Source organism: Amphiprion ocellaris, chromosome 4, assembly GCF_022539595.1.
Source record: "Amphiprion ocellaris isolate individual 3 ecotype Okinawa chromosome 4, ASM2253959v1, whole genome shotgun sequence".
Classification (NCBI taxonomy): domain Eukaryota; kingdom Metazoa; phylum Chordata; class Actinopteri; family Pomacentridae; genus Amphiprion; species Amphiprion ocellaris.
Window position 1 is genome coordinate 5,806,842 of NC_072769.1, and position 68,200 is coordinate 5,875,041.

Sequence of the window (68,200 nt, forward strand, 5' to 3'; positions counted from 1 at the left end):
TGGCTGACGACCGAACATCAGGAAAAATGGTGACACCCCAGTAACATCATTGCGGGTGCAATTGTACGCGTGTACTAAAGGACGCACGTACTTCCTCCAGTGTTCCTTTTTCTTTTCCTCCAGTGTGCCTAAGAGATCTAAGAGAGTTCGATTAAATCTCTCCACTGGGTTTCCTCGTGGGTGATATGGCGTGGTCCTGGATTTCACTCCAGCCAACATAGCTCAACTACCACCTCTGACTCAAAATTTGCACCTTGGTCGCTATGCACTCTCTTTGGGAACCCAAAATTGCATATTAAATTTTCCCATAAGATTGTTGTGACTGTTTTAGCAGTCTGGTCCTTTGTTGGAAATGCCATAGCATATTTAGTAAAATGATCTGTTATTACCAAAATGTTTCTGATGTCTCCTGAATCTGGCTCAGGGGATAGGTAATCAATACAGATCAACTCTAATGGAGAATACACTTTGATGTTTGTCATTTTTGCTGCTTTCTGAGCTCTTGCTTTTCTTTTTAAGCATCGTTCACATGTTTTACATTTCTGTTCAACAGCTGCTGCCATTTTCGGCCAGTAGAACCTTGCACACGCAAGCTCCAGTGTTCTCTCATATCCCACGTGTCCTGTTTCATCATGGACTCCCTCCAGAGCCCTTTCTCTGTGACTTTCGGGAACCACAAGCTGGTTATAGCTCTGCCCAGCTTGGCTGTATACTTGTCGATACAGTACTTTGTCAACAAAATTCAATCTGGGTTTCTCTCTCCAGAGGAGGCATACTTCACGACTCTCACAGTGCTTTTCTGAGCTGGATAGTGTTGTACCAGACTCCATCAGGTCTATGACACATTTAGTAGTGGCATCATCCCTTTGAAATCTTTGCCAGTCAACTGCAGTAAGACCTGGCAGAGTGGAATTCCCAGGCCATGGATCGGGTTCCTCCAGAATATCAGGAACCGCATTCTCATCACAGAGGAGAGTTTCAACCAATGCAATGTGCTCCTCTTCAGCATCAGTGCTCTCTGTAGACTGAATAGCTGCATTGGCCATATGACACTTCAGACACATCACATTTCTTACATCCTGGCTTAGTATGTTGAAATCATCCGGTGAGTGTACTGCTCTGTCCATTAATTTACCCACCCTCTTTTCTAAGTCCTCGTCCTCCTCATCATCCCGAGTGTCCTCATGTGGGATTCTTGACAGACCATCTGCATCTATGTTTGTTCTCCCAATCCTGTACTTTATGTCAAAATTATACAAGGAAAGGGCAGCAAGCCATCTATGCCCAGCAGCATCTAGTCTGGCTGTGGACAGGATGTATGTTAAAGGATTGTTGTCGGTTAGGACCTGGAAGGAGACACCATACAAATAATCATGAAACTTCTTGCATATTGCCCATTTGAGAGCCAGGAACTCTAATTTATGAACAGGATAGTTCTTTTCACTCCGATAGAGTCCGCGGCTGGCATATGCAATGACGCGTGTTTTACCATTCTGTATCTGATACAATGCTGCACCTAGACCGTTAACACTAGCGTCTGTGTGTAAAATGTATGGGAGTTTCCAGTCAGCATATCCTAAGACAGGAGCACTAGTCCGCTTCTGCACCACTGTATCGAAAGCTGTTTGACATGTTTGACTCCATCTGTCAACCAAAGACTGAGTCTTAGAAGTGTGTGCATGTTTTCTTCTGGTTGAAAATTTTCCTTGCAACAATTCATTAAGTGGTCTCACGATTTTTGAATATCCCTCCACAAATCTTCGATAATATCCTGCAAATCCCAAGAATGACCTGAGCTCTTTCACTGTCTTTGGGACGGGCCACTCACAGACTGCTGCTATTTTGTCAGGGTCTGGCTGTATTCCTTCAGCTGAAATGACATGGCCAAGATATTTTACTGATGTTTGAAAGAATTTGCATTTGGAAGGGGACAATTTTAATCCAAATTGTGAGACTCTGTCCAATACTTTCATTACTCTTTCTTCATGTTGTTCAAGAGTATCTGAAAAAATGATCAGGTCATCCAGAAACACAATAACTTCCTCCAGATTGATCCCTGCCATCACCTTTTCTGTAGTTCTCTGAAATGTGGCAAGTGAGTTAGTCAGTCCTTGTGGTAGTCTGCGAAACTGCCAGGTTCCAAAAGGGGTCGTGAATGCCGTTTTACGACAGTCCTCCTTTCTCACATCAAGCTGGTAGTATCCACTTTTTAAGTCCAGGACTGTGAACCACTTACATCCAGAAAGCAGAGCAAATGTCTCCTCTATCCTTGGCAGAGGACAGGCATCCTTTTTAGTGTGACTGTTGAGCTTACGATAGTCAACTACCATCCTCAACTCACCATTGCGTTTTCTCACTAAGACCACTGGCGATGCATATGGGGAGCTAGATTCCTCAATAATACCAGCAGCTAGGAGGTCTTTCAAATGTTGTCTCAAGTCTTCAAAGTCTGCTGGTGAAACACGGTGAGTGCGCTCTTTGAAGGGGGTATGATCAATTAGCTCAATAGCATGATCTACTCCTGTCATATGTCCTATGTCCAAATCATGTTTAGCAAAAGCATTTGCAACTTCTTTGTTAATTCTGTTTGTAATATGCTCCTTAAACTGCTCAGAAACAGGAGAATCTTCAAAATTCAGGTCAACGGCTTGTCATCAGGACTCTCATTCTGGCTAACAGTGAGCATCTGAGCTATGTTGGAGGCATGATTCACATTGACCGCTATGGGTTTCACCGAGTCCACCAGAGAACATTCAGCAATAACTCTATGAGGCTGCAATGTTATTGGATGGTCTGACATACTGCGGAGGAGCACCTTGACCTTTGCAGATGACTTAGGCCGAACCTGTATAAGGTTACTGCACACCACAAGACCCCCGGGGAGTGAATGCATTTGGGGTTCTTCGATTAGGCCAGTGACTTCGCTTCCTGATATGTTAGCATGATATCTACCTGTCACGTCACACATATCGCCTTTGGGGATTGTCACTAATTTCCTCCCAACAAGGCGTACAGGCATAGGTTTTACATCTCTTTTGTCTGTTTTTGTCTTTACTTCACAAGCAGCATATGCAGAGATGAAATTCGAATGGATGGGCAGTTTACCTAGGTACCTATCCCCACCCACTCTTTTAGAAATCTCCCAGTTGCTGTTTGAGAACATTGGTACCCACTAAGAGGGGTGTTTTGGCACTGTATGTCTGATTGGGGCAGACCAAAGCTAAGGTTGTGACAGCTGCATCTGTACCACAGTCTTCTTTGGGGAACTTAACATCTAATGCATCCCAGGTAAAGGACTAGTTGCCCTGCTGCACCTTCAATTTGCAGTAAATCACTAATCAAATACAGACTGCGATGAGAGAGATGCTGCTGATAAAATGACTGGGATATGCATGTAACTTGTGACCCTGTATCTATTAGGCATTTACACTGAACACCATCCAGCCATGCTACTGCTTCGCAGGGTTCTCCCACTAAACCTGGAGGTATAACTGGCTCATTTACAAGCTGAGTACTTGCCTGAGCTGTCATTTTGTTTTGGGTTGTTGGTAAAATGGAACTTTCATCATGCTCAGCTGCTGTCTGTTCCACAACAGCAGCTACTTCCTGTTTAAAGGTTCAGTTGCAGTGGCGCTGTCTAGTTGTGCTGGATATCTCTGCTGGTGTCGTTGTAGGAGCTTTTGTTGTACCAACTCAGCATTAGGAGGATTTGTACAGTTAGCTAAATAATGTGTATCCTCCCCACATTTCTAACAGAAACCCCTCAGCCTTCCATCTTGAGCCGACGTCTTAAGTTTCAGATCAGTGTGAGCCTGCACATTCCTTTCCTTTGCTTTATCATTAGTTGCAGGTTGATGTCCACCTTGCATCCTTTTCTTAGCAGGAGGACTTTGCTTTATCCTGGCCTGAGCCATTTCCTCTTCCAGCTGTTTAACTCTCTCACTCAAGTTAGCATTTTGATCACTGACCATGTCTGATGGATCAACACTATGCTGGATGTGACTGCGAGCTTTGACTGGTGTGGTGCCCAAACAACGACTTTTCCTGTTCTTTTTCAGGAGTCTCTCATTTTCATAAGCTCTTATTTTAAACAGCAGGTCGGAATAGCCAATGATCTCCATTGAAGTTTCAGACAGGATCTCTTTCAGGCGTAGCTGGGATATCAGAACTTCATCCCAACACCCCCGGAGGAACTGCTTCAACAGCTGAGTGTCAGTGTCGGCCAGCCATGCCTTTCCTCTTAATTACATCCTGCATGAGAGTATGGAGACGGCGCAAGTACTCAGAAGATGTTTCGTTATTCTGCTGATGTGTTTCTAGAAACTGGATGTATAGCTCTTCTCCACCAGTCACATTCCCATAGGCTTTCTCTAACTCATGCAGATAGAGTTTGGGTGGAGCATTGTCACCTACAGCGAGGGCGATACTTAAGGCAGGAGGAAGCAGGCTGTTGAGAATTTGTCCCCGCTTCTGACTATCAGTCAGAGATGTGTCTCTCATAAGTTGCTTAGAATAGAGTCTCCACGTGCTGAAAGCAACTTCACCTTTCTTGGGATGTTCACCAGAGAAGGTCCGGATTTCATATCTGGAGGGCAAATATTCTGTATGTCTCATATCATGCTTAACAACATGTTCCACAATTACTTTCTGTGTCTCACTGGGAATAGTGAAGGTTAACTGTGACTTTGCTGCAACTTCGTCTTCAGAGGCTGGTAATTTGGTCATCTTGCTCTTTGTGTGAGTCTTACCCATGTGTATTGGGCTAGGAGCTTCTGCATCCAGAGAGAGAGAAAAAACTTGAGGCTTTGCTTGAGGGATGCGAGAATAAGGTGTGGAGGTCGGTTGTTTTGGTCTTGCTGATGGTGTCTGAGCTGCTTTCAGTGCGCCGTTCGAAAGGTGCTGCATGACCAGCTGGTTGATTTCAGCAGCTTCCAACCTATTTTCTTCAGCCATGCTCTGTATGTGGTCTATTAGTTCATCTACAATATTATCTGAGGACTTTTGGACTTTTGACTTCTCAGCAGGCTTGCAGATATCTTCTATCTGAACCACCTTCCAATATCCATCCCCTTCTGCATTTAAGTGCTCATTATCTAGTAGCATTGGGGTGATTCCCTCCTCAAATTCACATAACATGCCCCCAGTTAACTCGTCTCCTATCCATGCTATTTGGGATACTTTATCTTCCTGTGCAAAAGCTTTACGCACTTCTTTCAGGGTCACTGAGCTTCTAACATTCCTCAATATCACAGACCGCTCAGGATCAAAACCTAACTCTGCACAATTATCCATGCCTGTCTTGGATTTTTAACAACTTAATGTAACCAAAAAAATCAATTTTACTCTACTGACTTAGTAGAATGTAGTATGAAGCAATTATCACAGTGAATAAAGTCACTTCTCTTGTGAAATCAAACCCCCTACCGCCCCACGTTGGGCGCCAATTTTTTTTTTTTTTTTACAAAATGTAACCAAGTCTAAACAAATCTGCAAAAAATATAAATCTCACGGTCTGGGATCACCACAATTCATCAGTGATGTCCTGGTTCGAGGTTTAAAGACCGATATATTTACCTAGACGAATTTCTGAGTCTTAGGCAGTAGGACAGGAATGATTTCATGCAGAGAAATGACACACTGACTCAAATCACTTATTTTTTTTTTTTGACATATCAATATTATTTAATTATTTCCAAGACACATCCAAATTTTTTTTTTCAATAACAAATTATTTGGCCAAAATTAACAGATTTTTGCTGCACTCTCTTTTACTCCCGTTGTGCACAATGTTTGGTCATTCCCATGTCACCTGTAGAAGCTGTACTCCCTGTCACAACAACAACAAAAAAAAAAAAATCCATTGATGTCAAAGGTCAGCGATCCAGTTCCTTCACCAGAAAGAAGGTCGGCGATCCAACTCCTGCACCACAAAGAAGGTCGGCGATCCAACTCCTGCACCACAAAGAAGGTCGGCGATCCAACTCCTGCACCAGAAAGAAGGTCGGCGATCCAACTCCTGCACCAGAACAACGAACCCTCGACGACAGTCCACGGCCACGTCACTCCCGGCGGCAGAATTCAGCCTGAGCTGTAGACACAGCTTTCCCCTTCAAAGCCGATTAACCTTACACAGTCCGGTCCGCTATTACACAAAGTATACATTTCAGACAATACGCTGGAAAGTCCCCGGTTTGGATCCCGTTTTCCTTGCTTTAAAGAGAACTACCATTACGTCTATCTGCCTCTATAGCCAGCATGGAAAAGAAAAGAAAAACATGTACAGCGCAGTCCTGCTGCCACCTTAACTCCACAGGCTAAGCTAAACATGCTACACATACACGTGTACACTAAGTTCCACCTACACGCAGCTAAATCATTAAAACCCTGGCCACATAACTTTAAAACATCTAAACGAGTTTTTTTAAATATATATATATATATATATATATATATATATATATATATATATATATATATATATATATATATATATATATATATATATATACAACAGTCCACGTACATTTTATGTATGAACACACACGTTATCTGAAATCAACAGTGCGGCAACATTCACTGTGACTAAAACTAAACCGTAGTGTTTAAACCTTAAACAAATTATACAGGATAGAAAAATTGATGTATATGAGCTTACCTATTACACAAAGTATACATTTCAGACAATACGCTGGAAAGTCCCCGGTTTGGATCCCGTTTTCCTTGCTTTACAGAGAACTACCATTACGTCTATCTGCCTCTACAGCCAGCATGGAAAAGAACGTGTACAGCGCAGTCCTGCTGCCACCTAGAGGAATTTATCACCAACCGTTCCATCACTGCTGCAAAATTGTCGAAAATAACAACAGCTCATAATGAAAAGAAATCAATGACTTTACCAGGAATTTTAGGTCTGAAACAGTGCAATAGGAAACTCATACCATCTGGATTATTTACTAAATATTATTCTACCCACATGGAATGTCCCACATATTTTATACTTAACAAAGCTATACTAATTTATTAAAATGAACTCTTAAACATGTGCAAAACATATGAACTATTTTTTTTTTTAAATTTCAAGATAGAAATTTTTAGGTGGGTTACAGTTACATTACCTCGCTCTCAGAAAACAGAGCTGGCCATCTGTCTCGGAACTCGGTGATGAAGGGCATGTCCTGAATGATTTCCTGTCTGCTGAAGGCAGCCTTGATCAGTGGTTGGTTCTTTTTCTTTACCTCCAACAACAGCGTTTGTCTTTCCAGCTCAAGACTTGCTTTTGTTTTCCCTATGGGATAATCAGGACAGTAATTAAAGCCACGGAAAGCCTCTGCTTTCCGTGGCTTCTTCACTTGGTTGGGACCTTTGCCTGTTGTCCCGCATTTTTCTTTGGTGGCATTTATGCTTAATTCTGGACACCCAATGTTCCGCAGTCTAGAGCGGTAGTTGGCCATTTTGTACTTTCCACCCGTAATGACCTGAGACCGATCCTTGCTCCTTTAAACAGGGATGTTTTGTTATTAGAGCCAGAGCCACATGATCAAAGTCTTCATCCAAGGGATATATTTTGTATTTGATCATTTCTGATGCCAAACCCTCTAAGATATCAGACTTGAGTTTGGTGCTTGGATTCAGAAAAGTGCCGCTGTTATGAAAGACATGAATGGCCTTCTCCTGCTTGAACCTCTTCCCCATAACTGAACTGAGGTATCGGGAAGGTTTGGGGCCATAGCTGAGACCTAAGGGATGACCCTGAAGACGTCGATTCAGGGGAGGAATGCGTTGTCTACTCCAAGTATGACTCTTAGGGTTGCATTCATCTTCTATTCACTCTGAGAAGAAAAACAAATTTCTTTAAGAATGGCAATGCTCTGGTGATCAAAATGTTTTCTGCAATGACTCAATGCTTCATACTCTACAAAACAATCTATTCATAAAATGTCCCACAATGCTTAACTGAGCCTGAACAGTCTACATGTAACACATACTTTAACATGGGGGCCAAAATAAGTCACCAATCAATGCATTGTCTTAAGGCACTGAAAACCCGTTTTCTCAACCATCTTATGTGACCCTACACACTTGTATATAAGAAATAAAATTTCATTGTTTCATTAAAAAATTTAAACTTAATGCAGTATCTTAACATATTAATTATGTAAAACCAAACAAAAGGATTATGAGGATTTATATTACATAGATGTCAAACTTCTGGAAAGTATGTTCATACATAATCTGTGTATTGTCAAGATGACAAGACACCAGACCAACAAAATTCTGCTTCCATAACATCTCAGCAATGTTACAGGCGGATTGTCTCCATGACACGCCCCACTGATGCAGGAGTTCGTGCAAAAAGGAACCCCAACCAAGTACTTAGACCATAAATGAACAGACTTTACAGAACGTTGGCATTTCTGTACAATAAATCCTTTTTTAGTATTTGTCTTACATATTTTAATATTTTGAGATACTGGATTTTTGATTTTTCAGGAGCGGTAAGCCATAATCATTAAGATTTATTGTTTTTAATGGTTTGAATTATTTCACTTTGTTTAATGAATCTTGAGGATATTGGAGTATTCCTTTTTGAATCAAATCACAGAAAAAAATGCCCCATTAATTTATTGTCAAGGTTAGAAAAGTTTGTATTATTACACAAGTCAGAATTCTGTCTGTACTCTTCTTATCTGTGTTCTCCTTGCTGCCTTGAAATGGGCAGGACTCAAATGGAAGAATGTTGTTACTCATTTTGCAATATCTGAATTAAATATGCCAGTTGTTGGGACTGTTGTGGAGCTGATGTTTCACAGCGACCAGGTAACATAGGCACCTTTCTGTTAACGCAGATTGATGAGTGAACAGAATGTTTTTCCCTAGACGTTAAACCAAATAAGTGATAATTTTGTCAATTTCTTGCAATACCAAGTTATGGTTTATTTGGGTTTCCTGATAACAATGTCAGTATTTGTGGTAGGATTTTTCACACAGAATACTGATAATTAGCAAACTGTCATACTGTTAAAAAAATAACAAATTGCCTGTCACAAGCACAAATCTTTTTAAGGTCACCAATCGTATGGCTCCAACTTTGTAGTCAGCCAAAGGGTAATGGTCAGCAAGCTCCTCCAAATCAACCAATGCCAGCTCTCTTGTTGGATGCAACTCGTAGGCTCTGTAGTGTTCCCTATGCCATGAGCACAATTTTCTAATGATGAGACTCAAACCATCTCGTACAATACATACCTGAATAATTTCTGAAAAACCTGGCAAACCCCCACATGATCCATGCACAACTATCATGCCCTTTTTTGTAGTTTATGCCATTAAAAGTGACATTATGGGCAAGGTTTACAGCAGTTACTTGAGGGTATTTCTGAGAGAGAATATTCACAGCATCCTCATATAGGACACCTATGGGGACTTTTGAGGCTTGTGCTGCCTCCAAGAAAGATTTTTCACTGTTAGGTGTGAACATTTCATAGCCCACCATCAACTGATGTTTTTTTGCCAATGACAAAGCTATGTTTCTGAAGTTCTTTGTATGCCTAACAATCTGCTTAAAGAAGCTGTGTTTGGCCTCAAATCGTAGGGTCCATAATGCTACAAGGGTTCCAAAACATTTAATCATCTCTGGGTAATGTTCCAGAAAATGATGTTTGGGCAACAACTTTTTGTCTGGGAAGACTTCCCAATAACGTTTTCGGTGCTCTGAGATTTTGCATTCCAGATATCCAATAGGGGGCAGCTACTAATTCAACAATATCTTTTAAATCCAAAATTACTTGCCATGCAGGTTCATCATTAGGAACAAGTTTTCCCACCATAAAAGGAAGTAATCTAAGGAGACACCAGTTTTCATGGGCGTTGCCAGGTGGCAACAATAGGTATTGTTTGTTTTCTGTGAAAGAATTGTGGAATTAAATGAAGACGGCTTGTTTTATCCCCCCCACTTGTATGGAAACAAATGGATGAAATTATTGAGTTGATCAAGAGTGAATAACTTCTTTGACAGAAGTACAGCAGTGCACTGCGCTAGTTCAACGGGAACTATGCCCTCAAACAGATCATGCACAATGTCTGGGGGGTAGCCACCAGGAACATTAAAATGAGACAGACGGTCAGTTAAAACACAGGCTCTTTTAATGCCAATGCAGCGTACCCCTTCTGCCTGAGCTGTTGTGACGTGAATCTGGTGATTTTCTTTGCTTCTGCACTGGAATGATCCTGATTTTACTTCTTTCACCGTAATGTCACTACGCTGAGCTGTACAAAATCGACAGATACACTTCCCTGAGAAACTCTCTACAAACCCGGCTAGGCCATGAGCCCCAAGATTATCAGCAATAACACACTGTATTGTCCTCTTTACAAATGACCCCAGCTGTGGAATAAACAACCCTTGCTGCTAGCCAAATACTTCTATGTAATCACTTTTGCACAACAATGTTAGGTAAACTGAGGATAAGGCTGAGCTACTACCAGGATGTAAATTACCTAAAATCCAGTAAACTGCACAAAGTTTGTGTTTCTTCCTTGATTGATGAAAGGATTACACATTTCAAAGTCGTCTATATACAAGCACAGGGAGATTCTGAAATCTTTACCTGAAAGAAACGGATTGTTCTTGTAGTATTGACCATCACAAAAAGACAAATACTGCTGTTGATTTACAGAGCAGGCTGTATGACTATCAATAACCTTATCAACTACATCATTGCGGCTGAACAGTTGTTGTAGATACTTGAGCAAGGGAACATATTGAAAGGTTTTATTGGAGCTTGCATCAAGTACGTACTCAAAAGGCTCCACAACCTTGAAATGATCCTTGTAGTATCGTTGACGTTTACAAGCTGAAGCTAGTGGACCGTCCTTTGCTATTGCTTTTGCCAAAGGATTATGAGTAGAAATGACAAGGCTCAGCTCATTAATTATTAACTGATCAACATGAAGGTCATACTTGTTGAAAATATCAACAGCTTTACTGTTTGATATGGGCACTACAGCAGAGGTGAAAATAAAGTGCAATTCTTCAAGGAACTCATCAATTGTAGAGCTTGGTACATGTGAGTAAATCTCTAATTTCAGAAGTACAGATGCCAATTTTTGAATAATTGTGTCCTGCGAGTTCTCATTTTCTGTGTCCGTTTCAATTAAATTGGGAGAATCTAGACCAGAACCAATTTCTGCAAGATCAGTAGAATGTACTTCAGAAGAGTGATCTTCATTTATATAACTACTTTTCACTAATTCAGCTTTAAAATCTTTTACTGTACAACTGCCATGCTTCCGGTTCTTATGAGATTTGAAATTAGTATATATATGACTTTCAAAAGAACAATTCTGAAACATACAAGTGACAGTTTCATAGTGCTTCAAGTGGTTGTTGATATGAGAAAAATACTCTCTACTAGATACTATGACACTTTCAGGACACAAAAGGCATGTAAATGTTACGAGCGCTGCACTTTCGACAGGTAAAACATCAACATGACATCTACCTAAATGACTTTTAAGAGCATTCCATGTTTGGAATGAGCATAGACATTCATAGTATGTGCATGGAATTGTGTGTCTCAGGCCAGAATGGCCATGTTTTAACTTACAGTGCTTTAGTAATTGATACTTTGTAGAGTTTCAGGACACCACTTGCATCTCCACATTCATAACCTAAAGAAAGAGTTAAGAGTAAATATTCAACAATGACTGTTAGCTCTTAATTACAGCTGCTTTTTTATTTGTACATTTCTGAAGCACTTTGTGTGCCCACAGTTATCTATAGCAATGACTACTGAACTTATTTAGACAAGTGAAAAATGCTCACCGCTATTGTAGAGCTGCTGGCCTTGCACCCGTCAACTCAGCAACTCCTGAACACAACTTGGGAAATCTGGAATTCCCAGTTGATCACAGCTTTGATCACACAATGTCAAAAACATTGTTCCTGGAATGTAAAATCAGAAAATCAGATTTATATAGCATTTTTCATACAATAAAATGTAGCTCTAAGTGCTTTATATAATAAAGTGAAGCAAAAACAAAGCAAAACAAAAAACATAACTAGTGATTTAATGTACTTGGATATAAATGTAACTGAGTAAGAAGTGCTATATCTGCCTCTAGTGGAGTACAAGTTTAAGAAAAAGTTTAATAACATGGAAACATTCAAATGAATTAACATTACAAGTATCTCAAATAAGTACTTTAATACAGTACTTGAGTAAACATCCCCTCTATGTATACACAGATGTGCTTCATTGACCCCAAACTAAAGGAAACACTGTGGGCCGATATGTGAACAGACTAAATATGTGACCCCAATATCAGAAATAAACGTATATGTGTGCATAAGCAAAACGACATCAGAAACAGTTTGTGGATAAAATCACACTAGCCTTGATGACGTCGGACACCAGAGCCACACATGTTGTCATCTGCAAAGCTTCAGCTCGTGTAGAGCACCATTAGCTGTCCTCTCATCTGTCCTCTTGGAGGATCGGATTTCAGACGCATTCCATCTCCTCCGTCTCCTCCACAATTCTCACACATCACAGGAAAAACACAGAGAAAACTAACAACAGTTTAATGTTTCATGATCACCATCAATCTTATACATCACCCAAAAACGCTCATTGCAATTTGCACACATCTCTGTCAACATTTAGATCATTTTCATCTTCCCCCACAAATAACTTCCCTCAAGAGTCTCTGTAAAGACAACTACTAACGAGCTCAAACAAATTTCTTATCATGGATCCTACATCAACCATACTCAGTTCTACACAAAATGCCTCATCAATCTCAGGAATCAAAGGAATAAGTATACTAATCTCTTGTTAGTCACATAACATCCTACTGTTTTCTCCTTCTCTCTCACACAAGGAGAGAAGAAAAAGGGAGGGGGAGCTCCCTCACTGCTCCTCTCACACACAGAAAAGAACTTCTCAGCATCACAATGGACCACTCCAGGCTCCTCCTCTCAAACTTAGCAACCACTTCCAGTCTACACTGGACATCACAGAGTGAACATCTAGTCTCAACTACCTCTAAGTCAAACTAACCCCAGGCGGAAAGAAACTACACACCAATCAATCAGCCAATCAAACTGCTAATCAGAATCTATTTCCTAGTTCTGACAAATTCTGTCAAGAAACTTCCTCTGTCACTGTTCATCATCTCAAGTATTCATAGATGCTCATACACACAGAATATCCTCACTGGTCTCTACTCCTCCTCAGACTCAGCAAAGGCTCCCATATATTCATCAGATGTATACACATCCACTGTAAGGCTCAGATATATTATCAATTCACAATAGTCCTCTTATAAGGCTCATAAGAATTCAACAAACTCATAAACGTCCCCCTGCAGAAGGGATCATAGGTATTTAACACTGAGAAAGCCACAACCTCTCTCTATATCTATCTACTTAATAAGAAGTCTATTCTATATATATATATATGTCTCTATTAAATAGGAAATCTATTCTGTATCAAACAAAGACATACTACAGCCTTCCGGACTCAGCTATAGCACCACACACACTCACACAGAGTGACAAGACATTTAACAGACAAAAACCGCCAACAACACTTAATCCTCAATTTTAAAGTCTACTCAATCAGAAATGTCCCCCTTTCATTTATTCACTCATTATCTGTTTCATTTTGACCAAATTTCTCCCTAACAAACACCTCAGGGACCAATATCAGAGATCTCATACACACACACAGTCGCTGCAGCACACACATTCAACACACTATCAAACAAATGAACCTCACAAAATAAAACACATAGGCCTATCCAACCTCATCCACAACACTCTCAGCATCCAATCCCAGCGTCAAGTCATTCATGCAAACCCTAAAAGCATGCTTAAGCTGTTCCTCTAACTTTACTCTTTCTCTTATCATCTAAATTTGTGCTACCTTGAGACGTAAATATTCAATCGAAAGCTGCTTCGTTTACAGTACGTCTACTTATAAATCGAGTGGGAACTTCATCTACGACTGAATTGAAACTTACACCCCCAGTTCAATGAACTGACCCATTACATGTAGGCTATTCACATAACAGGGTTTATGGCCAGAGCTACCTGCCTCCCAGAGGGCTTTGTCCAAATCTGCGGCTTCCCTTGTCATCCTCATTCCTCTTCTTCTCAAACCATTTCTTTTAGGCCTCTTTTCCTCTTCTTCACTTAGTCTCTCTTCATTTCATCTCTTCCTCTCTATATTTTCACTTTGCCAATTGACCTCTGGGCCCAAAGGTAAAATCTACTCTGTCTTTTGTTTCTAAGCACCAATTCAACTACTCAAAAGCCAACTTTCACTTAAAGCGTCTAATTTACACGTCTTACCGTTAACAAGATTCAGGCCTGTCTCATTAATCTTGCATGGTTATTTAGCTTGCTTCATCGTTACTAGTTCTGCTATTCTACATTTACCTCTTTAACTTCAACATTTATCTCTCTTCAACTTCGATTTGTCTTCTCTACTCTATTGCTGCAGCATCATTTCTCTTTACTTCTAAACTCTCCTCTCTTTAACTCTTTTCTCTCTTTAACTCAATAAACTCTTTTTCTTGTAACTCAACTTTTATCTATGAATAAACCCCCCAATTTAGACCGAACGCTATCCTACACCTCAACACATCCTGGCATATGCACGCATGATCCTTTACAGTGCAGCCAAACACCCCCAGCTTCCACGCACTAACCAGCACCCCACATTGTGGGAGAAACATATTCACTTCTCGCTGACCAGTCCTTTTCTTTGAAACAGTGTGAGAGTGCGCTGGAGCTGTCGGTGACCACAAAGGAGACCACAAACTGATCCCATCCTCGTCGCCACTTTTTGTCGTAGTTTATCTTAGACCTCAAGGATGTGCAGATGTTGAAGACAATGTCCGTTGACACTGTTGCTTTTATAATATAATTTTATTATATAAAAAGACAGCATCTGTTCAGGCGCCATGGAGACTTCAGAGCCAATGTGAAACTCCCACTTGAACAACGGGCTGGTGGTCATTTTATACCCTTTGGTGACGTATGAGGTCACAACATCTAGTCTCTGTTAGAAAACTTTGTAAAAAGAGGATACAGGATACCCTTCGACTCTGTAGGGCCCATCCATCACTATCTGGATGGGGGACCCCTGTATAAACATTACCTCAGCCTGTTAAACATAAACATTCCCAGAACCAAACCAGAAAGACCTATATCTCCTGTCAGAGACTACCTGTTTACGTAGTGAAAAAGGAAACATATGTTTTCCCACAAGTTGCTGGTCAGCTAATAGAACAGACAGAACAGATTCCATTCTACTAACTTATCAACTAATACATGTCTCAGATCAGATACTACAAACGTATTTCTTTGCATTCCATCACTGGACTGCTTGCAAGGAGTCTCCAAAACTCAGGGATGAGAATGACAAATGGAAAAAAAATCTGAAAATGTCTGCCGAAGGCACGGAAAATTTTTGTAAAATTCACTTAGAAATGGCATTCTCTGGTGACTTTTAACAGTGAATATATAAGGCAATCAACACCCAAAATCCATTAATTTCTTCAATGAATTTCACCTGTTTTTTTAAAAAAACAATATCCCAATTTGGTGGGCTACCAAGGGGATACTTGATCATTATCATTTATGGTACATTCAATTTTTGATTGAATGTACCAATCTGTTCATTTAAATGCAACATATTTATACCCTGTTCATTTTAATTCTAATACAACATATTAATACCCCAATATTTTGTTGTTCAAAGGAATGGCACAGTTTATATATGAATTAAAAGAACTGAAATATACACAAAGAATCAAGTACCTTACCACAAATATGTTACCATAGATCTATACGTATCCACGCACCAGAAAGGATCAAAACTCAACAATATCATGTGCTTGCATATCCGCGAAATTTAACATGTGGAAGGAAACAATCAGATGAAACTGGCACCAAATTGCTGCCGAAAATAGGCGGATGTTGTCATTAACATAAATAGCGAGTGATGTTTACAGATAGCAATGCCGATTTCCGTTCTCACAGCTGTATCTGATTTTGCAATGCGCGTTGCCGGCGGGATGGTCATCACGGCGGGCGGCCATCACAAGCCTCGGCTTGCGACGCGTCGCCCGGCCGGCCGCTTGCTTACCCCTACCCCTATCCACCTACAATTTTCTCAACGGATTTACACAATTCACAAAAATTATACTTTCGGCGGAAAAAAACTCGGAATTCCGCAGATCCGCGGAAAATTCTCATCCCTGAAAACTTGAGATATCCTTTTACCTTTAGTCATCCAGGTTAAGTTAACATTACCAAATAGCCAAACTAAGTTAAAAATCATTATTTATAGATTATTAAAAAGTCCGACAGATAAAGCACGAAATTTCCCTTCTTTGGTAATAGATTATAGTACTGTATAGACAAACAGGGGCACTCATTTCACCTCCTTAGACCCCAATTTTTTTGGGCTATGTTTTATTGATTTCCCCTACTTATTTGATATTAGGGCCTAAAAAATATAATAAATAAGTATTGTCGTTGAAAAATAAATAGTCCTAAGTAGTAGTAGTAACATGAATAGTAATAAGTACAGTATAGGATAGTATAGTAGATCACGGCCATGCGCTGCGCTCGCCGCTGGCTTCAGCACACAGCTCCAGGAGAGTCGCAGATGAGCGAGCAAAATTAGCAGAGTTTTCAAAACCGTCCAGCGGAGCAACGTCACTGGGCTTGCAAACTGGAAACTTTCAGTTTGATGCAAAACTTCAATGGTGAAGATGTATTTATCCCGTGGTAACTAGAAAACTTTAGCACTAGCCTCTGCAAGTACACAGCAAGTGATGGCACTATTAAATTCAGTTAAATGTCATGTATATAGCCTCAATTCACAACATAAGTAATCTCATAGCACCTTACATAGTAAGATCTTGTGCACTGTCCTTGCTATTAGGAAAACTTTTTTTCAGTACAACTGCAAAGTTGCGTTTTATATTTCGGGGAATTCAGACACCCAGTGTTCCTCCTTTTCCTCCACTTGGCCCTTGCGTTCCTACGTAATGACGCGGAGGGTTCAAAGTTGAACAAAGTTGAACTTTGATCGCAGCGAGCGCGCGATCTTCACCGACCTGCGTGCTGCACTTTGCTCGGTACAGCGGCATATCGTTGTTGCGCGGTGCAAGCAATACACATGAATGGGTTTCAAAGTGTGGCGGCGACGGTGAAGCGTCCTACGTGAAAGCTGCTTAAGTTGAGCACAATTAAGCATTATAGTACAGGAAAGCCAAAATACGATGCCCCTGCAAATGTAGCAGGGTCTGAGGGGGTTAATTCCAATCATTTAACAGTGCAAGTTAAGCTAGCAATTCACAGCTTTACAACTCCAACGTCAAATTAAATGACCGAATGTACAAAAATCAAAAACACTCATCCTCTCATGCGTCGCATGCAGCACAGATCATTTTGTTTAATAATTTGTGTACTTACCACAAAGATTGGCCATGGCTTGAAAAGACGATTCAGTCAGCTTCACTGCGACATGGATCCTCGAAATGTCACGTCTTTCTCGGTCGAACTGCGCATGTGCAAGAAAGTACGGAACCCGCGTTGGGACAGTCTTGTGTGTTTTAAATAGCTGATTAAATAATTACAACTCAACACCTTCTTTACTGGAAACTTATCTTCAGTCATAACTTTACTCCCCACAATACCCCTATTTGGAACAACAGATATGTTCTTATCAATAGAAAATCGATTTACATTGATGAGTGGTTTTCAAAGGGAGTTTGGGCTTTTTCTCATTTCATGAATGAAAAGGGTCACATTTTGCAACATAACGAATTTTGTCAAAAGTTTCAAATCAATTGCACTATAAGAAAATATAGACAGATTGTCAAAGCATTCCCACAATCTCTTATTAATATGATAAAACAAGACCTACTTTATTCTAAGGTTGAGCCAGTCATGAGGAATATTTCTATTGATGGCATTCAGTTGTCCAGTCGAAATTGCAATAACAAATTTATAAGACATTGTTTACTTAAGTATTATGTCACGCCTGTCCCTAGGAGACATTATATACTTCAGGATTTCCCAAAAGAACAAATTAAAGAGATAAGATGCAAATATTTGACTTTTCCTATCCCCTCTAAAACAAAAGAAATACATTTTAAAATCATTAATAAATTTTATCCAATCAATGAATTCTTAAAACGAAGATTCAAAATGGAGGTTGGTAAATGTGTATTTTGTGTCAGGGAGGATGAAGATCTAGATCATTTATTGTTCAAGTGTGAAGTAATACAAGTATTTTGGCTTGATTTACAGTATTGGCTTCGATCTCAAGGGATTCATTTTGACAAATTTTCTATAAATGATGTCATGTTTGGTATTTTAACAAATAACGAATTTATAAACTATGGGATTAATAACATACTTTTACTAACTAAGCAGTATATTCACAAATGTCGTTTCTTTAAATCTATCCCTAATTTTATTCACTGGAGGAATGAGTTGGTACTTTTTCATAAATCATTATGTCTGGTTAAAAACAATTTTTTTCAAGATTTATTTAACTACACTGTGTGGAAATTGTTGACATAATCAGTTTTAGTAAACCTACTTGAAACTACTGTCATTATAACAATGAAATCCAACTGAGTAAACAAAATGCCACTTATTTAAATCTTAAATTGGAACTACAAAGTGTGGCTTAATTGCTCTTTCTAAATCCAGCTGAGTAACAGAAGTCCAACAGTTAAATTGGCTGAACACAGATCTGTTAATTAGGTCTAACTTGATCAGATAATGTTAAAATTATTCAATGTAGTCTTGTTGGTTGTACACAATGTCGTTCTTGTCACATTAATACTATTATTAAATTAGGTCTAACACAACTCAGTTTAGTGGAAATTGTTGACACAACTGTATTAAGTAAGTCCAACAAATTATATTTTTGAGTGAAGTCACTGTGCAGCCCTGGTCAGATTTTATCATAGTTATACAACTTACAAAACCACAGAGCTCACCATGTCTCTAGTTATTCAGCAGTGATCACTACCATTGTTATCCAGTTTGTTGGCCAAAACTGAAAATTGTATACACTTTCTTTGATTTTGTCAATAATGTCAGTTACACACATTTTCTCTGCTCAACACTAAAATTTTGTTTCATAGTCTGTTGGTAAAGAGATCCTTGGATTATGATTCAGATAAAAACTTTGAGTCTGTATTATTTTTAAGCAGCCTCTTGCAGAAGGGGTCATGTTGCCATAACTTTACCTTTGAATACCCACGAGGTGCTATCACTGTGTATTCTGTGAGGATTTCTGTGTGCATGGTTGTATTATTTTATAGTTAACCATTTCAAGTTACACAAATGAAACCATTCAAAGTATGTTTCACATTTGTTTATTCGGGATTATTCATTGAAGCAGAAGCAGCATAACAGACTTCATGTGCTTTGTACAGCAAACTGATGTCAAAAATATACAACAACAGAAATTAATTAGAGGAAATAACATGATGAGTCAGCAAATGAATGTAACAGAACAAAAGTAAATATTTTTACATAAACTGGCAAGGAAAATCAGATTTACTATGTCATGTGATTATTATGGCTTTTACCTGTCATGATCCCGGCTCCAGCCCGTCTTTCTCCCTCCTTTCCCCTGTGCATCTGTCTGTCTGTCTTGATCTGTCTATCCCTCTGTCTGCCTGTCTCCCTCTCTGTCTCTCCTCTCTCTCCCTTTCCTGTCTGATCTGCTCCACCTGCTGATTGCTGCATTGGAGACATCTGTAGTGATCAGCAGCTTTGTACGTCGTCTCCATGGAAACCAGAAGCCAGCAGCTCAGCCAATAACAGACGGGGGGCTGTACAGTCGTATTTCCGTGCGGCCTGTCACCAAGTCCACCAGCTCCAAGTAAACAACACAATCCAACACACAACAGCTCTTTTAAGAGACACACTTTATCTGCAGAGCTGCTCATCCACTTTCAGCTGCATCAGAACTGTGCGATCTGTAGGACCGAACTTAGAATAATTTCTTTTTCTATTAACAAAAAGCATTTTACAGAAGAAAAAGCCAAAATAAGCAGGTAGATAACTTGCTATTTGACTAAACACCACATTGTAAAACTCAGCAAAACATTAGATATTCAAAACTGAACATCAGTGTTTTTTCCAATATTATTTTCCTCAGTACTTAACCCTCGTGTCGTCCTGCGGGTCAAAATTGACCCGTTTTAAAGTTTGAAAATGTGGGGAAAAAAATTTATTTTCACAGTGAAACTTCTGATGTCCACATTTTCAACCTTTTTGGGAAATCTCTGAACATTTTTTGGTGGACAAAAAAGAAATGTTAAAAATGTTTCTTAACCCCCCTGTTGTCTTCATTTACAGGCACCAAAAAACATAGTTTCCTTGTCTGAAAAAAATCCAAAAATTCAGCAAAAAATTCCCCAAATTTCTGAAAATTTGCAAAACCTTCAGGAAGAAAATTCCAATAATTCCTTAAAAGTTTCCCTTAAAAGTTTTATTTTAAAAAAAATCCCCCAAATTTGGCAAGAAAATTCTTGTAAATATTTTCTAAAAATTAGTGATGGGTCTGGCAACACCGATGCATCGGCGCATGTGTCAAGCTCATAGAGTGAAACCCCGTATCGGTGCGCATATCACTTTGAGAAAGTCACATGACTGATACACCTGCTGTTTCCGGTCACTGAGGCGTCAAACTGTGTTTATAAGGAAGCGAGTCTGTCAACGGGACACATTCTGCCAAAAGAATCACAGATCTTTTGAAGTGCAATTCTTCGCTTCATTTTGGAGCCTGAAAGAAAAAGAAAGGTTTCCACCGTGTGGGAGTATTTTGATCTTATATCGGCAAATTTGTTTTTATTCCTTTGTTGTTTCATCCTGCTCCTCCCAGTTTCCACTTGCTCTATCAGAACTCAAATCCTGAAATGCCAAGACCTTGGAAAACCTTTTTCTTTTTCTTTTTTTTTTTAAATAAAAAATTCATTTAAAAAAATCCCCTCCCTGCCTCAAAGACAAGTACATAAACATCCTCACATTCACAACACTTTCACTTTGATTTTCACGTTATGACACACATTCACATCATTTATTGATGTGAATGTGTGTAAAGATATTTTAAACTTAAATTAAGATGTGACATTATACAATATAAAATGCAATAACTTAAGTTATATTATTCTATATACTAGGTCATTAAATCAGTATTTACCACTTGGAGCTCAACGCTCAGAAGACAGTGGAGATGAGGATCGACTTCAGGAAAGCCCCAGCCTCTTTGCCCCCCATCACCCTGACTGACACCCCGTCACCACTGTGGACGCTTTGTTCTTCCTGGGCTCCACCATCACCAGGACCTCAGGTGGAGCCGACCATCAGCTCCCTCATCCAGAAGGCTCAGCAGAGGATGCAGTTCCTGCGGCAGCTTAGGAAACTCAAGCTGCTACCTGAGGTGATGGCACAGTTCTACACCACCATCATGGAGTCCATCCTCACCTCTTCATCACCATGTGGTCACTGGGGCCACTGCCAGGGACAGACTTCAGAGCATTGTAGCTCTGCTGAGAAGGTGATGGGCTGCAGCCTCCCATCTCTCCAGGACCTGGACGTCTCCAAGACTCGGGACCGGATCGCAGCTGATCCTTCTCACCCCGGACACGAACTTTTGGAGTCACTTCCCTCAGGTAGGAGGCTACGGTCCATATGGACCAGAACCTCCCACCATAAAAACAGTTTCTTCCCCTCTGCTGTTGGACTGATGAACCATTAAATAACCTCCACTTAGCAGTCATTTTATTATTTTTACTTGCACTCATTCTGGATACACCATTCTATTTGCACATTCTGTTTGCACTATTCTGTGATGACAACCCTTTTTGCTTGCTTTATTTATTATTATTATTATTTCTTTATTATAGTAGTATCATAATTTCACTTTTATGTTCTATCTTTTATGTTCTTTGTTGCACTATTTACTGAAACAAATTCCTAGTTTGTGTAAACCCACTTACTTGGCAATAAAGGTGATTGTGATTCTCATGTCAGTTGAGTGTGTCAACTCGGTTGCCTGTAATGATTTTTAAGATCCAGCAGGTGTCAGTATTGAGCAACACTGACACAGTACTGACAGTATCAATACAGTTGGCGCAATGTGCTGCAACACCTCATGAGGCTTCATCTACCCATCACTAGTCCAATCACTTCACTTTGGTACTAAAACAGTTATTTTCTGTCTTGTAGGCCTCCCCAGGGTTTTCACCCAATGCTGTGAGGAGAAGTCACCAAACAGCACATGCCAGCCCCAAAACCACACTCATTAAACCCATCAACCAGTCATTGTCTTGTGTCCCAGAATGTGAACTCCATATGGGCAATGAAGCTGACCTTCATTACATCGGTCATCATCAGCTTCTACTTTGAGGGTAAGCCAATCAACCAACATATCCAGTAAATGGCAGGAAACATTTACAGTTCCATGGGACAAAATGCTAGAAGCAATGTAGTCCTCCGCTCCTAACAGCAGGAGACCTGATCCTGACAAGCAACATAAATGATCCAAATTCTTGCAGATGAAATTAGGAAATATGAGGCAAACCCCATCCACAGTACATGTCTGATCATCTCCGTAAAGAGAATGGGATACAGAGGGAGAAAGACATGGGGGAGGGCTGCACTTTGTTTGCACATGTGCTCAGAAGCTGGATAATGCAAACATTTCTGAAGCTGTCTTCACCTCTTCTTGGAGGTTTTTCCAGTTTAAGCGTTGCCCTTAGCTCTAAATCTATCCAGAACTATTCAATGATGCAGGTAGGCATTGTTCATCATTTAACCAAGATAGATGGCAATGTTTCATCTGTTTCTGTTTTTGTGTCTTGTTGTAAAGACCTATGTAGTTCTCCAGATTCTAAAATCGATGAGGGCAGATATGTTGACATTTCAGCCATATTAACCATATCAGCAATTTGAAACTGCAATAGCCTGCGTTTAGGTGGCACTTCCACTTCTGTCTTCATTGTTTTGCAATCAGTGCATTGTATTTATCAATAGACACAATGGTCTTACTTCAAAAATACCTAAATTGGCCTTCACAATCTTGATGTGTTGCTGAAAGAGGATGCAATGGTAATGCTTTGATTTTCTTTCCATTTTGGTGTGAATATTTGGGATGCATTAGTGTCCTTGAGGAATGTGTTATCATTGTCATTAGGTGTCATGAAATTGAAATGCTATTCATTTTCCATTAAATATGCTGTTTGGAAATCATTGAAGGACAGCATTGTAATCACCATTCTTTTCAACATTTTGAAGTTTACACACAAGAATTCAAAAAGTGAATGCAATAATAACTGAATGCTGTCTACATTATTCAAGGATGCAAATGTCTCCAAATGCCTCAAACCAAAGTGAATCTCAGATACTGTTATAATGGCAACACTGGTGTGGCGTATCATGTTTGTTTCTGCTATGATAAAATGAAATAGTTTGTCAAAATGAGATCATACTCAACATTATGAGACACAGAGTTCATTATCACAGCACATCTGAAAAGGTTTCTTTGGTGAATGTGACAGGTTTCATATTAAGTTCAAGTGATCTTTGCCTACTGCCCTAATGTATTGTTTCTCTGTCATTACATTGTAGATGCTTCACTGGTATCAACCTCAAGAGGGGAACAAAGGCCAGCCAGAAGTCGGGGAAGCTGGTCTACAAAGAGGCAGCAACTGTGAATCATCACCTTATGAAAAAAGACTTATGAACTTTGACTTGGGCTTTATGTAAACCCACAGCACATCTCCACACAGGACCTCACTTTGACCATGAAAAGACCCGTCTGCAACCAGATGTTCGTGTTGTCGTTTTAAGGTGACAAGTCTCAGCACTGTGTTCTATTCTGTTCAGTTCAATATATTTCAGTGCTGTTGTCTCACTTCTAAAGTTCTAGGTTTGTTCCTTGACTTGCTGTTGATAGCGCATGATCATGAGTTATGAACGACTGGTTCTGAAGGTAGGGTACCTAAAGTGTGATATGCAGTGTTTTATAAGGATTGTAGACAACCAGCCTGTTTAACAACATTAATTATTCTGACAGATTTTATTTTACAAGACTTGATTTGAAATTAGTTAGCTACTGAATGTGTTTGATGCAGAAATTAAGTAATTTCAATGTAATAGTCCCATCTTTTGGAAAAGAACATGCAAATTGATCACCCGTTCAGGATGAAGAATTGACTGTATGTTATGAAATATTAATGGGTTTAAACCTGTCAGTTACTGAAAGGTGTTTGATAGTGCACTGACTTCAGTAAAAGTCTAATGTTGAAAAGTCGTCTCTTGTCTTTCTATGCCAGCATTTTTCAGGGTTTTTCATTTTGAGATGACATTTTTAAATCATTAGCTTTGAACAATTTTATCACATTGTATATTATCACATTCTCTGATACCCATTTTTCAGGAATAAACTGTTGATGAAGATTACAGTAGCAACAGTAAAATAAAAGTATACGACATCAAAAAGCTGACAGTAATATACTGTAAAGCTGATTCTTTAAACAGCATAATACTGTAATATTTTCTACAGTAATATACTGTTGTTATAGAGTGCAGTAGGTTTACTGTAGAATAACAGTGTCATGCTGGAAACTTTAGCTGCCAGCTCTTTACTGTAAATTTACAGGCAAATTTCTTAAGAGTGTAGATGCTGCATCACAGCTGACAGTAAGTCCTTGTACAGAAATAGTTCAAACCAGAGCAGCACAGTGTTGTCGTTCTGAAATACTGTCTCTGTAGAACCTCCCTGGTTAGAAGAAGAACCGACAGTAGCTCTGCATCGTGTTGTCTCTCAGATCCATGAGTTCTCTACCAGAGGAACCACAACAACCTCCATCAGTACAATGCAGCTCATTTACAACTAATTCAACAAAAAGTAGGAAGTGATTCACCACAACCTGCACCCAGAACAGCTGTGATTGGTTGAGGCCTGGAGTCGCTGCAGAACTCCTGCTGTTCTGGAGATGTTCTGGTCCAGTTTGTTAAAGTCTCTCAGATCTTCCAATAAACCAGCTTCCAGAACTGAGCCTTTATAAGGAGATGATCAGTCAGCTGGTTTAATGTTGTGGACCATCCATGTATCTGCATGCAATCAAACAGGTGACCTGGTGTGACTTTGGTAAGTAGATGTGATTGGAAGATCTACCAAAAAGCTTCATCATCATTTCTAGGATCCTCCAATAAGGAGTCAGCAATTTTGATGAAGAAATAAGTGAGCAGCAGAAATTGGAAATGACAGATTGACTTCACTGAGTTTATTACACCTCAGGTCTGAATAAGTTTTCAATAACAAACATCAGTGTCATTCCATGTGCAAAAACAGTCTCTGTCTATCACATGTTGGCCTTATGTTGGTTGTGGTCAAATAGTCACATTTATTCATAAAAAGGAAGATTAAAGAGGTTTTAATGGCTATATACACATTCAATATCCAGACTGGAGAAGTGCTGCAGATTTGTTTCATTCAGTTCCTCCCAGGACAAATGACATCATGTTTATGTGCTTCTCTCTATAGTCACACTGAGGATATTTTCAGCTGAATTTTAAGTTTAAGTTTAGTTTATTTATATTTTGATTGGCGTTCATTCTCTGCCAACCCGCTAGAGGGCTCTCGTTCCTAGTCCTATTTTTCCATAGTTTTCAAGTTGTGACTTGTTGTCACTTCTGCTTGTAGTCCTTTAGTGACTTCTGTAGTTCTCTTCCCTTGTATTATCCTGTTTGTAAAATAAAAGCCTTTATTCTGTGTCTGATACCCTGCACTCGAGCCTTATATTCCAGTTCCAAGTAACCCTATTTAATAAAAACTAATAACATCACTGAATATTCTAATAGAACGATAGAGATGGTAACAGGAATGAGAGTGAGGGTAACTTCAGAATCTGGGTCAAGAGGTGTGAGTGTAGAATCTACTGCTGGATCAATAGGGGAGAGAGCACAGCACGGGACCATAAATGGTTTCCTTCTTGTTGTTCTTTTGTCTATTTTATGAGTACATGTACACTATGATCGACTCAGGTGCTGACTGGAGTGTGGTCACATATATTTCATGTTTTATGTGTTTGGACATTTAATTAGGGAGTATGAGACACTCCGTGAGCTATGTAGCGAGCATGAGCTTCATGAACGCGCTCCTTTCTTTAGTGTGCTGTGCACGAGAGGACTGCACCCACAGACCAGAGGTTTCCTTATTTTACCAGAATAAACGGCACAAAGAAGACGTTCCAGCCTTCCGACTTCTTTCTTTAAAAACTACACAACGCAGAGTCGAGGGGTTTTGAAGCAGCCAGTGGCAGAGTGTGACTGTGCATGGTTACTTAAATATTTATTCCTTGTGTGTTTTTATTCTTTGTTCTTATTATTTTTATTGTTTCAGTCCAGAAAAGGTGCACAATGCATTTCATTGCGCGTTGTCCTATATATAATTGTGTTTGTGATAAATAAAGGTCTTGAATCTATGGCAAGGACAACAAATAATGGTCTTTTGAATTTCTGTCACGTCCTGCCTAGATGCAGTTCTTTTTTGTTGAGTTCCAGCTCTAATCAGGCCTTCTGAAAGTGTAACCAAATGGATCCTGCTCCAAGTTTGATCTTTGCAGATGAACGTTAATAAATGGTAATCGATTGTGGCGAGTGTAGTAGCAGCAAGCTAGGAGGGCTGCAGAATACGGGGAGCGCTTAGAGCTAGGGCCAGGGTCAAATTGCCCAGTAGCTCTTAAAAGCTAAGAGCCGTAAAGCCACCATTTGGGGGGGGGGGGGGGGACACCCCCAAGGACAGTTCTACCTCTTAATAATTTATCTGAGGCACACAGGTCCGTATACCACCAGGCAAGAGACGTGGTCGCTCAATTAAGTAATCAAATTTTATTGACAATCAAGTTAAAATTAATTAAAACAACTAGATAAAACAAAGGGAGGGAGGTGCAAAGGGGCAGAGGCTGTTGCTTACCACGTGGCCGGATGTATCACCGGAGGGGAGGAACAGGGCCCAGGGAGAGGTCACCAGGTGAATAAAATCACACACACACACACACACACACACACACACACACACACACACACACACACACACACACACACACACACACACACACACACACACACACACGATGGATTAAATGAAAAATACCCAGGGTTCACACATCACACGGGGAGGGATACCACCACCGACGACACCACGTTCCCTGCCACAGGTGCTCAGCCTCTGAAACCAAACAAAAGGGGGATTAGTGGGAACACAAAATAAACAATAAACAAAGTAAAAAATTAAACTATAAACAAGAACAAAAATCCTATAAACTAAACATCACAAAAGAAACATTTAAACCCAGAATACAAAATACCAAAAAATACCAAGAATCACGGACATTTAAAGTTCAAAGTAAAAAAAGAAACTAAACCAATCCTTTAGACACAGCTAACCAAATAACAAATAAAATAGAAAATTGATCTTAATTAATCAAACCAATATAGGCCATAAGGCCAAACAAAAAGAAACTAAACCCCAAATAATATCCACCCATAAAGCTGTGTCCCCACGTGGACACAAATAAAAACACAAAAAGTACAAATGTTAAAAACAACATAAATATTCAATTCCAAAGGAAATCCAACTCCCAAGCTGCCTGGTCTAACCCGGCCGACGCCGAGGGGAAGCAGACCAGGCCAATGAGGCAGAGAAATAACGGAGGCTAGCTGCAGTTAGCCGTATAGCAAGCCCATCACAGATACATGGCCAAAGTGGAGCAAAACAACAGCAAGGCAAAACAGCAGCGGGTCCTTGGCGCTGCCACTAAACAGCATGGGGACACAACAGAAAGGCTGTGTTAGAAGAATGTGGCAATTCATTATGTTCAACATCAAAAAAACGAGCATACCTCTGGGCAGCTGCGTGGCACACACACACATACACACAAGGGAGAGCACGTCAGGAGCCGCTCCAGCCGCTGTAGCTTCCTACAATTGCAGTGAACATTTTACCAAACAGGCAGGCTGCTGGCTGGAATAAACCAGACAAAAGGAGCAATACAACCTACCGTTGGTAACACTAAACGTAGCTACCCGACGCCAATCAAGATAACACGCCGGAAGTTCTAAACACCGGTAACAAACCAGGGCGAGCAACCGGAAGGGGGCGTGGCTTCAGCCTCAGCGAGAGAGAGAGAGAGAGAGAGAGAACGTATAGAGGGCCGCTCCCCAGCTTTTATAGCTGGTGGGCGTGCCCCGATTGGCTTATGGCCCCGTGCAGCCTAGAAGAACACAGACACAGACCTTGGGCAGGACTATCCTGCTACAGTCTACCCCCACTTCTTGAATTGTCGCCCCGACGATTAACGAGGCAACCTCCTCCCTACAAGTTAACTCCATGGGCGGAAAAGAGCAGTGACAGCATTGGACACTGCGCCAGGGGTATTTGCAGCACCTGGTGTCACTTGTCCCACAGACCTCGGGAGGTGGTGGACATTAGGATGCTGGCCAGCATTAGACCGCGCTGTCCGCCGAACTGTGATCTCCATAGAGTTTGGATGAACAGTAGGCGAGGCAGTCCCTGGAACCGACGGCTGATCTACTGCCACTGCAGTGGGCGCTGCCAAAGGACCTGGCACTGCAGGGTCCTGGTCGAATAATGGGAGCGGTAATTGAGGTGTTGGAATTACTGCAGCTGTGTCACTGGGAAACACTGCAGGAGCTTCCTGCCTCCATGCTAAATCATAGGGCATCTCATCCTCCAAGTACTGTTCATCAGAGAAAGGTGGGTGAGGAGGAGCGGCATCCCCAGAGGAGTCTACTCCAACCACCGGCTTCAACAGTGCCCGATTTACTTGCCGGGCCTTCACCTGATCATGTACCGGTGCAATGGTGTAAACGGATCCTCCTTCTCTTGGAGCCTTTAGGACTTTATACACCACTGAGCTATAGAGATCCTTAATCTTGTGCCGCCCCCGGGTAGTACAATCACATAGCCACACTAACTGGCCCTCTTTCAGTGGTATATCTCGCACGTGCTGATCAAAATTATTCTTTCGCCGCTCAGCTGCAACCTTCAGCCGCTCTCTGGCACCCTCAAAGGCTATCTGTAGGCGGGTCTGGTGCTCCTGAATCCACTCGTGGATACTGCCACCAACAGGGTCCTGAACTCTACCTAACAAGAAATCAACTGGTAGTCTAGGTTCTTGTCCAAACATCAGGAAGAATGGAGACTCACCAGTTGCCTGGTGGGGAGTGGAATTGTAGGAGTAAAGTACCTGCGGGAGGCAGGAACTCCAGTCTCTCTTCCGAGACACTGGCAAGGTGCGCAGTAAGTTGTGGAGTGTCCGATTGAAACGCTCGCATTGGCCATTGCCAGCTGGATGGTATGGAGTCGTACGCGACTTCTCAATGCCATACAGGTTACAAAGCTGTTGAATAAGGGAGCTCTCAAAGTTGCGGCCCTGGTCCGAATGAATGCGGGCAGGAACCCCAAACTTCGAGAACCATTCTACTACCAGAACCTGAGCTACAGTGGACGCTAGTTGGTCACGAGTGGGGACCGCCAGTGTATACTTGCTGAAAACATCAGTCATAACAAGGACATTCTCAAGTCCATTACGAGAAGGTTCCAACATGGTGTAATCGATGGCCAGGATCTCATTTGGTCGAGAAGCTAGCAAATGTCCCATGAAGCTATGAGCACCTGGCTGAGTATCCTTAGCAACCTGGCACCTATCACATGCCTGAATCCACTGGGCCACATCTGAGGACATACCTGGCCAGTAACACCGAGCCCGTAGCAATTCTAATGTCCTCTCTACACCTTGATGGCCGTGCTGCTGGTGGACCTGGTTCAACACCTCCTCCTTTAAAACAGCAGGCAGCAGTAATTGCAAGACTGCTTCAGCTCCATCAGGGCGAAGGACCTGGCGGTACAAAATACCACTGTCCTCAACCAGTCGGTCCCACTGTCGCAGTAATGCCAACGCAGGCTGCGACATCTGCTTCCACTGCTCATAGTCGGGATGCTGCTTCCGTCTCCAAAAGACCAAGATTTCCTGTATGACGGGGTCAGCCTGTTGTAAAGCATAAACATTAGCAGGTGAATGTTGCGGCAAGGCCACAACAACAGTTTGTGTTACCGCTGGTCCTTTCCGCTGCAGAGCTTGCTGTAGGGGTAGAGGAAGAGAGGTACCAGGAAGCATGACCTCCAGATCCTGTACTCCGGGTTGGTGCTGACGGGAGAGTGCATCAGCGTTCTTGTTACTCCGCCCGGAGCGATACTTTATGTCAAAGTCAAAGGATGCCAGTTGCGCTGCCCAACGTTGTTCCGTGGCACCTAGCTTTGCAGAGGACAAGTGACTGAGTGGGTTGTTATCCGTGTAGACAACACATTTATGACCCAGCAGGTACTCCCTGAATTTCTCAGTCATTGCCCACTTGAGTGCCAAAAACTCCAGTTTCATTGAACTATAGTTCAACATATTGCGTTCTGTGGGCCTCAAACCCCGGCTAGCATAAGCAATTGGCCTAATCTTACAGAAGACTTTAGTGATCAGGTAAATACCACTGGTAGGGCTCCTCTTTCTGAATATGATACAAATGTATACCGTGTAGACCAGCCCTATCTAATTAGTGGCCTGCGGGCCACGTGCAGCCCGAAAGCAACCCTCGAGTGATTGGGACTTGGGTCCGAGAAAAACATCTTTTAGTGACACTGACAAGTTCTTACAAAAATTCCAACATTATTACAAACATTGAATGCAACACTTACCGTAATCTAGCAACTAACCCACAATGCATTGTGTTGTTGAGGAGGCGCTTTTGAAAAGTTAACATTAGCAGTTCTATACAGGTAAAAATAGCAGCATGTCTTTTTCTACCCTGAAACAACAAATTGGCAAAGAAAACCGTCGGTTAAATCCTGCGTGGACTGACGTGCACAGCTCAGGAAAGGACCGCAGCAGCTTCCCTTCGTGTGTCATGGATCTTGGCAAAGAAAAAGAGGCCATTCACAGACTCAGAAACTGTGAAGGACTGCATGTTGACTGTCGTGGATGAAGTTTTAACCAACGATAAAGTTAAGACGAGTGTGATATCTGCTATCAAACAGGTGCCTCTGTCTGACACTTCAAACATCTGCAGGGTTAGGGTTAGGTGTAAGGTCAATGTGCACCAGTTCCCTATCATTAAGAAAGTTGCAGTCCACTTGCTCAGTATGTCTGGGTCAACATACACATGTGAATCAAGCTTTTCACACATGAACATGATAAAATAAAAACAGCTCTCGTTGCTCTCTGACTGACAGTACTCTTCACCACTGCCTTTATATTGCATTTACATCTTATGAGCCAAACATCCGTTCTCTTGTTCAAAACAACAGGTGTCATTTCTCCCACTAGAAATATCAACAAGGGAAGTGTTGAACACACATCTACACAAGTTCAGATGTAATGCCTAATGTTCAGTGCAACAAAGCAGCGTGCTGCAGCAGGCACTAAATGTAGTTTTATGTATTTATGTGACTATTTTCTGTTCACTTACAGGTTTAATATTTAAGAAAGACATTTGTTTTCATAGTTATTTCACTTAGTTGTACTTTGATGTCAGCTTTATTTTATTTCAAAGGGATAGTAACTGTTTCACTGTGCCCAGTGTTTATTTTTTTTGATTATATGCACTGAAGTTGTGACTGTCTCAGATGAGACCAAACATGGACAGGGACAAACTCTGTTTTTTGTTATTTCAAAAGAAGAAAAATGCCTCAAGTTCTGAAAAGTCACTGTTAAGCAAGTTACTTTTTTTATGCACTTTCAGATGTGACCAAAATAAAAGATGGTGTTTTTAATCTGCACTTTGTTTTTATGTTCACATGCGCCTTAACATATGCTTGTATTTACCTATCAAAATGTGTTGAAGTTATGTGTTTGAAATGTAAAATTTAAAGAAGCAGTATTTCAGCACAGGTTTAGTTTAAGTACTGCTCTTCTACTGTGTTTGTGTCCTTTTGGATGTGGTAATGCGTTCATAAACATCCAGTGTGTTTGCTATCTTATCTATTTGTGTTTATTTTAAATGGTTACCTTTGCTCACTGTCTGCTAAAAATGTCCGGCCCAGCTCATGTCTTTACTCTGAAAACCTGGCCCGAGTGAATTTTTAACTGAATTGCCCTGGTGTAGACTAAGAAGAGGACTGCTGAAGTGGAGAAGGATGTAGAGAGCCTAGCAACTGCAGACAACAGAAAGGGGAATGAAGCAGTGGGTGAAGGACGCTGAATCTTTATGTATGGTTTTTATCTGTTTTGTTGCATTTGTTGTTTACTGTAAAGGAGCAGGAGGAGGAGGAAGGAGGAGGAGGAGGAGCAGGAGGAGGAAGAAGTGGGAGGAGGAGGAGGAGGAGCAGGAGGAGGAAGAAGTGGGAGGAGGAGGAAGAGGAGGAAGAGGAGGAGGAGGAAGTGGGAGGAGGAGGAAGAGGAGGAAGAGGAGGAGGAGGAAGTGGGAGGAGGAGGAGGAAGACGAGGAGGAGGAAGAGGAGGAGGAGGAGGAAGACGAGGAGGAGGAAGTGGGAGGAGGAAGAGGAGGAGGAAGAAGTGGGAGGAGGAGGAGGAAGTGGGAGGAGGAGGAAGAGGAGGAAGAGGAGGAGGAGGAGGAGGAAGAAGTAGGAGGAGGAAGAGGAGGAAGACGAGGAGGAGGAAGAGGAGGAGGAGGAGGAAGACGAGGAGGAGGAAGTGGGAGGAGGAGGAGGAGGAGGAGGAGGAAGAGGTGGGAGGAGGAGGAGGAGGAGGAAGAGGAGGAGGAGGACGAGGGGGAAGAGGAGGAGGGGGAGAAGGAGGAAGGAGGAGGAGGAGGAGGAAGGAGGAGGAGGGGGAGAAGGAGGAAGGAGGAGGAGGGGGAGAAGGAGGAAGGAGGAGGAGGAAGTGGGAGGAGGAGGAGGAGGAGGAAGAGGAGGAAGGAGGAAGAGGAGGAGGAGGAAATATATGCTGTGGGACATCACCTAAACTTGACCTGATGCAGAATACGATTCCAAAGTTTAATTTCATACACAGATGGTTCAGCCAGCAGATCCTCTGCAGCCACGCGTCATGCAGGTTATGCTGTAGTCAGTGACTGGTACATAGTGGAAGCTGGTGCTCTTAACCTCATTGTAGGATGATAAAGTTTATTGTAGCTGGAGTACAATGGGTTTTATTTCAATAATAATATTGTTTGTTCCAAATTCGACCCCGAAATGTGAACTGTCAGATATTTGGAGGGACCTCTGATCAGCCACTTTAGATAGTTTAATTGATTTATCGAAGATGAATCTATTTTTCTTTATCAGATGTGGTGATTTCCTATATTCCTTTAGTTAATTTTGTGTTTTTAAACTGATAACAGAACTGAGAATAACTTTGAGGGTCACCTCGGCTCCTGAAAATTTGTTATTGGTGTTTTTAGACTAAATCAGTTGTTACTGATTAATCAAAGACATTAGATGGATTAACAGTGGATCTCTGATTTCACTCCACTGTACACAAAGTTCAAAGCTGTGTGAGGAACAGATGACTCAAGAAGGGAAATCAGTTTTCTGTCTTTTCGGCTAAATATAGAACTTTAGTTGATTTCAAGGCTTTTATACTGAATTACTGAAATATGTGATTATTTTTGTTGTTGTTTTGATTTTTGTTTAAAAAAAGCTTTGTGATTACAGAAATTTTGTTTGCAGCTGAAAACTAGGAGTGTTTTTAAGGAAAAGCTGGTTGATGGAGAGTTACACACTCATGGATGATGTCGTGTGGACACTGATGATTTCTTGGGTTGGGTTGTTCATCTCCTTTCTCTCTTCCATGTTTTGGCCCATGCTGTATGCGGTCCAACTCATGTTGGAAATGGAGGGATAGATGAGATCAGTCAATCATAAATGAGATCAGGAGACCAGGATTTACAGCCTAGCAGCAATACTAGGGTTTCCATAGAGTTCAGGACAAGTAGAAAGAATTGAATTATACCATCAAAGAAAAGTTGACCAAAAACCATGTTGGTAACAGGGTAAACTGGCCTGATGCCCTCCCGGTTATCCCAATTATACGTATTCAATCCGCAGCACTGCAAATTCTGAGCCTCCATGAGGTTCTCCATCTCTTTGTTGGTGGGAACAAAGAGACAGGGTTTTCAAGCTCTTCATCCGAGCTACTTCAACATCCATTATCTCCAGTACATCCTGAACGATGTACTATTTCTTCAAAAGAGACACTGAAAAAACACTAACATAGGATAATAAAATCCTGTTTGCCTGTTTCTTTTTTTTTACCAAGAGAAGTGTCGGAGAGGCTTTTGCACACCAAGTAGTTAATAGTCACAGCAGTAGATCAGCCATGCGCTGACAAGACCCAACATGATGGTTTGCCAGAGCAGGTAGAGGAACCACCTCCATGACCCCATGTATTAGTTATACTGTGAAACACATGCATCATGGAAAAACGTGTTTTTTTCTTGGACAGATGTATTTTGCTGCCCTGGGTCTACAATTCTACACTTTCATTTAGCAGATGCTTTTATCCAAACATACATCTGAGAATAGATACAAGACAAGCAATGAAGGGTCCATATTTGGCTGTGGTACTTCATCGCTCCTGTCTGAATCATTAGACCCACTTGAATTGTCATTCTCCATCTCATTGTTGCTGGGAATGAAGAGACAGGGTTTTGAAGGTCTTCATCTGAGCTACTTCAACATCCATCATCTCCACCACATCCTGAACAACGTACGTTTCTTAATAATCCACAGCACTGATGGGTGTGTGAGACAGGCTGTGTAAGTGGCTATCATTAGCTAATTTGTTTGTCTTGTCTGGTTTTGTTTTGTAATGGTGGAACCAATGTCTGTAAGCCTCATGGACGAGAAAGGGGCAGAGGTTTTCTGGTGCTTTTCGGTGCCACCATGCTGAACTAAATGCTAAAACTGCATGGTGAGAAGGTATACTGCAGTAACTGATGAGTATTAGGGATAAAATACTGCAGTAACTGATGAATATTAGAGCTAAAATACTGCAGTAACTGATGAGTATTAGAGCTAAAATACTGCAGTAACTGATGAATATTAGGGATAAAATACTGCAATAATTGATGAGTATTAGACTACAAACAGTACTTTGGGAGGCCAACACCCTTGAAACTATTAATACTGATTATAAAGTAGTACTTTATGTGGAATGTTCCTTTAATGAGTTACTGCGGGTACAAACATTATTTAGAGTGAAAACAGATGTCATTCTTCTTGAGCACACTTGTGCTTCACAATAATTAGAAGTTTTTCTCACCAAACAACCAGAATCTAAATATTAATTAGTGTCAGCTTTAAGAAGCTTCTGTCTCTGAACTGTCTCTTTATTTTAGGTCACACAAACATCAAAACCACCTGAACAACAATCACACAAGCACTCATTGAACACTTTATATAGAAGCACTCACATTCCCATGATGCTCTGCGCTGCCAACCCGGAACTGACCGCAGTGCCAACAGAGAACTGCAGTTACTCACTGTGGCCACTGGAGGACGCTGATCCCCAACACACATCTCTTCTCATGCTTCCATCTCCAGTAGTGATGGGCAAATGATAGCGAGGCTGTGGAGCTCTGAAGCAGAGTGATTCCAAACACTGTGTTGGAACTCCTATCAAAACCATAGACTGTATATAAAATATATCTTTATTATTCAGTCTATGATCAAAACCCCACTGTCACGTGACCGATGACGTTCCAAGCTTCAGACGTCATCGCTGCTTCACTTCGCGTTTCGTCGCTTCAAAATGTTTCGAAGCGTTTCATCGACTCAGAAAGTTTCAATGCGTCCCGAGCCAACGACAGCTTGACGCAGGTCTGACAGTTTTGGGTGGTTTGATGCTGTACAAGCCATATAAGCTGCATCATTATTCTTCTAAGAAGTTGGGTTGTGAAGAGATACAGATTTGGAGAGAGAATCTGGTGGATTTTGGAGATTTTCATGGCAAGTACAAGCAGTAAACAGCGATCAAAGGTTTGGGATGGTTTTGATCTTATGCCACCAAATAAGGTAGAATGCTTCTCATTTCCTACATTTGATGTTGTAATTTCTGAACTGTATTTTTCATTTTTAAATGGGTCTCAGAATTACAGTTATTTGTAGGTGTGGTGTTTGCTGTGCACACAAGAGTTTTCTTGCAGCAACAACACATCATCCATGCTGAGACACTCCAGACATGATGACAATCATGTCCAGTAAACCAGTGAGCCTGTCAACACTGGAAGTCCCGACAGTCCGCTAAAAATGTGTCCAAATGAATAATATGTGATCAGTTGTGTAGCTTCATTCACAGGAGAGTCCGAATGAATGTTTAACCTCAGGTTTATTAACATTAACGTAGAGCTCACAGGGAGAACGTGTTGATATATCCATTATTATTGAATACAGAGCCAGATCACGTTATACACATCTCGTGAGACTTACTCTGAGTACGGCAACACTCAGTAACCAAAATAGTGTTAACTATGCAACTGTCTACAAGATGGAAAATAGGAAGAATCTCTTATCCTGATACCAACATTTAGTCTAGTTTATTTTTTTTATTTTTTAAAGCTTAAAGCTCCAAATGAACCTGAACCATCATTTAACACTTAATATTCTGTCATTTAGATTTATTCTTTAGTTTCATCTGGAATGTGTTTTACAGTTTGGGTGAGTGTGTCTGCATATTAGTTTTTGCTTGTTTCTTTGTTTTTCTTTAAATAAATCTAATGTTTTACTGCTTTAACCAAATTACTCAGTTATACTTCTGTCTAACGAGCACAATTTATTTTAATGTGTAGTGATGATGTAATCATTGTTTAGTATAAATGATTAAAACACATGAATGACCACACAGTCTTTTCTGAACTTTTATTGCTGACATGGGGTCGAAACAGTCTCCGGCTTCAGTCGCTCTCTTGAGATGTTGCTATGGCTTCACTTGTCCACCAGATGTCACTAAAGACCTGAAGCTTTCAATCTTTTCGGTACATTTGTCTGGAAAGCCTCGGTGCTTGATGAGGCTTCAGCTGCCATCACTACTTGTAGTTTTACTGTCGGAGCAGTGAAGACAGAGGAAGCAGAATGGCCAGAACCAAGGAGACCACCTGGAAATCCACCGGAGGAAAACCCCCCAGGAAGCAGCTGGCCATCAAGGCTGGCCCCCGGACGGCCACCGGCGGCGTGAAGAAGCCTCACCGTTACCGTCCCGGTACCGTGGTTCTGAGGGAGATCCGTCGCTACCAGAAATCCACGGAGCTGCTGATCCTCGTCAGAGAGATTTCAGGACTTCAAGACCGACCTGCGCTTCCAGAGCTCCGCTGTCATGGCTCTGCAGGAGGCCAGCGAGGCTTACCTGGTCGGCCTCTTCGAGGACACCAACCTGTGCGCCATCCACGCCAAGAGGGTCACCATCATGCCCAAAGACATCCAGCTGGCCCGCCACATCCATGGAGAGAGAGCTTAGACCCACTTTACCCTGAACACCACGGCTCTTTAAAGAGCCACAAAGATTCACTATGAGAGCTCTACCTCCCACATAATAATAATAATAATAATAATAATAATAATAATAATAATAATAATAATAATAATAGCTTCATATATTTGTAGAAAGCTAGAAAAAATGTAAAAGTTAAAATAGTCTGTCAATATAATTTTAGAAGACATTTGATATTATTTTGTTGATACTATATAATATATATTAAATGCAGTTGCAGCTGTCTGTGGGAAAAGTTTAAATATAGTGTACAAATCAGATTTTCTTAACCCTTTGATGCGCAGCGTGGGTCAGGAGATACCCATTTTCCATTGGATTGGTGTTACTTTTGACCCATGTTGCGCATCAAAGGGTTAAACAGCATCTTTCAAAATGGCCTCAGTTCACCCTAATGCTGAACCTGCTATCAAACAATTAGCAACCAGAACAAAAGTAAAATTATAAAGATAAGATAAAACTTTGAAAATCAATTTCTAAAACAATAAAACAACTTAAGTGTAATAACAGAAAAAAATTCAGGTATTTTCTCTCCAGAACTTTTCACGTTATAATTCATGTATTTAGCTTAGAAGAAATAAAAACAAAATTTTGTCAAATATTTTAAATTTTATTGGCCTAAAATGTTTTACTAAATACATCAAACCAGGCTGAACTTCAGCATCTGTCAATAATTAAACATTTTTGATTTCCAGAACTTATGAATGTGAGAGCATACAAAGACTCTGGAAAATAAGAACACAGTATATGTTTATTGAATATATAAACCTACAGTATTTGGCATAAAAGTACACTTAAATACATAAAATAGAAACAATAGAAGCTAATGCACAGATATAATTTGAAATGTTTGATGAAGCTGTGAGGAGAGTCAGTTTGAAAATTGTGTGAAGCATAAAAGTACTGATTTTTGATTTACAGCCCAAACAATGTTAATAACAAATGTGTCTGTTATTTATAATTTCATTAATTAGAATTATATTTTTGTGTTTAATAACTTAACAGGGGAAATAATGACCTCTTTTCTGATTGGTGGACACTCCACTCTCACTGATATATGATGATATACTGACCAGTCACAGTGTAATTACTATTAGTCTAAATGGCCTTTATTTATATCTGAAATGATTCCAGATAGTCAGATTCTGCTGAAAGAGGTTTAATGGATTTATAGTGTTCATTGAGGAGCTGAAAACAACTGCTTTTATATTTTACTTGATTTATTGCTGCTGCTCTGCTGCAGTGTTTGTAAAATATATCCTCATGCACTAAGTGACTTGAACCACAGATATGTCAGTATGTTTATTGTAAGTCATCAAGAATTTCAGAGTATAAAGATAAACTTGCACTATAAAAAATGTTTTAACTCCCTCAGACACCGAAAAACCAAAACAAAATGTGAATAAATGAATCAGAATAATTCAACATGTTTTGACACTTTGCATGTGGGATTCAACATTACTTTGAATTGAATTATTAATCTGCTACATATGTTTGTGTGTCATAATTTAATCAATAAAATGTGCTTCTTTCTATTTCCAGACGGTATTCTATTTGCAGTAAACTAAAAACATATTTCACTAAACTGCAGTTAAACTGTTTTATTTGAAACTGTGCATTAGTGACGTGTCAACAGCTCTCCTCTGATTGGACGATCACACTTCACTCATTCTGACCAATCAGTGAGCAGCTGTGTTCCACTATAAACCTGCAGTTTGTCTGGTTGACGTTATCCTAGTTTCTGCTGTACGTAAGAAGCGTTGGAGTTAAAACGTGTTTGGACGTGGAAAGACCGGCGGCAAAGCCAGAGCCAAGGCAAAGAGCCGCTCCTCCCGGGCAGGACTGCAGTTCCCGGTCGGTCGTGTCCACAGGCTGCTGAGGAAGGGCCGCTACGCGGAGCGTGTGGGTGCCGGCGCTCCCGTCTACCTGGCGGCTGTGCTGGAGTACCTGACCGCTGAGATCCTGGAGCTGGCTGGAAACGCCGCCAGAGACAACAAGAAGACCCGCATCATCCCCCGTCACCTGCAGCTGGCTGTCCGCAACGACGAGGAGCTCAACAAGCTGCTGGGCGGAGTGACCATCGCTCAGGGCGGCGTGCTGCCCAACATCCAGGCTGTGCTGCTGCCCAAGAAGACCGAGAAGGTCGCCAAGTCCAAGTAAAGCCGAGGACCCGCTGAACGACACCAAGGCTCTTTTCAGAGCCACACACTGTCCTCTGTAAACAGCAAACATCCTCATGTGTCCCCAAACACTTCAACACTCACTACAACATCCAGACCATCATCTGTCATTTTACACTTATTGAAAAAATGAAATGTTTAATTAGTTTCAGGTCTACTACTAAACTGTCTGCTACCATTTTAATGTACATTTCATTTATAAATCTAAAGGCACTGACAAGCAGAGGAAGAACTTGATGCTTCTGAAACCACCCCACTAACAAAATGAAATTCTACTTGGAACAAAATAAAGTGTTTCCTGTTAGCACAAAGTTCACTCAGTTTATAGAAGCAGCAACAAGCTAATGTTAGCATCAGCTAATCATTCACCACTAAAACACAAACTCACCTTGAAGCTCATATTTTCACTCCTAAAGTAAATGAAGGAGAATGTGGACAGTAAAAAACAGCAGACAGACGCATCATAAAAAACTAACGAAAAACAGAAGAAAACAGCTGATTGTCAGCGCCTTTAGATTAATAAATGAAATATACATTAAATTATAGCTTTTAATGAAATAAAATAATGTATTCACTCAGGACGAGGATCCATGTGGATTTATTACTGCACCATCAGGTTTGTCATGTAGAAAGTGTCTTTAGATTTGTTAACCCTTTGATGCATAACCTGGGTCAAAAGTGACCCAAATCCAATGGAAAATGGGTATCTCCTGATGTGGTCTATGCATCAAAGGGTTAATTATTAGTTTACAGAACTGTGTCCAGAAAATGCTGCTTTCTGCTATAAATTCTGATAAATGAATTTTGCGTTAAAAGTAAACAAATGCATGTCCTGTATTTTAAATGCATGTATGTGGTCCATGATGCATTAAATAAATGTAGTTTGTTGTTGTAAACTATGTTTACTGTGCATCTTTCCACAGATATTAGTGAGTCCAGGAATGATGTCCCAGTCCAGCCCAGCTTCATATATTCCAGCCACTCTGATGGGGGCAGGAGACGGAGCTTTAGGCCAAGCTGGTGTGATCTTCATCCACGGCTGAATATTCTGTCATGAGGGACTCCAGATAGAGTCCAGAAGAGCCCGGGTCTGGGATCTTAACGTATTTGAGGACCAGTTTTCCAGACAGCACAACTGCCTTATCCTGTTGCTGTAGTTCTAGGATTTTAAACATCAGGAAACAAAAACACTTTTGCTCCATGTGATTGATTTCAAATGTTCCTGATGTTCCACATTTCAACGACCTCATTGTTTCAGTTGATGTATTTTTATTTATTATTTTTTTTGTAAAAAAAAAAATAAAAAAATAAGCATTTGTTTAATTTTAATATGACAGGGTTTGTTCGTTTATCATTCACAGGCCGATTTCTAAAACACTTTATTCTCAAACTATTTTTAAATTTCTGGCTCAGTGCCTCTAGACACTGAACTTGAATTTCTTCACTTCAAGAACTCAGAAAGCAGCTGGAGAAACAACTCAGTTGCTCTGAAAATGGATTTGAGACTTGCAGAAATAGTCACTTCCATATTCAGTTTTCAAAATTCCAATGCATTTCTTTTAATTAAATGTGCGACACACATCCAGGCCAGAAGAGCCATTAAGTGCATTTTCAGAGGAACAGAATTCAACTTGACATTAAGAGATTTAAATTAAATCCAAGAATGCACGTCTCAACTCAGCTTCTAGTTTAAACCTGCTAGTTAAAGTCTCTTCTGTAAAATAAGGGACTGGGACACGTCTCATACTGAGGAAATCTGTGTTTTGGTCCTTTTGAAAGTAGATCAGTGCTGTTAACATGACTCTCACCTGAGGAAATATCCCAATATTGAACCAACTCCTCTTTTTTTCATTTATTTAACTTAGGATTGTTGGAAATAAAAAGCACTACAATTGATTTAATGTCTGCTTTCTACAGCATCTACTGTTGGTTTTAGGAGGTGCTATAGAAGTAGAGGTGGATGTAACTGGACTGTTTCTTTCTTTTCTCCTTCTCCAAACAGGTGCAGATGCAGAAAAAAAGGCACCAGCAGAGGAAAAGTCATCTTCTGCTTCAAAACTGTCTCTTTAAAGCGCCGGCTGTGGAACGTGTGTTGGTGAGGCTCAGAATATTTGGAGGACGTCGATGAAAACATCAAGCTTAAACTCCTGTCAACAGGAAGTCAGTAGTTTGTTTTAATTTTATGCACACAAGTTAGGAGGTTGCAGAGTAAACCAAGTTACAACCAACTGATGACATTTAAACATCAATATTTAGTTATTAGAGCTTGGATCTAAGTGTAGAGAACAACATGGATGCAACCCATTTTAACTGGTCCAAACTACATGTAAGGTTGTTTATTTCCTTGGATGTAATTTCAGAGTCTAACTGGAGATGAGGACAGACAAAAGACTGCTGTAGGGAAATGGTGGAGAGTGCCGGATCCGGATTTTTAAACGGATTCAAAAAGTCCAAACCTCTCGCCTGTCTGCACCGACTCACCACTGATTCTTTCTTTCTGTTTTTCAGGTAGAATCTACAAACTGTGAGCTATTATTTATTTTTGGCCACTGTAGTCTTTCCATCCTTTATTTTCCGTTTCCTCTTTCCATTTCTCTTAAAGTTAGGATGTGATCGGTGTGCTGTTCTAACTTTTCCTTCCAACTGTTCGTCTCCACGTATAGTTCAGTCATTGGTCCCAACAGTTGTGCCATAGATGATCGATCTCCAATAAGTCCCGGTTTTACGTCCTTGTTTTGCTGGGTTGTCTCTCCTCGGCCGCCGTACTGACCAACATGGCCACCGTTCCATAGTTTGAAGCCATGCTGGAGAAGACATTTTATTTTGATCTACACAAAGTAAGTGGTGTCTGTCTTTAAATCTTGGTTCTGGTTTTGGGTTTTATCTTGATCACTCTCATAAAAACACCTGGAGTCATCCATCTCTCTACCTCGGCATCCAAAGCCCTCTTTCACAGCTTTGCTGCTTCATTGGTCTAAAGTGGACACACCTCAATGTTTGTCCAGAGGCTTTTGTTGTTCAAACCAGAACGAGACTCTAATTCTCTAAATTCAGACGTGAAGCGACACATTCTGTCAGATTAACACAAAGAAGTGCACGTCTGAAAAAGGGCTCTTGTCGTCAGACTGGATTCATATTGGTGCACTAACCTTGCTTTTATCTAAATGCTGCTAGTTTTCTTTATCTTATTAGAATAGAATATCCTTTCCCACAAGGGGAAATCTGCAGCAAAGTGACAGAAAAGAAAGAAAACACAACTATAAATGAAAGAGGTGAGGTATGCACACTATATATACTATCAATAAGAACACTAATTCAAGAATATTTACACAAATTAATTGCTCTTTGGAACATTTAGTATTGCAGAAGTAGTTTCAGTTGATTGTAGTGACTGCAGGATGTAGTGAACGATGCATAAAACTAACAAGTATTTAAACTAATCCACCTAAAATATGTAGATGACCGTTGCAGACCTTCAGTAACAGAGAAACAGGTTTTAAAGAAATTCTCTGGTTAATCACAGGAGACGCTCTCTTTTTTTTTTTTTTTTTGTCTGCATTTGTTCTCATTGTTTAACTCCACAAAAGGGGAGTCAACATTGTATGAGATCGATGCATATTTTAGTCTTGCAGCCAAATATTTTAATATTTAGTGCATGTGTGTGACCATCACCAGCCCTCCCTGAAAGCTAAGCAGACATTCTTTATTAGAATTCCCTATGATGGGCCAGGGAGGGCAGTGCTACACCTCAGTGATGTGTGGGGGAAACAAAGACTGGACGGGACGAACAGGACGAACAGGACGCTCTCATTCAACAGTTTAAAGTAATATTTAGAATAATTTCCTGTTTTATTTTGTTCTACAGTGTTTGACTATAAGATGAGTTTCTTTACTACATTTACCATTTATATATTTTATTTCTATATCTTGTATTTCAACTTCCCATTTGCTATTAGTGTTTATAATATAATAAACAGCATTTATTGTAGTGTTTTTACAATGATCACCTTGTCTATTTTTTTAAGTTTATTACTGGTCTTTTTTTTTTTTAACCATTTCTTTTATTCTGTTGGTGTGAATCTGTTCCTAAATCTGTTTTCAATCACTTGTAAAACAATTTAAACTTGATATGTTAAAAGTGCTGTCTGATAGTTGATGTCAGGTTCAGTTAAAGTTGATTTAAATGTTTGTGGTTTGAACTGTTTTTACTCCGTTTGGTGTAAATTTATAGAACATTGTTCAGTTGCCGTTTTTCATATGACACACTTTAAAACGGATGTTGTGCTTCCCAGTAGAAAAACAACTTTAACGTGACACTTTTTAAAGTTTAAATATTAAGTTTCCATAGAAATCTATTGGCCTAAATTAAATCTTAAAGTTAAGATGCCATATAGGCTTCAAATAGAGGATTGGCCAAAGCACAATATGAATTTTCCTGAGTCCAGATGAGCTGCTGTCAACATGGTCTCCACTTTAACGTTAGTTGTACTTTGATGGCATGTTGCAGTTCATTTCTGGCTGCTGTCGCTCTTCCAGGTTTAATTCCAACAGTCGGATAGAGTTCTACTTCAGGGTTTTTATTTGGGAGGCCTCCCTGCAGGTGGTTGTAACCAAACGCCTGTAAAGCGTAGCATGGTTAGTACGGGTGTTTCTATAAACAGGGGGAGTTGGTTGGGTTGTTGGAGGGACTAAACCTGACAGAGTGACGACTGAAAGCTCAGTGATGCTGAAGTTTGGGTTTATTTTCTGTTTTGTGGTGACGAGAACAGCAGCTCCACCTGGGGAACCTCAGACATGTTGAATAATGTCGTCCTACTCATTAAATCTCATCACTCAACTGAATTACAGCACAGTTTTATTTTTTATTTTTTAGTTGGCTGTTTTCTATTTGAATTGGCTATATAATATTATCGATTCTTTACCTGTGCTGTTTTAAATGCTTTGTTTGTAAATGTGATTTTTATGAAAGAAACTGATTTGATTTTTGCTTCCTGTGAAAACTCCTGACTTGTCTTTGATAACAAGTGGAAAGATGCAGTGCTTGGATAATCACAGCATGACTGTCTGAATGATGGAAATATTCTGATTTGTGTTGTTCACATTGCAGGGTTGTCATATTTTAAACTAACTGGGGATGGGGAGGAATAAACAGGCATGCAGATGTTGACAGCTGGATATCTATCAGAAAAACTCCAGTCTTAAACACTTTGTTTGTGGTTTTACTTTTGTTCTCGGCTGCAGTGTTTCATGATATCAAAACATTTTACAGCTTGATTTCTAACTTCAAATTCACCAGTGGGTTTTATTCCATGTCCATTCTTTTTAACCTGTTTCATGTCACTGTATTTTAATAGTGTGTATATAGATGTGGCCTCAACTGATTAGTTCCATTGTTTGTTTTCTGCATTAATTTAGGAAACAACCCAAAGATATTAAGTTTACTGTAACAGAGGTGGAAACAAAACAGAAAATATTCACATATAAGAAGCTTCAATCACAGAATTTACCTTTTTTGTTTTCCAAAACATGATAATTAATGTAGTTGAGAACTTATTAATCATTGCAGCTGTTGTCAACATTAATTAGGAGTCATTTATTAACTGTTACAAGTGGTCATTTGTGGCTTCTCATTCTCACCAACTGCTAAATTAAGTTGCTAATTAGTTGAACTAAATGAGTCGGCTTTAACAAATTCATCTTGATTGTAAAAATGATGATTCAGAAACGTTTGCCATCTGGCCTTAAATGTGAACTTTTTAAATGGAGTTTGAATTGAAGGTTCATTCTAGCACTGCAACTAATGATTACTTTCACTGATTCTCTTTCAAATAATCAATTAGCCGTTTAGGCTCTAAAATGTCAGGAAATGCTTTTAAAAAAGATCATTGTCTTATAAAGCACATTTAATTCCATCTTCAGGGCGTCTTTTGAGATGCCACATGAGCCTCCAGTCAGTTCTAAAAACCAAGCATGTCAGAATCAGTTGTAAAAATAAACTTGATATCCTGGAGCATTTTATTTCTTTGTAAATAAATGGTGCTTCAGATACGGGTTTCTTTGGGCGAGGTTGTCTCTGAGCTGCAGAGAATGAGGTCAGCAGAGTTGACTCATATCATAAGATGGCAAGGCTTTTCTCCTTCCCCTCCTCCTCTGGTTTGATGACGGCCGAGCTCTGAGAAACTCAGAAAATACATCAAAACTAAAAATGATGGTGCCACGGTTGTGCAGTTTTCAAAACCAGACAAAAATCCATCTGGTTTTGTGACTCAGCTGATGGTGTGAACGGGACAAACAGCCCATTCTGACATGTTTAGAGGATAATTGTCAGGATACGCATGATAGACTTTGCCTCATAGGAGCAATATAAAAGCTAGATAGTGTAAAAATCCTGAGAGTTCAGTTGAACTGCAGGCTGTGTATGCAGAGCAGATCAGAATAAATGCAGCATGGCTCAGATACAGTAGATATGTATACAGCAGGATGTATGTATGAAACTGATGTGCAGAGTAGAGCAAAAACTTTGTAGAGGTTGTCAAAATGTAGTTTAATATCTGTAGTATAATTCAACAAAACCACCCCAAAGAGACAAAGATAAACAAAGCATGAAATGACTAAAACATGGAGATTCAAAATTAGAAAAGACTTTCTCAGAGACGCAAAACAAGATAGAAAATAACACAATACAAACTGTAAATGGTTGGACAAGTTTTTTTCTATTTGGTAATCCATCTGGATACTTTAGAAATGTTGGTGATTCCTGTTTTTATTGTTTTTTTCTTTATTTTTGGATTGTCATTCTGTCATTTCTGAGTTCTCTGCTCTTCTGACCATTGAGCTCCATTTGTTGAAGTCATGAAGCAAATTGTGTTCTAGTATTCGGTTTTGTGGTTGTGTATTTGTGTTTCCTACATGCGGTCTACGTGAAGAACTCGTGCATCTACAGATCAAATCCTCAGCCCCACTGGTCTGATGCATGGACTCGGACTTTTGGACTGTAGAGCTGAACGTGATTAAATCACATGAAACTTGAACTGACGATGGGACGATTAACGAGCTCCACAACTAGCAGGACGCCTGCTCTGGACTCTTACAGACTGTTGCATCGTCTCTGGCAGTTGTTGGACAAACGTGGACTTTCTGGCCAACGTTTGGATCTCCTGTGGACTTATTGTGTTGCACTTTAATGAAATGGGATTGTTCTTTAGCTGAGGATGACGCCAAGTTTGGTGTCCTGAAAGTGGGACAAAGACGCTCCCGCTTCAGAAGCCGGATGAGGAGAGGAACCTCGTCTGCTTGGAGAGCTGGAGATGACGTGTCATCGTTGGAGGACTTGATCTGAGGCCTGCTGATGGATGAAGATGGACGCTGCCACCCAGAAGATGCCGAGGAGGAAGAGGAAGGCCTGATGACAACGCCTCTGTGACCCACTGATGTCTACAGGTTGGCTTCTTTCACATGTATGATCTATTTGTTTAGTTTCTGCTTACTCCGTAGCGTTTCCTCTGTTTGGTTCAGAAAGAAGACCTACCTGATGTCACAGTGCATCCCCTTGATGGATTCCTGCAGCTCCTTACTACCTCCCTGGATGCTCGGTCAAACCTCTGCAGATGATCCAGAATGCAGCAGCACGTTGTTTTGGATCAAAGCTAAATGAAAATGTAGAATCTCCAGATCTCTGATTGCTCCATGTCACACAAGTAAAATGATTGTTGGTTCTTTAAGATGTTACTTTTGTCTGCTTGATTTTTTTTTCTTCATCTTCTCAGTGTGAAGATTTTTGGAGGAAATAAATTTGGTGTGTGTTTGTAGCAGAATCAGGATGAAGACGTTTGGTTGTTTTGATGTGAGCTGAAATTATGGTTAAAAAAATATATAGTATAGCCAAATAATATAGTATAGTCTTTTTTCAGACTGAGAGGGATTCTGCAGATGGAACTTTGTGTCAAACAATGCAGCAAGATGATCTTATTTGGTCTGTTTTTATTCATTATTATTTTATTGTTTTGCATGTCTTGAACTGTGAGAATGTTTTTCTCGTCTGAAACAGCAGCTGGCCATCTGGTTCAAGGGCTAATTAGGGTTTAGTAGCATAAATATCCTCATCTATTTATTATTGTTCTACGTGTTTAGAAATATAAATACCATTAATGTTGTATTCTATAGAGTCAGTGCATTGAATTTACAATGCATTGATTCTATAGAATACAATGTTGCTTAACTTGCAATGTCCCAGTAAAATAAATAAATCCTGAATAACGGGGAAAATTAGATGAAGCATATCGACGTTCTGAAGGCAGGAACGTGAAATCTCTGGTTAGAATGTGGTCAAATGGTTTATAGAATGTCATTGTTTTACTTAAAATGTGTTTAAAGTAGAACAACTCAGATCCAATTGGTCAATTGCAGTAAACTTTGAAAATGGTAGTAGTACTTCTCTTGCTGTTTCTGTCTGACCGTCGGACTGAAGCCACAGACTGTCACCAGTTCATCTGGTGGAGATCATCACTCTACTGCAGAGAAGCGATATTTCCACTCAGTTAGGTGGAAGTCCTCATTAAACAGAGTATATTACTGGTAGACTGAACAGCCATGAGTCCAAACAGAGCAATAAGGACAATGTTGAAGCTGACAACAAGAACATTTCGGAACAGTTAATTGACGTCTGTGTGTTTTGAACAGGCATCAGTACAGTCACCTATGCTCTGTATTGCTGTTGTAACAGCTGCCTGAATATCACCAGTCAATCTGGCCCTCTTTAGATCACGACCTATTATCATTAAAATCATGTAATTATAACCTTATATGTTAAGTCTACAATAGAACACTGTTCTGTAAAGCCTGTAATTCAGTGTATTTTTCTAAAATATTTCCAACTCAGTGCAAGTAAGGGCTGCTTTAAAAACACGCAGGCTTATGTCATATTACTTTCATCCTATTCCCTTTCAATTGTGGGCTTTCTGTATTTACTATCTTTTAATGATCAACAATCAAACAGGTCACTACTATGGTTTGAGCATAGAAAGTGGTTATATTGGAACTACCTACCGCCTGTAGAGGACTGTCACTGCCTGCTCTAAAATGACAGGACTACCTCTCAGATCTCTGTCTGTAGGATAAAACAGTTGACATGTAGACAAACCGCATCATCTGTGACCCCTCACACGCGCTCTTCTCTGCATTTGAGTGGCTTCCTTCTGGTCGACGGCTTCACTGCCCACAGATGAATAGGGCTACTTTTGTACCGAGGACGGTCCAACTCAGAAACCACATCCCCTCCTGGCTCCTGGCTCTGACACTAAATCACATTTTAAAAATGCTCATAATTCTCAGTGCAAATCTCCCCTTTTTACAAAGCCTTCTCATCAGTTCAGCTCAGTTTCATTAATGTAGAGCTGAATCATCTTCTCATATAGAGCAGGTCTACAACACACTCTTCATTATATTCTAATAATATCCACTCAATGAACAATCCTACCTCCCACGCTGGACTTGTGGGCTCATGGCTGCTGCTTGGTGCTGGATCTTTCTTCTGACTCTGAGGGGCTACAAGACAAAGTTTCAAGTCAAGTCAAGTTCACTTTATTGTCTCCCATAAGAAAAATTTGTCTTAGACAAGGCAAGAAATTGTTACGACTTCAAGAGGCTCAGGTGCAGGAAATGAGAAGGCAGACCATTCAATAATACAAAGTGGATTTATTTGACAATATTAGAAAACAGAACTACAAACAAGGCCGGAAGACTACAACCGGAAAAGCAAAACTAAGAATCAAAAGCACTCAAGATTACTACTAGTGGCTGTGAGGATCAATTACACAAACAGAAACTACTAACTCACGGAGAGTAAAACCCAGGCAAGAAAGATATCAAACTATATCCTAGGAATACTAAGTGAGGAATGATTTAGAACTCGAGACTAAGGTTAACAATAACTCAGGACAGAGTTAGCAAGAAGGATAATACTGAAAGAACAGAACAATTCTCAAAAAAAACTTGAAGTCTTAATTCTAACTCTATTCAAGGAATAAGGTACTATAAGCGAACTAGAACGAAAGGACAGTTAACTTTCGCAGAGCTACAAGAACTACTTGATGGTCAAACTGGGTTCTTAGCTGTAACCGTGGATAACTGGTTCTCCAGGGAGGACGCTGGGGCTGGGCTTTGACGTGGTGTGTTGGCTTTTGGATTTGGAACCAGGGCTGGGAACAAAGGGCTGCAGCCGTAGGTTGGTATGGAGAGACGCCGGAGGTGGAACGGTACAGGTGAGTGATTCCCAGGTGGCAGAGAGATGACTGAGGATTTAAACAGACCAATGGAGGAACCAGGAGGAACGGAGCAGGAGCAGATGGACCCGGAACTGGAACAAAGGAGAAAGAACTAGAATTACCAAAGGTACGAAAGAGCAGAAACTATGGCTGGTAGTGATGGGTCTGGCAAAGATATTTTAAACTTAAATTAAGATATGAAATTATACAATATAAAATGCAATAACTTAAGTTATATTATTCTATATACTAGGTCATTAAATCAATATGCACCACCTGGAGCTCAATGCTCAGAAGACAGTGGAGATGAGGATCGACTTCAGGAAAGCCCTAGCCTCTTTGCCCCCCATCACTCTGACTGACATCTCCATCACCACTGTGGACTCTTTGCTCCACCATCACCAGGACCTCAGGTGGAGCCGACCATCAGCTCCCTCATCCAGAAGGCTCAGCAGAGGATGCAGTTCCTGCGGCAGCTTAGGAAACTCAAGCTGCTACCTGAGGTGATGGTACAGTTCTACACCACCATCATGGAGTCCATCCTCACCTCTTCATCACCATGTGGTCACTGGGACCACTGCCAGGGACAGACAGACTTCAGAGCACTGTAGCTCTGCTGAGAAGGTGATGGGCTGCAACCTCCCATCTCTCCAGGACCTGGACGTCTCCAAGACTCAGGGCCGGATCACAGCTGATCCTTCTCTCCCCGGACACGAACTTTTGGAGTCACTTCCCTCAGGCAGGAGGCTACGGTCCATATGGACCAGAACCTCCCACCATAAAAACAGTTTCTTCCCCTCTGCTGTCCGACTGATGAACCATTAAATAACCTCCACTTAGCAGTCACTTTATTCTTTTTGTTTGCACTCATTCTGGTTGCACTATTCTGTTCTGAGAAAAATGATGACAACCATTTTTCTTGCTCTTTTATGATTATGATTATTATTATTATTGTTAATAATAATAATAATAATAATAATAATAATAATAATAATAATAATAATAATAATAATAATAATAATAATAATAACAAGAAGAAGAAGAAATTTAAATTGAAATTTTGCCTGTAATTATTTTTAAGATCCAGCAGGTGTCGCTTCATGAGGCCTCATCGATCCATCACTAGTGGCTGGAGTGAACATGCAGAGAACTGATTACTAGCTGTGTCACGACCCAGCACTGAGAGGTGAATGGCGTCTGGTTATATTGTGGTAGAGGACGTGGAGCTTGATTGGATACATTCCACCTGCTCCTGCACCAGCTGATGATGATTGCAGAATGATGACACCTGCCGCTGCAGCCACTCAGCCGAACACACCTAGAGAGGGAGGAAAGGGGTGGAGAGAGAGGAAGAGCACTATCTGGACCCAGCCCCTGCAGGACTGACAGAAATCAAGCTGCACTGCAACACAATAAAACAGAACACATACTATTAAGAATACATAATGAATACATGACATATAATAAATAAGATAAGTTAAAATAATATAAGAACAAACTAAAATACACGCATTCCCCCATACATATGTGTAGCACATCCCCAATTACCTCCCTTTGGTAGCTGCACCTAGTCGCTCATTAATGAGCCTGACTGAGACGAGGATAAAAGAATTTTTAAACAGTTGAGCTGCACAGCGGGACTCTGTACCTCCTGCCTGAATTTAACAGCTCGTACTCTGTGAACAGGACATAGGATGGATCAGCAAGAATATTGTTTGCTTGCCTGATGGTGGCCTGTATAAATAAGTCTTGTGGCATTAGTGGAACAGGGGTACCCATGATTTTACTCACCATCTTCACCAGGTTATGAATCTGTGTTTTTGACTTGACTGTGAGACCCCAAACCAGCAGGTGATCCCGTACCTAAGTATGGATTCAATGGTTGCACAGTAAAAGATCAACATGATTTCTCTACAGACACCAAAAAGCCTGAGTCGTCTGAGGAACTGGAAGCGCTGATGGATTCTGGCACAAACACTTGCCACCTGTGTGTCAATGTGCACATTAAGGTACTTAAAAGAGGTGACCTGTTTAATGTTGTTATCATGTATGGACACCGGACTATGGTCACCTACTGATTCGGGGTCTAGCAGCATCTCAATGATTTTTTGCAGTGTTAATCTGCAGTTTGTTGTTGTTACACCAGTCAACACATTTATCTACAGCAGTTTTATGACTGTCAGGATTATGGGTAAGCAAACTGAGAATAACAGTATCGTCCGAGAACTTAATGACGAACTGATTTGGCTGAGTGCTGACAGTCATTGGTGTACAGAGTGAAGAGGAAGGGTGGACTGATGCACCCTGGGAGCTCCCTGTGCTACTTACCGCTGTGCTGGAGAGGACAGAGTTAAATCTCACCTGCTGTGAACAGTTTGAAAGAAAGGAATGATTCCACCTGATAAGAAATGGATTGACCTTCAGCTCATCCATTTTATGGAGAAGAATGTGTGATTGAATGGAGTTAAAAGCAGAGTTTGCCAGCATCATACTATTATTTAAACTATATAACGTTATGTCATACGCCACAACGCCACACAATTCATTGACTTGATAATTAACTAACTGGAACGGTGGTTTCAAGGCAAAGTTCAACATCTTGTTGTATCCGTTTCATCATCCTAATTTGCCATTTCAAACTGTGATCATTATTTAGTGAAAAAGTTTCTAATTATAGTACATTAGGCTGATCTGTTTGCAGAACTTTCCTATTTTTAGCTCTTATCTTGTCCACACCACCCTTGCCCTTCCTATTATCTATCTATACAACGCCTCTGAGCGTGCAGACGTTTTAGTTTTTCTAGATTGATAAGACACTAAATTTTCACTAAAGTTTCATTAAATTTAGTGTCTTATCAATCGAGAAAAACTGTAAAAGACATCAAGATTATATCTGTTTGCAGCTGATTTTATCTGGATTCACAACCTCTACCTCCTTATTTCTGATTTATGCCTCACTCAGCCCTGCCCTCTCAGTTCATATTCTCTCTTAGCGTAGCGTGTTAGCATCCTAGTGTTTCCTAATTTACACCAAACCCAAGAGGATGTTTGGTCATATATCCAAATAACTCAAAAAAATATATATTTTGCACATTTTTGATTGCAGTTAAAAGATGCTCATTTAAAATTTTCTCCATACTGGGAGGCTTTATTTAAAAGTGGGCATTATGATTTATGTTTGGCATAAAACCTTAACCTTCAGTACAACCAGCAGCTGTAGAAGCAGAGCATGAAGTGTGTATAAATACTACCTAAAACCAAGTAGAAATGATGCCTAATGAAAATAAGCAGCATGAAGTCTGAATACTTCAATAACAGGTCAGACCTCACAACATCTGAGGAGTTTCATATTATCAATAAAACACATTTATATTGGCAGATTTCCCCCAAAATAAAATTACTCTGATGAACCGGTTTGACTGACTTTTCTGGATTATTTTCCTACATTAGTGTAGAAACAAACGCAGGCTGTTAACTGTTCCTGATGGTTGATGATCCAGGTTTTCTTATTTCAGTACTTATTCTGACTGCATAATGAGATAGAGACATTTAGATTTCACATACACTGTCTACATTGTCTTTGTAGTTGGATTTAGTCCCCTCTGGCAGTGTCTTTAGCCACAGGATTGAACTGTAGTGATGATGTCCACTGTCTATTTCAACCCAACTGTCAAGTTTTTTTTCTGCATTTTAAGAGATTTTTTTCTAAAGTACTGTACAATAAGTGTATCACTAAAAGTCTCTGTACTTTTATTTGTCTTTGAATCTCAATTTTTTAAATGTTTTATGCTGTTTTTTCTTTGTTTTCAATCATTTTAACACACTTTAAACTGCCTCTGTGTGTGAAATGTGCAGCACAAACAAACCTGCCTTATAAGAGACTTTAGCAACCAGACAGATGCTGAAAAATACACTTTCTATCCTTTTTCATCCCTACAGGTGCAACTTTCTGTAAGTGGAGCTGGATTTAAAGCACAGACTCTGGATGTAGGAGTAAAATCATGTGAACAGTTTTATCTTGTGTCATGTGGTTTTCTTGTAAATTTCTGTATAGTAGATGTGTCAAAATAAAATGTCCTGAACTGAGTTTACTTGGAATGTTTGACTTTAAAAGAAAAAGGTTTTTTGTTTAGCTGTGCGAGTTTGCAAAAAAAAATTATGAACTTCTTTTTCAAAGTCTCTCCCATCTTTGTCATTGAAGCTTGTAACTCCTTCAGAGGAGTCATGGGAGTCTTGGTGGCCACCCTCACTAGTCTCTTTCTCCTTCAGAGTAGTCATAGCAGTCTTGGTGGCCTCCCTCTCTAGTCTCTTTCTCCTTCAGAGGAGTCATAGCAGTCTTGGTGGCCTCCCTCTCTAGTCTCTTTCTCCTTCGGAGGAGTCATAGCAGTCTTGGTGGCCTCCCTCTCTAGTCTCTTTCTTCTTCGGAGGTGTCATCGCAGTCTTGGTGGCCTCCCTCTCTAGTCTCTTTCTCCTTCAGAGGAGTCATAGTAGTCTTGGTGGCCTCCCTCTCTAGTGTCTTTCTCCTTCAGAGGAGTCATAGCAGTCTTGGTGGCCTCCCTCTCTAGTCTTTCTCCTTCCAATGAGTCATAGGAGTCTTGGTGGCCCCAATCTCTAGTCTCTTTCTTCTTCAGAGTAGTCATAGCAGTCTTGGTGGCCTCCCTCTCTAGTCTCTTTCTCCTTCAGAGTAGTCATAGGAGTCTTGGTGGCCTCCCTCTCTAGTCTCTTTCTTCTTCAGAGGAGTCATAGCAGTCTTGGTGGCCTCCCTCTCTAGTCTCTTTCTCCTTCAGAGGAGTCATAGGAGTCTTGGTGGCCTCCCTCTCTAGTGTCTCAGGTCTTGAGGATGTCCTGCTCTAGTCAGATTTATTCATGTTCCATCTTCCTTCCATTTCTTAATGATGGATTTAACTGGACTCTTGAGATCTTCAGGAACTTTAAATGTTCTTGTATCGTCCTGATTGATGCTTTTCAACAACCTTTCCTCAGAATTTCTTGGTTCTTCAGTCTTCATGGTGTAGTTCTATCCAGGAGTTCTGATCCACCAGAGACTGGAGTGAATTGTAACATAATTTCTTCCCAAACTCCCTTTAATGCATAGAAAATTAGACATAAACCAGAGTTATTAAAAATCTGGACCTGAGAAGGGATTTGAAAAAGCTTCAGTTTTATTGACCTAAAACTCTGGTTGCATGTGGAGACGGAAATGTAAAAGAAAAAACTTGTTCTGGAGAATATCTGTATTGGTGTGTGATCTCTGAGCTCTAACTCTTCATGTTGTGTAACTCACTTCCATCTATTTATGAGTGTCGCCTCCATCAGGTGTTCTCAGCTGATACTGACTGTTGCATCTCTTTATATTTTACAGTGATGAGTTCATCTGATTCTCTGAAGGTGGAGAAGAACTTGACAGGAACTGTGGGAGGAAACCTCCATCTGCCTGCTCCTGTACCAGAGTCTGACTTTCTTATTTAAATGACAGGGGGACTGTTGCCATGGTGAATAGGACAGAACTCGACACATTCAAGGAAACTTTTATTAACAGACTTCACTGGGATAAAACCTCTGGACTCTTCACTCTCACAGACCTGAAGAGGAGAGACTCTGGGATTTGTAAGATTGACTCTAAAGAGAAAATTCTCACTGCATCTTACAACCTCAGAGTTTACAGTGAGCCACATTTCTGTGTTTCAGTTCTTTTTGTTCCGCTCAGATCTGAAGGGGGCGAAGCTTTGTCTGCTCTGAGGCTGTGAGGTTATAAAAAAATAGATTTTTACATTCTGGATAAAATCAGAGTAACAGACTCACTGTGTCATCACAAGTCTACCTATAAAACGTTTTTAAAACATTTATTTGGTCTTTCTTCAAAAATCCGTTGCTGCTTGGATGGTCACATCTTCTTGACCTTTCAACTTCTCTCCACGCTTTCTTCAGGTTGGCTCCTAGTTCATCCCGATTCATTAGTTTGTGTGCAGTTAGAAAATTACTGACGGAAACGGTGTCAGAAAAACGCAAAACGGGTGAAGGTCCATCAGTACCTAAAAACTCCGGCTATACCTCGAGAGTTACCTTAAATTTGGTTTTATTAAAGGACAAGACAGAATTATGTTATTTGTGGTGAAATGCTCGTAAATGACAGCATGAAGCCAGCGAATTACGGCGACGTCAGGAAATAAAACAGAGTTCGGTGAAGTCGGAAAGATATTCACAGATTCGGACTTCCGGCATCAATAACTCATTAAATATACGTTGTCTAAACATAAACGATGCCTCCTTTCCATCGTTGTAAGGTAGACAATGTGCTACAAGCCCAGTTTAATCAAAAGTAGCTGTCTTTCAAGCTGCAGAAATAACATTGGTGTCTATGAGCAGCCGGCTGTGCGACGAGTGAACAGGGACCGTCTGCAAATAGCAAAACCGCTGCAAACAGCGAAGAGACACAAATATTCAACAAATTTACTGCAGCCAGCAACTGACTCCTGCTGCTCATACTACAACTCTTGGTTTGATATCAGATTTTGTTCTTCATATTTTTAAGGATTTTTTTATTAAAAAAAAAAAATCAATAACTTAACTCTTATGCATTGTAGTGTCACCAAATTTACTGCAGCCATAAACTCTCTCCTCCTCGTCATAGTACAACTCTTGGTTTGATATAAAATATTATTTTTTATACAATTTTAGGGAATTGTCTATTAGTAACACAATTCAATAACTTCCCTCTTATGTTTTGTAGTGTACTTATGGGGTGGTTTGGGGGGGGTGCAGCTTATAGGGGGAGCTCCAAGCTAAACAGGTTGGGAACCACTGGTCTAAAATGATGAAAATGCTGGAAGTTCAGATACCAAAGATCATTCCTACAAAGTTCCAACAGATTCTGAAATGGTCCAGCAGCACCTCCTCTAATCTCACTAAGTTGACATGGAGTGACCCACTTGGAAATGAAAACAGGTTACACATGAATAAAAGTAGGTGTCCTAAAGTCAGCAGTGAGAGCCTTTTTTCTCATGTTCAGAACAGTGTTGTTGCTTTGCTTCTGCAGGTCTGTCCAGCATCAGAGGGAACACCTCTGTGCTTGTGAACCTGTGTCTTTTAGAAGTGAACCTGAAACCCTAGATGTATTTGGCATAATGTACAAGATGGACATCCACTCTGAACACCCTCAATGAAACTGTATTAAGATAAAAAGCTATTTAAGTTTTGGTCTGTTAGCCATGTTGGGTCTAGAGTGTAACATCTAGTGATGACTGGTGGAGGCTTTGCTGAAGCTTCAACACAACATTCAAAACATGGTTCATTACTGGAGGCTTCAATGACACACAGTGGTGGAGTAGGACATCTAGTGGTCAATAACATGAAGTGCATTAGAGATGTGTTATTGATGGTTCCTGGATTATTTTGGATATGATTGGTCATGCACCTTCCTGTTGGACTACACTAAATGATTGTATGGTTTCTAGAGGATACAATAATAATAATCATAATACTCGAGGTGATAATGACAATAATTATTGAAAATCATGTTTCTCATTTGACACGTCTGTCTGTAACCCTATATACTCTTCACTTATATTCTGAGTTATGAAACATGTAAATGGTGCTGCTACATTCATGAGATGCTCTACAAATACAGACTGATGTCATTTTCACATGTGGCTGGAGCAAATACAGATTATATTTTGGATTTTGGCACAGTATGTTTTGGGGTTCAGGTGATTCGTTGACTGAACGTCACTCAAGTGCGTCCAACGTCACGAATCACATGACTAACCCATCCCTCGGCACAGTGGTGCCACACATTTGCTTCATGAGCTTCCGCACATGTATCTGTCCTCATTTCAGTGATGGTCGTGATCATAATGCTGGACAGGAAGCCTCATGAAACAGCGAGGCTTTCCATACAATTGTGCCGAAAAAGATTGAAAGCTTCAGGTCTTTAGTGACATTAGTCCTTGGGCCAGGACCCAAAATTTCAGGTATCGGTACCACCCGAGGTGACCAATTCTTTTTGGTATTTTTAACTTGCCATATGTCTCTAGTTTGCATTTTGATATGATAGCTTTTGCAGACTCACAGCTTAATATGTGTTATCGCTCGTTTAATGGACATGCCCCACAATGAAAGGCGATGGGTCTGAGCCAAAAGTCATATTAACACAACAGGACAGAATTCGATAGGATTATTCCTCATTATGAAAAAATAAGAAACGTCACATGCTACACATCATCATCTGCATATTTTATGATAGTTTTTGAGATTGTGTCAAATTTTAAGGGTGTCTGACGACTTTGTTCTACCGTTGTATAAAATAGATCATCTAGAGAGATAAATAGAGGTATGAGCCATAGAAACATCATATTAGTATGGATAGTATAAACTAGTATAAACAGTAGGATATATGCAGTATATACACTACCGTTCAAAAGTTTGGGGTCACCCAGGCAATTCCATGTTTTCCATGAAAACTCACACTTTTATTCATGAGCTAACATAACTGTACAAGGGTTTTCTAATCATCAGTTAGCCTTTCAACACCATCAGCTAACACAATGTAGCATTGGAACACAGGAGTGATGGTTGCTGGAAATGTTCCTCTGTACCTCTATGGCGATATTCCATTAAAAATCTGCCGTTTCCAGCTAGAATAGTCATTTACCACATTAACAATATAGAGACTGGATTTATCATTCATTTAATGTTATCTTCATTGAAAAAAATTGCTTTTCTTTCAAAACTAAGGACACTTCCAAGTGACACTAAACTTTTGAACGATAGTGTCTATACATAATTAGCGGTATGAAAGATGAGTTCTGATTGGGAAATATCACTTATCAAATATTCAATCAAAGTTGATGCATCTCTCATGAAAACAAACTTTGAAAAGGCATTTATTAATGTTATTTTTAATCTTTTTTTAAATGCTCCCTGCCTCCTAATTTGACTGTGACAAAAGCAGGTAAATGTAACAAGTTCTTTAAAGAAGTTCTTTAAAGAAAGAGAGGACAAAAATATTAGACCTTCACACAGACGAACACTTTCAGGAGAGTCCGTCCCAGCGTCCGGTATAGCTGCTGGTTGTGGATATGTGAAGTGTATCGGTGGACTCGTCTGACACCACATAATGAGTTCGGTGATGGAGGCCGTCATCACGTCTTGATAATTCCCCTGGTTCAAATCCTGCTAGTGATGAGCTGTGAAACTCTTCTCTCAGTGAGGCGGCACGCTACAAAAGGGAAATCATTTTCACCTCCAACATCAAACTCTGTATTCGGCCAATGCCACTGTCACAGAGGAAGACATTGCACGGGTAAAAATAGGTCAGAATCCACTGCTACATCTTGTTGTGACAGGAAACATGCAAGGCCACATAGAGAAATATGCAAGATCTGATTCCAGATAAGAGCGAGACCTCAGACAGCTGTTGAAGGATGCTGCTAAAAGTGCAGCAAAGCCCACACAGATGTAAATGTTTGTGCATATAGCATATTTATATTTTGTTTGTTGATATTTCAGTCCGATCTGCAATCGTCTAACACATAAATCGTGTCGCTCTTGAAGGTTATAACGCTGATAAAGAAAAGAAAAACCTGAACACAGTGTTGGTATTCAGAGTGGTGGCAAAGTAGGCCCAAAATGTACAAAAACATTTGAAGGCTGTGGAACATTGTGGACATTTTGTCATTCACAGGTGTAAATAATAAAGATAAATGGCTGAAGTCAGTTTTGCTTGTGCTGCATGGACTACAGAGACCATTGCAGAACAACAGAAAAACCTTTTTACCTTGAAGCTTTAGTGGAAATCTGTGACAAATGTAAATGTTACATTCATTAAAATCCACGTGAACATCAAATGGCATATTTTCTTCTCTCTATTAAACTGGAGTGAGTTCATCCTGTGAAATGCAATTCACATATGGAAACATCAGGTGTCAGTGTCCACAGTGTTTTACATCAAGCTGAGAGGCTCCATGAAGAAAGAAGTTGTTTCTCTAGAAGCAGAACCTTAAAGCTCCACTAAAGCTTGCTGCTGATCACATGGACAAAGAAAAGGCCTTCTGGATGAAGGTTCTGTGGTTAGAAGGAAGAAAAACTGAGCAGAAATATGTTTGGAGGAGAAAAGGTGAGGCCTTTAACCCCAAGAACACCAAACCTACCATCAAGCATGGTAGTGGCAGTATCATGCTCTGTGGCTTTGTAGAAGTGCTTTTTGGCTGGTTTCAGACTGTAAGTTGGGCTGGTTTTGGACTATCTTGGGACTGGTTTATGTTTGGCTTCAGTCTTGGTTCTGGGCTGGTTTGGGACCTGGTTTTGGGTGTGATTTAAAGTGGGTTTAGGATTTACTTCACAGTGGAATTGGCCCTGGCTAGGACCGGTTTTAGATTGTCTTGGGGGGGTCTTGGACTTTCTTTGGGAGTAATTTAGGTGTGGTTTTGGTCCTCATTTTGCACTGGGTTTAGACTTTTTTAAGGACTGGTTTCAAGGACTGTCTTAGGCATGTCTCAGACTTTTTTAACTCTCAAGAACATCAAACCTACCATCAAGCATGGTGGTGGCAGTATCATGCTCTGCACAAAGTAAATGGAATAATGAAGAAGCAGGATCACCTCCACATTCTTCAGGAAAACCTAAAATCATCAGCAGAAGGTCCATCTTGGACACAGTTGGACGTTTCAATGAGACAATGAGCCCAAACACACATCAGACGTGGTAAAGAAATGGTTCCATCAGGCTAGAATGAAGGTTCTAGACTGGTCTCCCCAAAGTCCTGACTTAAACCCACCAAGAACCTGACTGATGGACTGATGAAGAAACAAGCCTGAGTCAGAAAGACAACAAATTTATTTGTCATGAGGAAGGTCAAAGATACAACCAGAAGCTTGTAAATGGAAGATAAAAGTCTGTAACTGAGGTGAAAATCACCAAAGGGACATTGAACTAAATATTAGCATTGCTGCATGTGTATTTCTGACCCAGCAGATTTTGTAATTTTCTAGAAGACCTTTAACAAATCTACGAAATAACCAAAATGCGTGATTGTTTTTTGTGACAAAGATTCATGTCTTTCAATGATTCCATCATAGAAAATTAAGAGTTACAAGAGTCATTGGAAAATAAACACTGCTGTAATATACATGGTCTGTACAAGTGGATGGAAACTTTTGTTCATGACTGTACGTAGATCAGGGCTTTTATAACTTTTTTTTTAAACCTTTCACCTTGAAGCAGCTCTCGTGTCTCTGAAGGAGGCGAGAGCTGCTCATTGAAACTGTCAAGGTAATCATCATTTATCTATTCACCTTATGTCTGAACAAAAGAACTCAAAACTACTGCATTAGTAGAAGAAATTATGAACATTTTTGAGCTATTACGAGGAAGATCTGGAGACAGCAGTGTCGACACACTACGCTGACTAGAAAAACTGGAACAGGCACAAGAGCGCTTCTGCAACCACTTAATCTTTGACCTCCGATGCAAGGATGAGCATTTAGTACCACCAAGCCTCAACATCAAAAACCTGATCCGAACCAAAAACAGAGAAAAGATAATAATCAGAGCCAAAAAGTACTTACTCAAGGAAAGGATGAGAGGAACAGTAAACAAAATCAACATATTGAAAGCACAAATCAACGAGGGTATGGATGAGCTCCTCAATCAATTGCCAACTAATAAAGACACACAAGATAAAATAAAAGAACAGCTAAAACACACACATGAACAAGAATTCACAATAACTAAAAACTGGCAATGAAGAAATTGGATAACCTAATTCAACAGAGAGACAGGAGCAAACTCACAAACCAGGAAATAAAGGAAAAATGGGTGCATAATTCATCACAACGTATCCTCACAGAAATAGAAAAGAAAGTTTTATCCCGGGGTCTAAACTATGCAATCACACCAAAAAACATCTTGTATGAAGAATACAACCTGGCCACAGATCTGGCATGTCAGAAAATACTGGACCAAAGTAAGAAGGCCGGACTGCGGAAACCAAAAGGATGTAATTGAGGTGAAAATCACCAAAGGGACACTGAACCAAATATTAGCATTGCTCTATGTGTATTTCTGACCCAGCAGATTTTGTAATTTTCTAGAAGACCTTTAATAAATCTATGAAATAACCAAAATGCGTGATTGTGTTTTGTGACAAAGATTCATGTCTTTCAATGATTCCATCATAGAAAATTAAGAGTTACAAGAGTCATTGGAAAATAAACACTGCTGTGATATACATGGTCTGTACAAGTGGATGGAAACTTTTGTTCATGACTGTATGTAGACCAGGGCTTTTGCTACAATAACTTTTTTTTAAACCTTTCACCTTGAAGCAGCTCTCGTGCTTCTGAAGAAGGCGAGAGCTGCTCATTGAAACTGTCAAGGTAATCATCATTTATCTATTCACCTTATGTCTGAACAGAAGAAGTCAAAACTGCTGCACGAATAGAAGAAGTGAGCATCCTGTGTGTGTGTGTGACTCTACACACACCTGTCATCAGTTATAGCCACTAGTTAACCACACACAGCCTGCTGAGGGGGCAGAGTATGCCAGGATTCTTTTTGTTTCTAGATGTTTCTGTTGGCAAAGTGCATTAGAGAGATGATTCATTTTACTGTCAATGAGTTGCAGTGTTTTTCCTGTTTGTAGAGACTGTGAGACATGGGCTATTTATTTTACTAAACCTATGCAATGTACCTGCATATTCACATAATTTTGGATTATTACAGCATAAATACAATAACAATAATAATTAGAAGAATTTGAATTGTGATTTTCTCAACCTCTCATTTAAACATATCAGTACTTGTTTATAACATTTGTATGTATACACATAAATTATAACTGATATCAGGCATAACTGATTTCAGATATTTATTTAAAAAAACTGAGATGTTAACTCATTATTTGGTCAACTATGCTACGGACAAAAACTTAAATTTTAACTTTGGGTAAATGTCAGATATTTAGACAAACCATTGTTCTTGGAAGAATATGTGTCCACTTGCCTACATTTTCAGTTATAATCCGCAATTAATAAAGAAAATGCAGATTTTTTTGCATTAAAACCCCTAATTTCACAGAATGCAGTTAACAGTCCAGATATTTCTTCCCAAAACTCCTGAGATCCGTGATAATTTTCTTGATTAAATTATACTGAGCTACTTATTTTACAGCTAAGTTTCTAAGTTTTTTACTTGGAGTTTAGGGAACAAATCAAACTGCATATTCCATCTCTTAGTGCATTTAATTAAGACCTTTTGATATGTCAATGTCAATGTCAACTTTATTTATATAGCACATTTACAACTAAAAAGCCCAAAGTGCTTCACAACAATCAAATACACTAAAAGATGACACATAACTTTAAAATTAGCAAAGTCATAAAAATAGAATAAAAACATAAATTATACTATGCAAATAAAATAACATATTCAGCACATCTGATGATTAAAAAGCCAGGGAGAAAAGGTGCGTCTTAACAAGAGATTTAAAGTGCTCAAGTGACTCAGCAGCTCTGACATGTGGAGGTAAACTATTCCACAGAGTGGGACCGACAAAAGAAAAGGCTCGCTGACCTCTGCTTTTCTTAAATTTGGTCCTGGGAACATCCAAGAGTAGCTGGGATGAGGACCTCAGAGTTCTCGCAGGTTTACGAATGGACAGTAGGTCACACAAATAAGAAGGCGCCAGGCCATTTAGACATTTGAAAACCATGAGAGCAATTTTAAAATCAATTCTCTGGCGAACTGGGAGCCAGTGCAACGATGACAAGACTGGAGTGATGTGTTGGTACCGTTTGGTTCCAGTCAGTAAACGGGCAGCAGCGTTTTGGACCATCTGTAGCCTGTGAATTGAGGCTTGGCCCAAACCAACATAAAGAGAATTACAGTAGTCCAAGCGTACTGTAATAAACATGTGCATCACTCTCTCAAAGTCTCTTGGAGGCAAGTATGATTTGACTTTCGCAAGCAGACGTAGCTGAAAAAAAACTGTTTTTGACTACGGCATTGATCTGTTTTTCCAGAGTAAAGCCAGAATCTAAGTACACACCAAGATCTTTCACAAATGGTCTACTGAAAGAGGACAAAGGACCAAGTGCACTATCCACACCCTCTAGAAGAGACAAGTCACCAAAAACAACAATTTCAGTTTTTTGTTGATTTAGGCACAGGGAATTTAGAGCCAACCAATCCTTCATTTCTCTCAGACAATTTTGCAGAGATTCAATGGATGTAGAGTTTGGTCTCAATGGGACATATATTTGTAAATCATCTGCAAAACAATGAAATGAAATGTTGTACCTCCTTAAAATAGATCCCAGGGGCAGCAAATAAATAGCAAATAAAATCGGGCCCAAAATGGAACCCTGAGGCACACCACTGCTGAGAGGAGCAGATTTGGACTGGTGGGGACCAATGTGAACAGAAAATGATCTGTTCAATAAATATGAATGGAACCACTCTAGTGCTGGACCCTTAATACCAATAATAGATTCCAGACGGGACAGTAACACTCTATGATCTACTGTGTCGAAGGCTGAGGACATGTCTAAAAGCAATAGAGCAGCAGAGTTTCCACTATCCACTGTTAAAAGAAGGTCATTAAAAACGCGCAACAGTGCTGTTTCTGTGCTATGTTTTTGTTTAAAACCGGACTGGAATTTTTCATAGAGATCATTACAAGCCAAGTGGGACTGTAACTGGTCATAAACCACCTTCTCTAAAACTTTTGACAGGAAAGGAAGCTTAGATATTGGCCTGTAGTTTGCTAATTCATTTGGATCCAGGTTATGCTTTTTAAGAAGAGGCTGCACTATGGCATGTTTAAAAACAGATGGGACACACCCAGAGGCCAGTGACATATTGATCAAGGACAAAACAACTGGCCCAACAAAATCAAAAACCTCTTTCAACAATTTTGGGGGTACACAATCAGTAGGGCAAAAGGAGGGTCTCAGACCTTTAACTACCTGTGTCAACTCACTTAGAGTTACAGGCTCAAATGCTTCCAAAAACACAGAACAGGTAGAGCTAACAGCAGAAACAGGATGAGAAGGCAATGACACAGATGACCTTACAGCAGCAACCTTATCAACAAAAAACTTTAGAAATGTTTCAGACAAAGTGGTAGAAGAGACAGTAATGCCACTAACCCGGGGGTTAATAATGCTGTTCAGCATATTAAAAAGCACATGAGGTTTGTGGCTGTTACATGAAACAATGTTTGACATATAATGCGATTTGGCCGTCTTGACAGCCAGCTGATATGTTGCATAAGAGCGTCTCAGAGCCTGTAAGGAAACAAGTAGACCGTCCTTTTTCCATTGTCTTTCAGCACGCCTACACTGACGCCTGAGGGCGCGCGTGGTCTCGTTTAACCAAGGTTCACTGTCGCGTTTGGGGTTCCTGACGCGCAGAGGAGCAATAGAGTCCAAGATATTTAAACAGATCAATTCAAAACGACTGTATAAGTCCTCAACACACTCCAAAGGGAAGTCTACTAAGCCCGAATTAAGAAAGACGGCTGAGAATTGTGCCGCGGTGGAAGGGCTGATTACGCGCCGAGGTCGCGCGTGAGCGCGAGACTGGAGCGGGCATGGAAGCGTAACCGTGAACAACACGGGGAAGTGGTCGGAAACGGTGGTTTCTGATATTTCATTTATACACATATCCAAGCCATGGGACAGGATTAAGTCAAGTATATGGCCCTCCCGATGTGTCCGGTCGTGTACCCATTGAGTGAGATTAAAAGAGTCGACAATGTCTAAAAACTCATTCACCAAAGGCTTGGATTTGCAGCATACATGCATGTTAAGATCCCCAAGAATTAGGAAACGGTCGTAGTTCAGGGCGATCCACGTCACAAGTTCTGGGAGCTCTTCTATAAAGACTCTAGGATATACAGGCGGGCGGTATATTAATGCACACAGTACTGGGACATCAGACTGTAGTTCAAATAACTGTAGCTCAAAGCTGGAAAACACGCCCTGTGTTAGCTGGCGACATTGAAAACTCTCCCGAAAAACTGTAGCTAAACCTCCACCTCTCGAGCCTCGAGGAGAGCTAAAGAAGGTATATCCAGGAGGTAATAGTTCAGAAAAGGCCACAAACTCACCATCCTGAAGCCACGTCTCAGTTACAAAGAAAAGGTCCAAATGCCTTGATGAGATAAAGTCATTCAACACAAACGTCTTCTTGTTGAGAGAGCACACGTTGTATAGAGCCATACGAAGACAAACATCCTGGCGATCTGTAGCTTGGGCACGTTTTAGCGTGCGGAGATTCCCAGGATTAACACCACGTCCACGGTTCCAACGCCGTCTGGAGGTGGTCACCAGGAGGAACAGCTGATCCTCCTGGTGGAGAGCCTCCGGGAGGGACCGGGATGACACAGCGAGCGGTGTGCCCTGGGGGCCAGAGCAGGGAGAGTATTCGAGGCGAGCAAGATCCAGAAACTTGTCCTCGGGGCAAACGCAGGTAAGCCCTGGCTCGCACAAGTGTCCCAGAGCGTTTCCCCCTTCTCCTGGGACGCTTCCTCCTGGGAGTCACACAAGGTGTCCTCAGCAAAGACGCCGGAATGGACAGGAGAGGCGGTGGAGGGGGGCTAGAATGTTGTCGGTTGTCCCCACGGTTTAGAAAAAGTTCATGAGACGCTTTGATGTTTAAAAGTGTCATTGTGGTATAAACAAATAATACAGACTCAGACTCAGACTAGTTTACATGGATCACTTGCAATTTTATTAACTTACACAGACACTGTAAACTTAAACAGTGATCCTGACCTACAAAAAACCAACAACAATGGTATGAAAAATTGCTCACACAAAAAAATGCACTATGTAAACTTTTTTGAAAATAGTGTTTTTTGAACAAAAAACAAAAATGCATTGCATTGAGCAAAAAATAAAAGGGTATTACACTGAGTAAAAAACTTTGACCAAACTAGTGCTCTATTGTGTCAAAACATTGAACAAAATAAGTGTGCTGCATTGTTCCAACATTTTGAAAACAAAATAGTGCAAACCATTGTATCCTAATTACACTAACATGTCAGAACCTAAATTAAATGCTGGCATCACCTAATGATTCCCAGATGCCCTGGACAACCTGTAGGAGTTACTAATGCAGTGACAGAACACCCTCCTCTACTGGCTTCTCACCCAAGAACATGGCCAAGCTGGATGAAGTATCAGTCTGTGTGTGTGTGTGTGTGTGTGTGTGTGTGTGTGTGTGTGTGTGTGTGTGTGTGTGTGTGTGTGTGTGTGTATTCATACATAACATGCACATGCATAACACATGCCTGTGCTCAGCGCAAGGTCATTTTTTATGAAAGATTTCATCTGCTGGAAATGATACGTCCACTGAGCAGCCTTGGAGGAGTACTGCACTCTCTGAGTGCTTTTCTAGTTTGTGATTTAAACAATTTTTATCTTCATGACGCCTGCAGACTCAATGGTGACGCAGTCGTTGGCGAACCAGAAGAACAGCTGAAGTCCGTGACGAGGAAACGGACGACCGAACCACAAATCACCGAGCTGGTCCAGAGAGCCGAGCTGCAGCTGGACCATGATCTCATCCAGAACCAAGACCAGGACCAGGACCAGAACCAGAACCAGAAGCAGGGCCAGGACCAGGACTACTGTACTGATCCTCCTCACAGCTGCTGCTGTTCATATTGGGAAAAATAAAAAAATATAGGAGAAACAAGAGGAGAAAAATATGTCAGAAAATCTAAACATAAGTCGAAAAATATGACCGAAAAATGTAAAAATAAATATGACCTTAAAATATAAATATAAGTACAAAAATATTTCCTAAAAATATAAGTACAAAAATATGAACAAAAAATAGAAATATAAGTAGAAAAATGTCCTGAAAATATCAACATATGTAGAAAGATATGACCTAAAAATATAAATATATATGACCTTAAAATACAAACATAAGTAAAAATTTGTATTAAAAATATAATTAGAAGTAGAAAAATATGACCTAAAAATAGAAAAATAAATAGAAACAAATGTCCTAAAAATATAAATACAGGAGAAAAATATGTCCTAAAAAATGTCTTAAAAATATAAAAATAAGTTAAAAAAAATATGCCCTAAAAATATAAACACAAGGAAAAAAATATGTCCTAAAAATAAATACATGTCTTAAAAATATAAGTAGAAAATATGTCCTAAAAATATAAAT

The 68,200-nt window shown here is 40.2% G+C and overlaps 1 protein-coding gene, 1 long non-coding RNA gene and 1 pseudogene across 2 annotated transcripts; 2 read left to right on the forward strand and 1 right to left on the reverse strand.

Annotated features, from left to right (window-relative positions):
• Positions 1 to 6,531: 6,531 nt before the first annotated feature.
• Positions 6,532 to 11,946, reverse strand: LOC118471530 (uncharacterized). Its single transcript, XR_008601509.1, has 3 exons — positions 11,822 to 11,946; positions 11,604 to 11,667; positions 6,532 to 7,829 (listed from the first exon to the last, which is right to left on the reverse strand). It is a non-coding gene; the product is annotated as an uncharacterized LOC118471530 (long non-coding RNA).
• Positions 11,947 to 35,677: 23,731 nt separating this feature from the next.
• On the forward strand, positions 35,678 to 37,809 carry LOC129348795 (histone H3-like; annotated as a pseudogene).
• A 1,530-nt stretch (positions 37,810 to 39,339) lies between these two features.
• LOC111570799 (histone H2A-like) lies at positions 39,340 to 40,213 on the forward strand (the record flags this gene model as incomplete). Its single annotated transcript, XM_023273736.3, has 1 exon — positions 39,340 to 40,213. A coding segment is annotated over one exon (390 nt), but the record flags the coding sequence as incomplete, so codon positions are not given.
• Positions 40,214 to 68,200: the final 27,987 nt, after the last annotated feature.